The sequence below is a fragment of the Cololabis saira genome, chromosome 21, assembly GCF_033807715.1.
Source record: "Cololabis saira isolate AMF1-May2022 chromosome 21, fColSai1.1, whole genome shotgun sequence".
Taxonomy (NCBI): Eukaryota; Metazoa; Chordata; class Actinopteri; order Beloniformes; family Belonidae; genus Cololabis; species Cololabis saira.
Genome location: NC_084607.1, coordinates 6598839 through 6669865, shown reverse-complemented (window position 1 = coordinate 6669865; position 71027 = coordinate 6598839). Strand labels below are relative to the sequence as shown.

The window sequence follows — 71027 nt, the reverse complement described above, 5'->3', positions numbered from 1 at the left end:
GACCTCCACCAGTAACGACCACCTCCAGTAACGTCCACCTCCAGTAACGACCAACTCCAGTAACGACCTCCACCAGTAACGACCACCTCCAGTAACGACCACCTCCAGTAACGACCACCTCCAGTAACGTCCACCTCCAGTAACGACCAACTCCAGGAACAACCACCTCCAGTAACGTCCTCCACCAGGAACGTCCACCTCCAGTAACGTCCACCTCCAGTAATTTCCTCCACCAGTAACGACCACCTCCAGTAACGACCACCACCAGTAACGTCCACCTCCAGTAACGACCACCTCCAGTAACGTACACCTCCAGTAACGACCACCTCCAGTAAAGTCCTCCACCAGTAACGTCCACCTCCAGTAACGACCACCTCCAGTAACGACCACCACCAGTAACGTCCACCTCCAGTAATGACCACCTCCAGTAACGTACAGCTCCAGTAACGACCATCTCCAGTAACGACCACCTCCAGTAACGTCCTCCACCAGGAACGTCCACCTCCAGTAACGTCATCCACCAGTAACGTCCTCCACCAGTAACGACCACCACCAGTAACGACCACCACCAGTAACGTCCACCTCCAGTAACGACCACCTCCAGTAACGACCACCTCCAGTAACGACCACCACCAGTAACGTCCACCACCAGTAACGTCCACCTCCAGTAACGACCACCTCCAGTAACGTACACCTCCAGTAACGACCACCTCCAGTAAAGTCCTCCACCAGTAACGTCCACCTCCAGTAATGACCACCTCCAGTAACGACCTCCACCAGTAACGACCACCTCCAGTAACGACCACCTCCTGTAACGTCCTCCACCAGGAACGTCCACCTCCAGTAACGTCATCCACCAGTAACGTCCTCCACCAGTAACGACCACCACCAGTAACGACCACCACCAGTAACGTCCACCTCCAGTCACGACCACCTCCAGTAACGACCTACACCAGTAACGTCCACCTCCAGTAACGACCACCACCAGTAACGTCCACCTCCAGTAATGACCACCTCCAGTAACGACCACCTCCAGTAACGACCACCACCAGTAACGACCACCTCCAGTAAAGTCCTTCACCAGTAACGACCACCACCAGTAACGACCACCTCCAGTAACGACCACCACCAGTAACGACCACCTCCAGTAACGACCACCTCCAGTAACGACCACCTCCAGTAACGTCCTCCACCAGTAACGATCATCTCCAGTAACGACCACCTCCAGTAACGACCACCTCCAGTAACGACCACCTCCAGTAACGACCACCTCCAGTAACGTCCACCACCAGTAACGACCACCTCCAGTAACGTCCTCCACCAGTAACGTCCTCCACCATTAACGTCCACCTCCAGTAACGTCCTCCACCAGTAACGACCACCTCCAGTAACGCCCTACACCAGTAACGTCCACCTCCAGTAACGTCCACCTCCAGTAACGACCACCTCCTGTAACGTCCACATCCAGTAACGACCACCTCCAGTAACGTCCTACACCAGTAACGTCCACCTCCAGTAACGTCCACCTCCAGTAACGACCACCTCCAGTAACGTCCTCCACCAGGAACATCCACCTCCAGTAACGTCCTCCACCAGTAACGACCACCTCCAGTAACGTCCTACACCAGTAACGTCCACCTCCAGTAACGTCCACCTCCAGTAACGACCACCTCCTGTAACGTCCACATCCAGTAACGACCACCTCCAGTAACGTCCACCTCCTGTAATGTCCACATCCAGTAACGTCCTCCACCAGTAACGTCTACCACCAGGAACGTCCAACAGCTCTGAAGTCCACATGGTTCTAGCTAAGGAGCTAAAGTGAAGACAGCGGGATGTTGTTCCTGGCCGTCATTCCAAAGATCCTAATTATGGTTAATTAACCTTAATTATTCTAATTATCAACTGCAACCCCTGAAGAACCCAACGGCGGTCCAGAAACAACCACCAGGCTTTTCTATCCTACCTGAGCTTTAATTGAATTGAATTGAATTGAAATTTTTATTTTGAACATGAAACAGTAGTGAATACAAAACAAAACAATAATAATCAATAATAAATAAATGTAAATAAGAAAACAAAAAACAAAAATATAAATAAAAACATGCATCCATTATTATTAACATGCTCCAAAAGGAGTAGGAAGAAGTAAAAACGTATTAAATCCTAACCCCTAAACTCTGTTTCATTATAATCAAATTAATTTAAATTCTATACAAAAAACAAAATATATCTATATATATCTATATATACATATATAACACATACACACACATATATATACATATATATGTATATATATATATATATATATATATATATATATATATATATATATATATTACTCAATTATTTGTTATGCAGAATCTTTTCATACTGAAGATGCCTGGAATTATTTCTATTCTGAAGTCACAAATGTTATCAATAAACACGCCCCTTGGAGGGAAATTAAAGTTAAAGGTAAACATCTTCCCTGGATCAACTCTGATCTGGTAAATCTTTTCAAATTACGGGATAAACTGTGGAAGCGATACAGAGAAACTAAAGATGCTGCTGATTGGGAAAAGTATAGACTTTTAAGAAACTCAAGTAAGACAGGAACACGTAACGCTAAATCAGATTATTATAAAAATCAACTCTCTGAAAACATGCACAACCCCAAACAGTTCTGGAAAAACATTAATAATGTCCTTAACAAACCCAATAAAAATATTACCACCAAGATTTGCCACAATAATGAAATAATCCAGGATCCCCTAACTATCTCCAACATTTTCAATCAGCATTTCTCCTCTGTAGGTAACTCCCTTGTGTTTGGTCCATCTGCAGCTTCCATCTCCTCGTCTGGCTCTCCATGTAGTAGCTCATGTTTTTCTTTCCAAAACTTACACCCTATTGAAGTTCAAAACGCAATCTATGAATTGAAGAATGACTGTGGATCTGGTCCAGACGGCATTGAGATAAAATTTATTAAATTAGCAGCCCATATTTTAATGTATCCCCTCTGTGATTTATATAATCTTTCTTTATTAACTTGCTCCCTCCCTTCTGCTTGGAAAAGTGCCATAGTCACTCCACTACACAAGGGAGGTGATCCAAACGAAGTCAATAATTACCGCCCAATCTCCATTATCAACTCCATTGCAAAAATCTTTGAAACATTAATATTCACTCAATTATCACAATATATTACTGAAAACAATATTTTGTCTCCATGCCAGTCCGGTTTCAGATCAAATTTCTCAACAACCACAGCTCTTCTAAAATTCACAAATGATATATTTACAGCTTCTGAAAATGGTAAACTCACTGGTGCAATATTTCTGGATCTCACTAAAGCTTTTGACATTGTTGATCACTACCTTCTACTGGACAAACTTTACTCAATTGGCATCTCTAGAAACTCTCTTCTTTGGTTCAACTCTTATCTCCATAACAGACGTCAGTGTGTCAGCCTTAATGGAATCCAATCTAAATATGCAATTGTTGAGAAAGGAGTGCCACAAGGTTCATCCCTTGGACCACTCCTTTTCTCCATTTTCATTAATGACCTCCCAAAAACTTGTTCCCATTGTAAAATACACTTATACGCAGACGACACAGTAATATATACATACGGTAATAACACATCAATAATTGAGAGATCCTTACAAAATGAATTTTCTATTGTTCAGTATTGGTTAGAATCAAATAAACTTTTGTTAAACAAAAAGAAATCATGTTCAATGTTGTTTGGTACCAGATTAGGCCTTGGAAATAACCCAGATCTTAATATTATTTTTAATGATGGCTCATCCCTTGAGCAGGTCACCACATTCAAACACCTCGGCCTCTGGATCGACCCATTATTTTCTTTTAAACATCATATTGAGTCCATCACAACCAAGTTACATCGCAACCTAGGCATCCTTTACCGTTCAATAAACTGTTTTACTTTACCAACACGGAAAAGAATTGTCACACAACTATTATTTCCCATTTTAGATTATGCTGATGTTGTTTACCAGAACACTTATGATTCACATCTTCAACCTCTCAATGTCATTTACAACAGTCTCTGTAGATTTGTGTTAAGGTGCCCATATCGAACTCACCACTGCTCCATGTATCATTCATTAAACTGGTTACCCCTCAGCTCAAGAAGACAATACCACTGGCTCCAACTCATATTCAAATGTATACACTTTAGTTATCCATCATACTTAAAACAATATCTGATTCCATATACATCCTCATATTCTCTTAGAAACACTCAGCAACCCTTCTTTTTCGTTCCTTTAACTTTTAAAGAAATTGGTAGACGTGCTTTTAAGTTCAAAGCCCCATCAGACTGGAACAACTTACCCATTAACATAAGAAAACTTAATCCATTACACCTCTTTAAAAACTCTCTATATTCCAACCTCAATAAACCATGTAGTTGTTTCTAGTGGTATTGCCTTCTCATTTTATTTTTATTTTTTTATTTAATATATAATGTATATATATCTTCATATATTGTATCATTATGATGATGACAATGACTACCATTAATATTAATATTGTTGTTCCTGTTGCTATTACTGCATTATATGCAGTGTTTACCTGTGTTCTTCAGGTGTGGTAGGTCTTGGGGACTGGTGTGTGGGCAGGTTTGTGTGTGAGAGCCTTATGTATTATGTATTATGTATGTTGTATGTAACTGTTTTGTATTGTGTTGTATGTTTTTTGTTGGCTTGACTTACTGACTTAAACCCTTTGGCTCTTTGGGGAGCATAGGTCATTTATGAACTTCTTCCAGCTGGTTCGGTGTTGCGCGATCTTCTCTGCTTCCTTCCAAGATGTTCCTTTCTCCTTGAGTTCTGCCTCGACAGACCTTTTCCAGCTGTTTTTGGGTCTTCCCGGTTTCCTTTTCCCCTGAGGGTTCCAGGTTAAGGCCTGCCTGGTTGTGTTGGATGCTGGTTTTCTCAAGATATGCCCGATCCAGCCCCATTTCCTACGTCTTATCTGGGTTACTATTTGTTCTTGTTGTGTGGTTTGCCAGAGCTCTGTGTTTGTGATGGTGTTAGGCCAGTAAATTCCTAAGATATGTCGTAGGCATTTGTTTATGAATGTTTGCAGTTTGTTTGTTGTTGCTTTTGTGGTTCTCCATGTTTCCGCACCATACAGTAACACTGACTTGACGTTCGAATTGAAGATGCGGAGTTTGACTTGAGTGGAGATGAGTTTGGAGTTCCATACTTGCCGTAGTATTAGAAAAGCTGTTCTGGCTTTCCCTATTCTAGCTTGTATGTCTTTGTCGCTGCCTCCATCCCTCCCTACGATGCTTCCCAGATACGTGTATGTGTCCACCTCTTCCATTGCCTCTCCATCCAGGTTTATGATATTGTTTGTTTTGTGGTCTATATTTATCACCTTTGTTTTGCTTTTGTTGATGTGAAGTCCTGTAGTGGCTGCTGTTTTGGCAAGTTTTGTGAGTTTGGTTTGCATTTGTGCTTGGGTGGTAGACAGGAGGACTATGTCATCTGCAAAATCTAGGTCTTCTAAATGAGACCACATTGTCCACTGAATGCCCAGATTTTGCTCAGCTGTTGTTGTCTTCATCAACCAATCGACTGCCAAGAGGAAGAGGAAAGGAGACAGTAAACAGCCCTGCCTGACTCCTGTCTCTACCGTGAAACTGTCTGTGAGGTAGCCATTGTGTATAACTCTGCAGGATGATTGTAGATATAGCTGTTGTGTGATTGTGATGAACTTCTTTGGAATACCATAGTGTGCCATGAGTTTCCATAGAGTGTCTCTGTCCAGGCTGTCAAATGCTTTGTGGAAGTCAATAAATGTGAGGTAGAGAGAAGTGTTCCATTCCATGGTCTGTTCGATAATGATGCGGAGTGTGGCGATGTGATCGGTGCATGATCTGTCTTGTCTGAAACCGGCTTGTTGCTCTCTGAGTAGATTATCTATCTCTTTTGAGAGTCTTTCTAAAATGATCCTGCACAATATCTTTCCTGGAACAGATATAAGCATGATGCCTCTGTAGTTGTTGCAGTCTTTCAGATTGCCTTTTTTGGGGAGTTTCACAAGGTGGCCCTCTGTCCAGTCACTTGGTACTCGTTCCTCTTCCCAGATCTGTCCGAAAAGTTGGTGAAGTAGAGCTGTCGCTGTTTCTGGGTCTGCTTTAATGGCTTCTGGGGGGATTCCGTCGGGTCCTGGTGCTTTGTTGTGCTTTAATTTTTGGATAGCCTTCTTTATTTCTTGTTTGTTGGGTTTGTTTGTGTTGAGCTGTAGGGGGTATGCCGAGGGAGGGATGTTGGCTAGTTCAGTTGGTCTGGGTCTGTTCAGTATGTCCCTGAAGTGTTCAGCCCATCTCTTCAACTGGTCTTCTTGTTTTGTGAGTGTTTTGCCTTCTTTATCCAGTATTGGTCTGTCTTGGGTTTTGCGTTTATTAGCCAGTTTCCGGGTGATGTCATAGAGGGCTTTCATGTTGTGTTGAGCTGCTGCTTCTTCTGCTTGAGTTGCTAGGTTGTTGATGAATTGTTTTTTGTCCTTCTTGATGCTCTGTTTTACCAGTTTGTCTAGTGTAGTGTATTCCTGTTGTGCTTTTGCTTTTGCAGCTCTTGTACGGCTGATGTTTAGTTTGTCTTTAGCCTGTTTGCGAGTCTGTATCTTCTGTAGAGTTTCTCCTGAGATCCACTCTTTGTGCTGTCTTGTCTTCCTTCCACATGTTTCTTCACATGTCTCTATCCATGCCTCCTTCATGTTCTGCCATTGCTGGTCCACTGTGTGGTGTTGTTCTTCCAGCAGGCTCAGCGGATAGAATCGGTTTGAGAGGCTTAGTTGGAATGTCTCTCTGGTGTTCTGGTCCTGGAGGAGGCTGACATTGTACCTTGTGCTGACTTTTCTTGCTGTATTTGTGAATTTCTTAAGTTTTAGCCGGAGTGTTCCAGTTAGGAGGTGATGATCTGTAGCTGCATCCGCTCCTCTTTTCACCCTGACGTCTTGGAGGGATCTCCTGAATTTTTTGCTGATGCATATATGATCAATTTGGTTTTCCGTTTTATGGTCTGGGGAAACCCAGGTGGCTTTGTGCACTCTTTTATGCGGGAACACGCTGCCTCCTATGACGAGGTTGTGGAAAGCACAGAAGTCTGTGAATTGTTCTCCGTTATTGTTCATTTCCCCTAGGCCGTGTTTGCCCATTATTTGCTCTTTTCCTGTGTTGTCCTGGCCTATCTTGGCATTGAAGTCTCCTGTCAAGATGATGATGTCTTTTTTCCTCTGCTTGTTGATGACTTGCTGTAGTATGTCGTAGAAGTTGTCTTTTGCTTGTTGTTCTGCCTCATTTGTCGGTGCATAGCCTTGGATGATGGTAACTTTCTTGGTTTTGGTGAAGAACCTTGCTGTGATTATGCGTTCATTCACTGCCTCCCACTCCATGAGGGACCTGGCTGCGTCTCTTGAGAGCATGATACCGACTCCCTCTGTGTGTGGGGCGTTGTCCTGGTCATGACCTGAGTATATTATTGTTTCGCCACTTGAGAGTTGTGTTTTGCCTGATTGAGTCCATCTTGTTTCGCTGAGCCCTATTAGGGATAGGTTATACTGCTTCATTTCTGCTGCAATCTGGGCTGCTTTACCTATTTGGTACATTGTTCTAATGTTCCAGGCGCCAATCTTTGTGTTGTGTTTGGTTGTTAGAAGGGGAGTCAGCTGAACAACTTCCTTTCGGCTTTGGTTGTCCAGCGTCATTCTTGTCTGGGGAGAGACACCCTTCGCTTCCAAACCTTGCTGAAAGTTTCTCATAAATGTTTCTGTAATCTTCTTTAATCCACTAAGCGAAGGATTGGTCCACCTAGCTTGTTTTTTGTTGGACCCCCTCGAAAACGAGATGATTCATCTCAAGGGGCTATCCATTAATAAATTTACTTACTTTTCATCGTAGTTGGATATTTCTGAATCTTGAAATGTAATGTTTCCCTTAAATCATACCCTCCCTCTTTTTCATGAAACAGTTTCTGTAAGTGATTTGGTAATGAATTGTTCCTGGCATAAGGTTTTGTTTTTCTCGACGTTACAAATAATGGAGCTTCTGTATCTTCGGTTCAAAGAAGTTGTGGAATTAACTCCAACTGGAAATGTGGCGTGGCTGGCTGAGTGATTGACGACTCTGTAATGGCTGACGCGGGGCCCCAGACGGGTTTCTGGGCCCCGGGGCCTTTGGATCCCGGCCAGCGTCAAATGTCAGAGCTGTTAGAGGCCTTTGAGAGGCGTGTAGACGGAACGGAGCCAAGCAAGGCAGTAATCCTGAAAGAGTTGTTGGTTCAACCTCCACGACGGGCTGATGACAGATGAGAAAGTCTCTTTTCATTTTACAAAAGAAAAAGCCATAAGTATAATTAGTTGAAAACTATGGAAGAGTATTAGGGCCATGCAGGAGAAAAAATATTTGAGAGGGGAAGATTTATTGTGCACTTCGAGAAAAAAGTCGAAATGTCGAGAAAAAAGTCCAAATGCCGAGATTAATGTTGAAATACAATTTCAAGACTCCTTTTTTTTCGTCCCTCTTTACTAAGAATTTTTATATTTTCTTTGAAAATTGTAAAAAAGACATGGTTAGATGGATGAACCTCCCACTGTCCATAGCTGGCCGAATTAATCTCATTAAAATGATTATACTACCTAAATTTCTTTACCTTTTTCAGAATATCCCGATCCTGATTAAGAAGACATTCTTTAACTCATTAGAAAGGAGCATATGATCGTTTATTTGGAACGGTAAACCACACAGAATTAAAAGAAGTGCCCTCCAACGACCTAAAAAGATAGCTGGCCTAACCCAACCTAACTTTATTTATTACTATTGGGCATGTAATATTAAAGCAATGTTACACTGGATGGGAGGACACAGTGGGCGTGAGGCCTGGGTGCAAATGGAATACGCTTATAGTCAGTGTTGGGAAAGTTCACTTTAAAGATGAACTAGTTCAAAGTTCAGTTCACAAATTTTAAAATGAACTAGTTCAGTTCATAGTTCATAATTCAAAATTTTGAACTAAGTTCATGGTTCCAAAAATGAACTAGTTCATAGTTCTTTTTTTCCCCAATACGTTGCTGTGAGCTAGTATTTGTCAATTATTTTCACAGCCCATTAATTATTTTATCAGTTTTAACATTGAAATTATGTGTCAGATTCATCTTCTTATCCAATTTTGAATCCTTATACAACCAGGATTTACATTAGCATTGAGGCGACAGCCTTCATAATACTGGCAACACTTTTTTGCCACCTATTCAGTCCACACTAGTAGCAGCTGCAGCTTTCACCCCTACAGTATATTATCAAAAACACGAGGAAAAACTTGCTTATGAATGGTCTTTATTATGAAAATAAAAACAGGACTGTAGTCCTTAAGGTGAAATTGTTTTACTTTTCCAAACCTGTAAACAATTCACATCTAATTCCCTTTCAGTCATACTAAAAAGAAACCTAAAGAAAACGATACTGGAAGAATATACCAGGCATACAAATACAAGGGAGACCATTATAAACTGCAGTATAATGTTAACACATGGATGTATTATATAACGTGTTAACAACAAAGTCCATGCTCCCGCTGCTCCGTGTTTTGATGACGTATTTGTCAGCGCGACAGGTATGACAGTGGTTGCCAGATTGGGTGGTTTTTCCGCTACATATTAAGGCTGTTTACGGCGAGTTTTAGCTGGGTTTCCACCTGGAAGGCTCTAAGGAAATCTGGCAACCTCTTGAATGAAGTTATACTGTGAAAGAACGCCGTTCATACACACCAGAATGAACGCGTTCACGTTCACGTTCATCAAGCGGAATTACAGTACGTTCAGTTCACGTTCACCCAAAATATGAACGAGTTCATGAACGATCGTTCATTGAACGCGTTCAGGCACAACACTGCTTATAGTTCACTTGATCTAGGCTCCATACGATGTGCCCCATCATTGTGCCACCATTACCCAGTTTTGCGCTAACCCAGTGGTCTGTCACTCAATCAGAATTTGGTCACAATTCACAAGACATTTTAAATTGCAAACAACTTCAGTGCATTTCCCCCATTAAAAACAATTATAACTTCCAACCCTCTCTCTCTGATTCTACCTTCAGTACTTGGTCCACAAAGGGCATTAAGTCTATTTCTAATCTGTTTGTGGATGGCAAGTTTGGATCTTTTGCGCAACTCTCGCAACTATTTGATCTTCCAAAATCCCACTTCTTTAGATTCCTACAAATTAAACATTTTGTTCAGAAAAATATCACTTCCTTTCCAAATCTTCCAGCAAACAACACAATTGATAATATTATGTCATTTTCCCCTTTCCGCAAGGCTCTAATTTCTGCTCTCTATAACACTATATGTGATATCACCCCTCACTCTCTGCAGGATGTTAAGAGACTTTGGGAGAATGACCTTGGTGAGGAAACGACAGATGATCAATGTGAGGCAGTACTTGGCCTAGTATACACCTCTTCCCTTTGCACCAGGCAGAGCCGTCTGGGAGATTTGCGAGGCCCTGTGCGAAATGGCCGGGGGGGGGGGCCCTCGCCGGCAAAATTTGGGGGTTTTTTGATGTCAATATACGCAATTTTAACTCTCCAATTAGCAAAATACTGGATACAAACACATACTGTACACACGTTTCATTATGAAGCATTGCATTGACAAGACATGACAAGTCAAGATATTTTTTATAGTAATGCCTGTTTATTACAACATTGTTCACACACAAATAATCTTACATGAATCAGATCAGCCTGTTACTGAGAGCGACTTATATATTAGTGACATAGGGGCCTTACTCAACTGACATTATATAGTGTGTGATTCATTCCAGTTCTACACAAAACAAAATCGCCCCATAAATTATCACATTAACAACATGCTTATGCAAAGAAGTCGTAATCTTCTCAAATTATAGACGCTAAATAAATGAAAACAAAAAATATGTGCCTCGACTGCCTCGGGGCGGGGCACACTCACTGCGTGGGGAAAACATCCTCACTCGTTGTGTCTATCATTGCCACCGACGGCTGACAGTGGGAAGCCCCGCCGCCGGTGCTGATACCTTCCCTTGCCTCATCATCATCTCGGCTTGCCTCGACGCGGGGCCCCACGGCTGCTTGAGACCCGGTCGGATCGGTGATCGGTAGTTTTTTTCTTTTTTCATTCCCTGATGGAAATTTCCTGAATCTGTCTCGTTCTCTCGACATTGTGTGACAGTTTGTTACACACTCCACACGTCTCGATCACAGCACCTTGTGTCTGCGCTTGGTCTGACGCAGTTGTATTGAACAACAGACACGCGCAGCTGCGCAGCGACATCAATCAGCAAGCACATAATTGCACATATATTTATTGATATGCACAGACTAGTACACATTTAGGTCTGTAATGGAACGTGACTGTTGATATTTATGAGAGAAAGAAGGAAAAAAAACAAAAAGCAGCCCATAGCGCGAGGCCCTTGGGGCGCACACCCCTTGCGGCGGCCCTGGCGCCAGGCACAGGGTGATGCAACTAAAAATTGTTTTGAGGGAACATCTGAACGTGAGTGAGGTGGGACCTTTTCTTACAAGGAGGGAGACTTGTAGCTTGCATTACGGAGCACAAGTCTTTCCCTGACTGCTGATTGGGTAACGTATTGCGTCCCGCATCGTGTCACTTCCTGGTGTTGCGGTCTGCTGCCGTCTCACGGCGTTTGCAGGCTCTGATCTCTCCCGACTTTTTTGTCTAAACTTAGATTGTTTTCTGGTAAAATAGCACTATATCTGGTACATTACTGTCTTTATTTCAACACTCGCTCATTTTCTCTTCCGTAACTTTCACTGTCACCAATCACCGATACATTTTCTGTCCGTTAGCCTCCGTTAGCATCTTAGCATGGGCTCTCCGTCTCCCACCGTTTCACCTCTTAGCTGCTCAGTGTGTGAAATGTTTAGCTATTCCTCTGCCTCCTTTAGTGAAGACGGTAAGTGCTTAAAGTGTAGCTTATTTACAGGGCTGGAGGCGAGGCTCAGTCAGTTAGAGGTCCGGTTCGGCCAACTAAACCATAGTCTGAGAGCCTCCTCAGCTAACCAGGCTAAGCTAGCGGCGGACCGGCCCGTAGCAGCTGAGCGTAGCCGCTCCCCTGCAGCTCCCGAGCAGCCGGCCAGTCAGGACCGGTGGGTGACGGTTCGGAGGAAGCGTAGTCTTAAAGGGCTCACGGAACACCACCACCCGCTTCATGTGTCTAACCGTTTTTCCCCACTCAGCGACACACCCGTTGAGAAACCGACCCTGGTGATTGGAGACTCTATTGTGAGACATGTGAGGCCGACTCCAGAGACCTTAGTTAGGTGCATCCCGGGGGCCAGAGCGGGCGACATAGAAGCAAATTTGAAGCTGCTGGCAAAGGGTAATCGTAAATATGGTAAAGTTATCATCAATGTCGGAGCTAATGACTCCCGTCTTCGCCAGTCGGAAGTAATTAAAATGAATATTGTCTCAGTGTGTAACTACGCCAAAAGTATGTCGGACTCCGCAGGTTTTTCTGGTCCCCTCCCCAATCTGACCAGCGATGACATGTTTAGCCGCATGCTCTCGCTCCGCCGCTGGTTGTCTCAGTGGTGTTCAGAAAACGACGTGGACTTTATTGACAACTGGGAGACGTTATGGGGAAAGCCCGGTCTGATTAGAAGAGACGGCATTGATCTCACCCGGGATGGTGCAGCTCTTATGTCTAGAAATCTGGCCAATGTTATTAGACACTCCCCCTGACAATGCAGAGTCCAGGCCAGGATGCAGAGCTGCAGTTTAACACACTTCTCTGCTGTCTCTCGAGGACCAACGCCTGCCAATAAAACTGTAGGATTGCATTATGTAATTAGCGACTCTAAAACTGTAGGATTACATGATATTGGCGACTCTGGCCAGGTGCCTAGCAAAATAGAAGTGGTTGCAGTTCCCCGCCCTCCAAAAGTTCACCAGGTGCAGCGTTTTGGAGGCGTTAACCAAAATAACCTTGTAAAAATTAAAACCAATGTACATTTGGTACCAATTACAGACCGAAAAATTAGATGCGGACTACTAAATATACGATCATTAAGCTCTAAGTCTCTGTTAGTAAATGATATAATTACAGAGAGCAGGAGTGATATTTTCTGCTTAACAGAAACATGGTTACAGGAGGAAGAGTATGTTAGTTTGAATGAATCAACTCCGCCCGGCTACTTTAATCATCACATTCCTAGAAGCACGGGCCGAGGCGGAGGAGTCGCAGCAATTTATAACTCCGGTCTCCAAACAAAAATTGAACCTAAGTGCAATTATAATACATTTGAAAGCCTCATGCTTGGTCTGAAATTTCCGAGCTGGAAATCAGAGAAGCCAGTTGTGTTAGTGGTAGTGTACCGGCCCCCTGCTGGTGCGTATCTAGAGTTTTTGTCTGAATTTTCAGATTTCCTTTCTGGATTATTGATCAGCACAGATAAATTCATCATAGTGGGTGATTTTAACATTCATATGGATGTTGAAAGCGATAATCTTAAATTAGCCTTCGATTCTCTTCTAGAATCAATGGGTATCTCAAAAAAAGTGGATAAACCGACGCACTGTTTTAATCATACTCTCGATCTCGTTCTCACCTACGGTGTTGAAACTGATGGTCTGTTGGTGTCACCTGTAAACTCCCTTTTATCCGACCATTACTTAATAACGTTTGAATTTAATTTTGTTGATGTTGAAGTGCAAAATAGGAGGTATTATTTTAGCAGATGTTTGTCTGATGAAGTTATTGTTAAATTTAGGGAGGCCATTGCTTATCTTACGACAGTGCGAAATAGTGATGTAGTCGAGGCCAGTGACCTGGGTTCTACCTCTGCAGATGTTGATTTCCTTGCTAGTAACACTGCTGATTTGTTGCATTCAGCTTTAGATGAAGTTGCTCCTTTGAAAAGGAGGGTTTCTAGCCACAGGAGCTTAACTCCCTGGTACAATTCAGATATTCGCATGTTGAAACAAAACGTGCGTAAAATGGAAAGGAAGTGGTACTCTTGTAGGTCTGTAGACTCTTATCGTGAATGGAAAGATATTCTAATAGTATATAAAAAAGCCATTCGCAAAGCCAGAACAGCTTATTATTCAACGTTGATAGAGGATAACAAAAGTAACCCACGTTTTCTGTTCAGCACTGTAGCCAGGCTGACAAAGAGTCACAACTCTGTGGAGCCGTGTATTCCTGCAGCTCTCAGTAGTGAAGACTTTATGAGCTTCTTTAACAGTAAAATCACGAGAATTAGAGAAGAAATCAACCAGCCGGTTGTAGGTGTTTCTTCAGCTTTAGCGACTTCCCTACGCTCTGACTTATCTCTAGACTGTTTTGATCCTATAGACCTCCCTGAGCTGACCTCACTCGTTAATAGAGCTAAGTCAACCACATGTATGTTAGACCCCATCCCGACTCGACTATTCAAACATATTTTTTCTCTTATTGGTACGACAATACTGGACCAAATTAACCTATCCCTAAGTTTAGGATATGTACCACAGGTTTTCAAAGTCACAGTAATTAAACCTTTACTTAAAAAACCTTCTCTTGACCCTGACACCTTAGCTAATTATAGACCAATTTCTAACCTTCCATTTGTATCTAAAATTCTGGAAAAGGCAGTTTCAAGCCAGTTATGTGACTATTTGTATAGAAATGATCTGTTTGAAGTCTTTCAGTCAGGGTTCAGAATGCATCATAGCACAGAGACAGCACTGGTTCGAGTCACGAATGACCTCCTTATGGCCTCAGATAAGGGATTAGTGTCCATACTGGTTCTACTGGACCTCAGTGCTGCTTTTGACACTATAGATCATGGCATTTTACTGCACAGGTTAGAGCATGTTGTTGGGATTAAAGGGACAGCTCTACGTTGGTTTAAATCATATCTATCTGACAGGTTCCAGTTTGTTCATGTACATGAGGTTTCTTCAGAACAGTCAAGGGTCTGTTATGGTGTTCCGCAGGGTTCAGTGCTAGGGCCAATCTTGTTCAGTTTATACATGCAGCCATTGGGAAGTATAATCCAGAATCACGGCATACACTTTCATTGTTATGCTGATGATACGCAGCTCTATTTGTCTATGAAGCCGGATGAGACAGAACCGTTAGTTAAACTTCAGGCATGTCTTAGGGACATCAAGGACTGGATGTCCAGAAATTTCTTGCTTCTAAATTCAGATAAAACAGAGGTTATCATTCTTGGTCCAGAGCATCTTAGGAAGGGATTAGATGGTGTTGCGATGGCTTCCAGTGCAACTGTGAGAAACCTTGGTGTTATTTTCGATCAGGATTTGTCGTTTAAACCATATGTTAATCAGGTTTGTAAAATAGCCTTTTTCCATCTCCGTAATATTGCAAAGATTAGGAAAATCCTCTCGCAGAGTGATGCAGAAAAACTAGTTCATGCGTTTGTATCTTCTAGAATAGATTACTGTAATGTGTTGTTAGCAGGATGTCCAAGTAATTTGCTGAATAGGCTCCAGCTGATCCAAAATGCAGCAGCACGAGTACTGACAGGAATTAGCAGGAGAGACCACGTCTCTCCAGTGTTAGCGTCGCTCCATTGGTTACCCGTAAAATTCAGAATCCAATTTAAAATTTTATTACTTGCGTATAAAGCCCAAAACGGCTTAGCTCCGCATTATTTGCAAGACCTGATAGTGCCTTATGTTCCTGTCAGAGCTCTCCGTTCTCAGAGTGCAGGTTTACTCGTAGTTCCTAGAGTATCCAAATGTAGATTTGGAGGGCGGGCGTTCTGCTATCAGGCACCATTACTATGGAACCAACTTCCAATCTGGGTTAAGGAGGCTGACACCACCTCCACCTTTAAAACTAAACTTAAAACATTTCTGTTTAGTAAAGCCTATAGTTAGTGTTTAGTAAACCTCTAGCTGGTGTTGGTAAATCTTTAGGTAGAAGTGTAAACTTTAGTGTGTCAGAGTCGCTCCTGTAGTTTCTTGTGCTGGCCCCCCCTTCTCCTCCCTTTTCTCTCTTTTGTCCATGTTGCAGCATCCTTTGCCGGACACCGGAACCTGCAGTGTGGGAGTGAGGGGGCTAGGGTAACGGCCCCTTTTGGGCGGGGGAGAAGGTTGGTCCCTCAAGACTCCTCTCCCTGGCCCTGCCCCTTCTCAACCTTTCCCCGACCCTGCACCCCAACCTGGGACTTGATGATTGGGCCGGAGCTTCGGGAGCTGCGTGCTGGCCTGCGGTCCCCACCCCTGGTCATCCCGTTGCTGCTTCCACCTGCCTGCTGTGCTGTTGCCGTCCCTGACCCACCAGTCTGGCCCTCGGCAGGAGGGTCCCCCCTTACGAGCCTGGTCCTGCTCAAGGTTTCTTCCCTCCTAAAGGGGAGTTTTTCCTTGCCACTGTTTGGCTTAAGGTTTTTCTCCCACTAGGGGAGTTTTTACCTGCCATTGTTTATGTAATAACTGCTCGGGGGTCATGTTCTGGCTATGGGTCTCTGGAAAGCGTCTAGAGACAACTCTGTTGTATTAGACGCTATATAAATAAAATTGAATTGAATTGAATTGAACAAGGCAAGACTAGCCAAAATCTTCCCTACTCTTGACCCTTCATGCCCTCGCTAAAGGTCAACCAGCAGATTATATACACTTTATATATTATATATGTTCTGGTCCTGCCCCAAACTTAACACATTCTGGACCAACATCTTTAACGCCTATTCCACAATATTTCAAAAAGTCATCAACCCCAATCCTGTATGTGCCCTATTTGGACTCGCTCCTGAAACGCACTCCCTTAAAGGCAAAGCTCATGTAATTATAGCTATTTCCTCATTGATTGCCAGACATCTCATCCTTCTTTCCTGGAAAGAACAGGCTCCACGTAACTTCACCAGGTGGATTAGAGATGTTATGCATTTTTTGAAACTGGAGAAAATCAGATACACCTTTAAAGGCTCCTCACAAAACTTTAGGAAAATTTGGGCTCCCTTTTTGGAGTATTATGAGAATTTACAAACACCACTGGCAGAACCAGCTGATCCAATCGAACCCAGAACTGTTCTGGCTGAAGGGAATTCGGGTTTACTTTACATTTAACAGACCAACAGTTGGTCCAAGAACCTCTAAAACTCTGACTCGCATCAGCAACACCGGTTCTAGACCTCTGGACCTCTTGGTCTCTGGACCTCTTGGTCTCTGGACCTCTGGACCTCTGGACCTCTGGACCTCTGGACCTCTAGACCTCTAGACCTCTAGACCTCTAGACCTCTAGACCTCTGGAACTCTGGGCCTCTAAACCTCTGGACATCTGCACCTCTAGACCTCTGGACCTCTGGACATCTAGACATCTAGACCTCTGGACCTCTGGAACTCTAGACCTCTGGACCTCTGGACCTCTAGACCTCTGGACCTCTTGAACTCTAGACATCTAGACCTCTGGACCTCTGGACATCTAGACATCTAGACCTCTGGACTTCTGGAACTCTAGACCTCTGGACCTCTGGACCTCTAGACCTCTGGACCTCTGGAACTCTAGACATCTAGACCTCTGGACCTCTTGGGCTCTGGCATCTTGGTCTCTGGACCTCTAGACCTCTAGACCTCTAGACCTCTAGACCTCTGGACCTCTAGACCTCTGGACATCTAGACCTCTGGACCTCTGGACCTCTGGACCTCTAGACCTCTAGACCTCTGGACCCCTGGACCCTGTGGATCAGTCCTGGTGGATCAGTCCTGGTCCTCCTCGTAGATCTGTGGCTCCATCCAGAGGAGACACGGAGAATCTGTTTTCAGGGAGGCGTCCCGCTCCGGTCCTGACAGGAAGCTGCTTTCAGACTTGTCTCCAAGCTCCACCCATCAAAGTCCTGCTGGAGGCTCAGGGTACGAAGGGGGGCTGCAGTTCTGATGGTTCTGATTGATTCAGGTGGTTCTGGTGGTTCTGATTCCCTGCGTCTAGGTCTGAATCCTTGAGCTTTTATTTTGGTACTTCCGGTTACCAATCGGTCGTATTTTTTATTCATTAGCTAAACATTGATTTTCACCTGAAACATTTAGATTTAACATTAATATTTACATTTATATTTAACATTCATATTTAGGATTATATTTTTCATTTGGATCATTTAGGTGAAACATTTAATATTTAACTATCTCATATATTTCTATATGAACAAATACTAATAGCCAAATAATAATTTAAAACACATCTCAAAGTGCACAAATCTTCACGTAAACGTGAGTTTTGGTCCGTGGGGCCCTCAGGTGATCAGAGCGGTGTTGTACCGCCCCCTGGTGGACGCGGGGAGCCGGTGCAGGCGTCTGCGGATGGGCGTGATGTGCATGTTCACTATATAGTTTTTATAGTTTTATCTGCATCCATCTATCCATCCATCCATCCATCCATCCATCCATCCATCCATCCATCCATCCATCCATCCATCCATCCATCCGTTCTGGAGACTCTGGTCATGTTTTAACCCTTTTACCTGCACAAGATAATTAATTCATTAATACGAGCCGTACTGCCAAGTCTTTATTTAAGACTTTTATATTATTTCAGTCGTATTCTCCGCAGACCTCTGAATGTTGTATAAAATTACAAAGATCTTGTGAAACCTCACGTTATGAACAGTTTTCACAGATGAAGAACTTGAAATATACTGTAAGTTCCGTCACAGATGTAACTGCTCAATAATGAGTTCCAGAGATCTGACATCATCATCTGACAGGAAACTTTGCTCAGTAGTTGTTTCATCATCCAGATGATTGATCTGTAAATGCTCCACTTGCTGATTGAACCCGCGAGACTCTGAACATGGATAAATGGCAACACCCAGTGGTCACATCCGGGTACTGCAGCGTATCCGCTCAGTGAAATGAGACGTTTTCTCTCGTCTCAAAAAAGGAATCTAATCTATTTCTGGTTTTAAATCATTTTACATTTACTAAACAACGTATAAATCTTTAAGATATAAAGATCTTCATCAGCTTTAAATCTCCACTCTCTGCTGGCCACATCCACCGTCATCTAGTTCATCGTTCCCGGACCAAGCTTTGATGATATTGAAGAAGAAACGTGGAAGAAAACATTCATTTCTGACTTTATTCTACTAAAAAACACACATTTATTCTGCGTGTCAAGATTTTAGGATCATTTATATTATCATTTAAATGTGAACCACAAGGTTCACATTTAGACCTACTAAATATTAGAATGGCCGATTACCTCATTTTTTAAAATTTCATTTGGACTAAGGTTGATCACCGGAGTGTCCGGTGAAAACGCACAAGCAACATGGACACTTGACTCCCCGAAAATCAGAGCAACCTGATCTCACAAAAATCCGTGAAATGCCCACGACCTCTCACCACTATGTTCCAGGGAAAATGGTATAATTCCGTGTGGGCACCACGGATATTGTACCATGCAAAGTCAATGGGATCCGTTGTCGTGATATATACACGGATTATGACATTATTATTATTTACATATTATTCTTTGTTATAGTGGCTAAATTATGAGTTTTTGTCATGCAAGGTACTGTTTGTTACTGTCAGTTTGTAAAAGCATGTTTTTAACGCTGTTGTAGCAGTGTTTTATTGAGGTTTTAATGGGAGCACCACGGATATAGTACTATGCGAAGTCAATGGCATCCGTCACCCGATTTGACTGCTGTCATACCATTGAATGAAGGACAAAACGATAACAATCATCCCATAGATATGGGCCAGTAGGGCCCTACTGTACCTACTAGTAGGCGCAGGAGGCTGTTATCGCCCCTTTCTATGGCTAACCCCATGTTATTAATGCTTGCTATGGAGCTCACACCTCATTATCGCCCCTTTCTATGGCTAACCCCATGTTATTAATGCTCAGTAGGCACAGAAGTTTTGTTATGAAGCTCACACCTCACCTCCCTTTTGTATGTATTTAGCTAGAATTTTAAAACCTGAACAATAGAATTCAACGTAAAATGCCGGATCTTGTCCATTAAAAACAATACACACAAAAAAGGCCCGAAAAAGGCACCACGCACGGTGACCTTTGGCACTTCCGAAGGTCACCGGGTCTGGACCTCGGCACAGTGGATGAGAGTCACCTCCTGATACAGAGTCTAGAATTTCAGCCTCCTAGCTCAAAGCGTTATTGAACTATACAAAAAAAGACACGAAATAGGCTTCGCAGGCCCGAAAAGCAACACACGCGGTGACCTTTGACACTTCCGAAGGTCACACAGATCTGAAACTCGGCACAGTGGATGAGAGTCACTCTCATTTTCGGGAATGCATCAAAACAATGGACAATCCTCTGAAAAAAAGCACAAAAATACTTGAAGTTTAGGAATGTTTTTATTTGAAAATGAATGAGTTTATAATATTTATACCTTTAAAAAAAAATATTAAGCTATTTAAAACCAGTAAGTGGTACTAGAACGCTAGCTGGTAGTGTCTCATGGACCTAAAAAAAAAAAAACACAAAAAAACCCTTCAATAGAATAAATAAATACCCTCTGACTTTATATTAGTCACAGTCACATTTAGAGTGATTGTACTTTCCAGGCATCTAGAAATATCAACATATGACCATCAACTTGAACCCGTTCCCCGTAAATAAAATAAACCGTTAGTGCACGTACTGTTTATTCACTTTGCATCCACGACTGACCCACGTACACACAGATGCTTAGAGAAAACATTAGTTTAACCTCCTATTGTAAATATGACACAGATAACTGACTTGTGAGCAGATTTTTTCTTTAAATACAGTGACTAGCGCTTTAGTTAGTTAGTTAGTTATCTTTATTTCAATTATAAGCATAAAAAACAATAAGCAAGATAAACATTTACAGGTTTTTCTTTGGCCAACATGGTGATTATTTTGACCGAAAAGGTCTGGGCTTGAAGCATAAAGCTTATCTTGCCCACCTTTTAACATAATAGAATATGCAAAAAGAACAAATTAAGTATCATGAGGTTACACAAGATAATAATAATAATAATAGTAATAATAATAATAATAATAATAATAATAATAATAATAATAATAATAATAATAATAATAATAGCTGTAATAATAATAATAATAATAATAACAATAATAATAATAATAATGATAGCTCTGAATGTAATCCATTATTATTATTATTATTATTATGTACAAAACATGAAAACAAACTTTTATACTCTAAAATAAAACATAAACATCTGCATCAGCTTCAGGTCCATGAGCCGGTTTTCCGGTCCAGCCCCGTCCCGGTACCAGCGTCCCCCCCGGGGGCCTCGTTAGTCGACCTCCTGGACGGTGGGGCCCCGGGTGTCGGCCCGGGCCTGGTCTCTGCAGGTCCCGGCGGGCCCCGCCCCCCTGATGAGGGGGTTGACCACGGCCTCCAGCTCCTGCTGCTGGTGCCGGTACTGGTCTTCCTGGGCCAGCGGGTTGTCCTCCAGCCAGGCCAGCGTCTCCTCACACTTCTCCAGAACCTTCTCCTGGTCCTCCTGGCTGATCCGGCCCTTCAGGCCGCCGTCCCGCACGCTGCTCCGCAGGCCGAAGGCCAGGGACTCCAGAGAGTTCCTGGCGGCGATCCGGTCCCTCTGCCGGTCGTCCTCGGCCCGGAACCTCTGGGCCTCCTGCAAGGTCAAGGTCCATTTATTATTTATTTTATTATTTTTTATTTAAAAACAACCGAGGTTGACCAAAGTGCTGTACAGTATACATCAACCCTTGTACTGTCTTCCTTCCTTCTTTTTTCCCTTCCTTCCTTCTTTCCTCCTGCTCTCTCCTTGCTTCTCCCTTCCTCTTTACTTCCTTATTTCCTTCCTTCCTTCCTTCCTTCCTTCCTTCCTTCCTTCCTTCCTTCCTTCCTTCCTTCCTTCCTTCCTTCCTTCCTTCCTTCCTTCCTTCCTTCCTTCCTTCCTTCTTCCCTTCCTCTTTTCTCCCTTCCTTCCTTCTTTCCTTGTTTTGTTCCTTCCTTTCTTCCTTTCTTTCTTTCTTTCTTTCTTTCTTTCTTTCTTTCTTTCTTCTGTCTGTAGAAAAAGAAAAAGATCCCTTGTAAACTCCAAACTGCTCTGAAGATCTGAAGCAAAATCATCTCAACTTCCTTCCTTCCTTCCTTCCTTCCTTCCTTCCTTCCTTCCTTCCTTCCTTCCTTCCTTCCTTCCTTCCTTCCTTCCTTCCTTCCTTCCTTCCTTCCTTCCTTCCTTCCTTCCTTCCTTCCTTCCTTCCTTCCTTCTTTCCTTCCTTCCTTCCTTCCTTCTTTCCTTCCTCCTTTCCTCCTTCCTTGACCCGAAGACAGCACAAGGGTTAAAATGAAACAATACCAAAAGAAAATACAATACAAAATGCAGAAACAATGAAATCACTAATGAACTAGGGCAGGGATTTTCAACCGGTGGTCCGCGGCCCTCTGGTGGTCCGTGGCGGTATTGCAGGTGGTCCGTCAAATTGTAAATGGAAAACAATAATAATTTTAAAAATATATACAGGACTGTATCAGAAAATTAGAATATTGTGATTTTCTGTAATGCAATTACAAAAACAAAAATGTCATACATTCTGGATTCATTACAGATCAACTGAAATATTGCAAGACCTTTATTATTTTAATATTGCTGATCATGGTTTACAGCTTAAGAAAACTTAAATATCCTATCTCAAAAAATTAGAATAGTCCGGGAATCTTAATCTTAAACTGTAAGCCATAATCAGCAATATTAAAATAATAAAAGGCTTGCAATATTTCAGTTGATTTGTAATGAGTCCAGAATGTATGACATTTTTGTTTTTTTTAATTGCATTACAGGAAATAAAGAACTTTATCACAATATTCTAATTTTCTGAGACAGTCCTGTATTTATTCTTTAGACTCAATTTATTTTCCATTTACTATTCATTTTTGTGAATAATTTACCCATCCAAATGATGTCAAATGAGTGAGAGTGAACTTTGTAATATTATAAGCCCTCTTGGCTTCCTATTGTTCATTTTTCATTGACTGTTTTCTGTTTTGTTTTTGTTTTTTTATAGCAAAACGTGCAAATAAAAATAGACACCGATGCAAATAAATAGCCTATATAAGCCCATACAAGCAAGGTGCAAAATGAAACAAACATCCCCAAAAGCAGTTGGTCCCCAAGTTGCTTCTTGGTTATAATGGTGGGACTGGGACAAAACCAGTTGAAAACCTCTGTACTAGGGTGATCATTAACCCTTGTGCTGTCTTCGGGTCAAGAAAGGAGGAAGAGAGGAAGGAAGGAAGGAAGGAAGGAAGGAAGGAAGGAAGGAAGGAAGGAAGGAAGGAAGGAAGGAAGGAAGGAAGGAAGGAAGGAAGGAAGGAAGGAAGGAAGGAAGGAAAGAGGAAGGGAAGAAGGAAGGAGAGAGCAGGAGGAAAGAAGGAAGGAAGGAAGGAAGGAAGGAACGAAGGAAGGAAGGAAGGAACGAAGGAAGGAAGGAAAAAAAGAAGGAAGGGAGGAAACAAGGAAGGGAGAAAAGAAGGATGGAAGGAAGGAAAGAAGGAAGGAAGGAAGGAAAGAGGAAGGGAAGAAGGAAGGAGAGAGCAGGAGGAAAGAAGGAAGGAAGGAAGGAAGGAAGGAAGGAAGGAAGGAAGGAAGGAAGGAAGGAAGGAAGGAAGGAAGGAAGGAAGGAAAGAAGGGAGGGAGAAAAGAAGGATGGAAGGAAGGAAGGAAGGTAGGGAGAAAAAAGGAAGGGAAGAAGGAAGAAGAGAGCAGGAGGAAAGAAGGAAAGAAGGGAAAAAATAAGGAAGGATGGAAGGAAGGAAGGGAGAAAAGAAGGAAGGGAGGAAACAAGGAAGGGAGAAAAGAAAGATGGAAGTAAGGAAGGAAGGAAGGAAGGAAGGAAGGAAGGAAGGAAGGAAGGAAGGGAGAAGGAAGGAGATATCAGGAGGAAAGAAGGAAGGATAATTAGGTAATTTTGACCCAAAGACAGCACAAGGGTTAAAACAGTAATAAAAAATAGACACCAAACAACGGACACACAAAGTGCACGTCACTTCTCCCAGGAACCGCACCTGCACCAGGTTCTGCACGTCCTCCCGGCTCAGCCGGCCCCGGTCGTTGCTGACGGTGATCCGGTTCTCCCTGCCGGAGCCGCTGTCGGCCGCAGACACGTTCAGGATGCCGTTGGCGTCGATGTCGAAGGTGACCTGGATCTGCGGGACGCCCCGCGGCGCGGGGGGGATTCCCGTCAGCTGGAACCGGCCCAGCAGGTTGTTGTCCTTGGTCAGGGCCCGCTCGCCCTCGTAGACCTGCACCAGGACCCCGGGCTGGTTGTCGGAGTAGGTGCTGAACACCTGGGTCTGCTTGGTGGGGATGGTGGTGTTGCGCGGTATCAGGGCCGTCATCACCCCCCCCGCCGTCTCGATTCCCAGGGACAGCGGCGCCACGTCCAGCAGCAGCAGGTCCTGCACGTTGGCCGAGGCGTCGCCCGTGAGGACGGCGGCCTGCACGGCGGCGCCGTAGGCCACCGCCTCGTCCGGGTTGATGCTCTTGTTCAGCTCGCGGCCGTTGAAGAATTCCTGCAGCAGTTTCTGGATCTTGGGGATGCGGGTGGAGCCTCCCACCAGGACCACGTCCTGGATCTGGGCCTTGTCCATCCTGGCGTCCCTCAGGGCCTTCTCCACGGGCTCCAGCGTTGCCCTGAACAGGTCGGAGCACAGCTCCTCGAAGCGAGCTCTGGTGACGGAGGTGTAGAAGTCCAGGCCCTGGAACAGGGAGTCCACCTCCACGCCGGCCTGGGAGCTGGAGGACAGGGTCCTCTTGGCGCGTTCGGCCGCCGTGCGCAGCCTCCTCAGCGCCCTCTTGTTCTGGCTCACGTCCTGCCGGTGCTTCCTCCGGAACTCCGCCACCAGGTGGTCCACCAGGCGGTTGTCGAAGTCCTCCCCGCCCAGGTGGGTGTCTCCGGCCGTGGCCTTCACCTCGAACACGCCGCCCTCGATGGTGAGGACGGACACGTCGAAGGTGCCGCCGCCCAGGTCGAAGATCAGGACGTTCCGTTCCCCCGAGCCCGTGTTGTCCAGCCCGTACGCGATGGCGGCCGCCGTCGGCTCGTTGAGGATCCGCAGGACGTTGAGTCCCGCGATGACGCCCGCATCTTTGGTGGCCTGACGCTGGGAGTCGTTGAAGTACGCCGGCACGGTGATGACGGCGTCGGACACCTTGAAGGAATGAATGAAGGAATGAATGAATGAATGCTTTATTTGAACATGGTTAAAATATATATATATATATTAGTACTGGGCGTTATGGACTAAAAAATGTATCATGATAATTTCTGGCATTTATCCCGATAACGATAAAAAAAATACCAATACAAAAACGTCATCAACGGGAATTTTTCTTTCTTTCTTTCTTTCTTTCTTTCTTTCTTTCTTTCTTTCTTTCTTTCTTTCTTTCTTTCTTTCTTTCTTTCTTTCTTTCTTTCTTTCTTTCTTTCTTTCATAAATCAGCTTTACACAAAAACGTAATCTATCGTAATTTATCGTTTTTACCGCGATATGACAAATTCTTACCGTGGGGAATTTTTTTGACGGTTTATCGTGAACGGTAAAATATCGCCCATCCCTAATATATATATATATATATATATATATATATATATATATATATATACATATACAAGTAAAAACCAATGAAAACAGTGCAATCTTTATAAATAAAAAACAAATCAACAAGCCTCACATCAACCAAAACATGTTCAAAAGGATTAGGAGGAAGTCGTAGATTTATGTAATCCTAACCCTTATTTAGATTATCATCGTCAGCACTTGACTTTTACAAAATCTTATCCCAATGTGGAATAACTTTAACGAAAATAGAAAATATTGTATTTGAACTTTAATGTAAATATTATACTATTGCTGTACTTCCAGTATTAATTCTTATGTAAATAAACATATTCTACATTATAATTATCATTATAATATCACTCATCCTTCTGTGCATATATGTATTGTATACACAATAACATACATATATATGCATACCTAAGTACACACATGTATACACATGTACATAATATGCACACATATACACATTTTTCTCTTTTTCTTGTTTTTCTTCTTTTTTCCCTTTTTCCTTTCCTTTTTAATCTCGACATTTCGACTTTTTTCTCGACATTTCAGCTTTTTTCTCGAGATTGTACTTCAACATTAATCTCGATATTTCTACTTTTTTCTTGACATTTCGACTTTTTTCTCAAAATTTTGACTTTTTTCTCTACATTTCGACTTTTTTCTTGACATTTCGACTTTTTCTCGAGATTGTACTTCAACATTAATCTCGAAATTTCGACTTTTTTCTTGAAGTTTTCGACTTTTTTCTCGAAATCTTGACTATTTCCTCGACATTTCAACTTTTTTCTCAACATTTCGACTTTTTTCTCGACATTTCGACTTTTTTTCGAGATTTTGCCTTTCACAATTTGCCTTCATTCTAAGGCTGATACAAGACATTTCATTTTTTGCGGCTCCAGACATATTTGTTTTTAGTGTTTTTGGTCCAATATGGCTCTTTCAACATTTTGGATTGCCGACCCCTGTACTATACCGACCATATAGTACACACATACACATACTACTACATACCATACCGACCATATAGATTGTTAATGCAATTCCTCATCCTTATACCTCATAAAGAGGGATTCTTTATATCTTTTCTTGAATGTAGTCACACCTGAGCATTGTTTTATCTCCAGATTGATACTGTTCCCTAGTTTTACTCCGCATACTGAAACACAGAATGATTTTAAAGTTGTACCTTCTGTCCCAGATGGGCCTCGGCCGTCTCCTTCATCTTCACCAGCACCATGGAGGAGATCTCCTCGGGGGAGAAGCTCTTGTCCTCCCCCCGGTACTCCACCTGGACTCGGGGCCTCCCCCCGTCCGACACCACCTGGAAGGGCCAGTGCTTCATGTCGGCCTGCAGGGCCGGGTCCTCCAGCCTCCTGCCCAGCAGCCTCTTGGCGTCGAACACGGTGTTGCTGGGGTTCAGGGCCGCCTGGTTCTTGGCCGCGTCCCCGATCAGCCTCTCGGTGTCGGTGAAGGCCACGTAGCTGGGCGTGGTGCGGTTGCCCTGCTCGTTGGCCAGGATCTCCACCTTCCCGTGTTGGAACACGCCCACGCAGGAGTAGGTGGTGCCCAGGTCGATGCCGACCGCCACGCCGCCACCTGAACTCATCTCAGCTGTTTCTGGAGACCAGAGACGGAGGGATGGAGGAAGATCAGGACGTCACCTGGTGGTTGGAGCTGCTTTCTGGAGACGGAATAGTTTATTTGTGTCACTACCAGAGGTGGGTAGAGTAGCCAAAAATTGTACTCAAGTAAAAGTACTGTTACTTCAGAATAATATGACTCAAGTAGAAGTAAAAAGTAGTCATCCAAATAATTACTTGAGTAAAAGTAAAAAAGTACTTGGTGAAAAAACTACTCAAGTACTGAGTAAATGTTGAGTAACGTCTGATAAATTGTTTTAACACAACCATTCAAACAGACAAAAGTACAAAATAATCATCTTCGGACAAATTAAATCAATAAAATAAATTAAAATTAATAAAAAATAAAAAATAGCTTAAATTAAAATAATCTTAAAGTAAATTCAAGTACTTTAATAAATAATAAAATAAATAAAATAATAACAGAATAAAAAAATAAATTAAGCACAAGTAGCACAAAATTTCAAGCCTTTGTACTTTACTTTTTTAACCAGGCAGAACTAGAACAAACATGAACTCATAGAAACTCTGTGTGTGTTTGAGTCTGTGTAAATGTGACAAAACATGCAAAAACAAACATTTTTCCCAAAGAATCACCCAGTGAGATTACGGGGATAAAGGGGATAAAAGAAAAGTAACAGCTCAACGTAGCCTAATGTAGTGGAGTAAGAGGAACAGTTTGTTCTTCACAAATCTACTCAAGTAAAAGTAAAAAGTATAGTGATTCAAAACTACTCCTAAAAGTACAAGATTTCCCAAAACTTACTCAAGTAAATGTAACGGAGTAAATGTAACTCGTTACTACCCACCTCTGGTCACTACAAGTAAACATTTGAACCTTAATTAACCCTAACCTTCTTCATCCTTAATTACTTTTGTTTTTAATACATTCAATCAAAAACCTATAGTTCTATCCTAGTTCTATACAAAAAATTATGTTACAGTTCAGAAAATCATAGCTACAGCACAAGACATGCTCTCAGAGTGGATTTAACTGCCAAAAATAAACGCAAATGATGGTAAAAGAACAGTGATGTACAGAGCTATTTCTGCATGGAACCCACTTCCCAAACACTTTAATAAACGATTAACATAAAAGAATTCAAATTGTTAGTAAAGAAACATTTCCTGAATATATATATCTATATCTATATATCTATATCTATATCTATATCTATATCTATATATATATATATATCTATATATATATATATATCTTATTTAATTATCATTAAATAAATAAATAATGTAGATAGTATATGGGTATGTGTACATATATATGTATGTATATATATATATATATATATATATATATATATATATATATATATATATATATATATATATATATATATATAATATAAATAAATATTTATTAAAAATGGTTATTGGTGCAAACTATGATAACTATACATGGTTTGAATTTGTTGATGTTATAAAATGTATGAATATGTACTGTTTTTATTTATATCTAAATGTTAAATGGAATTACTTTTTATTTTTTCTTTATTTTCTATTTTTCCTTTCTTTTTTTATATGCTACCGTACCTCTTTAGGTTTGCTTTTAATTTTTTGTTGTAATGTACTGTGTATTATGAGTCGAACATTTATTTTATATCCATGAAGAAAGTGTATTTAAACATTTGCTCCCCAAAAAACAACATTTAAACTTATTCCTCTACCTACACTCAAGAAACCAATCTTTTCAAATTAAAAGTCTTCAACTTTTAAAAACAGAACAGAAACACTTTGATGAAGGACTTAAATGTTTACCTGAATTCAGACAAGTCTCCACAGGTGATTATTCCCTCAGAATGAAGTTCCTACTTGCGGCTGAAGCTGCAGGTCCGAGCTGTGAAGAGATGGATCAGCTTCTTCTCCTCGGATGTTTCTCTGCTCTCGGACCCGCAGCTTTATATCCACAAAGCGCCTTCTGGCGGATTCTGGACGCTTCACGGCATCCCTTCAAAATAAAAGACGCCCCGTCTAATATCAGCGGGCGTGAAGCTTGTTCGAGCGGTCGCTTGTCTTATTTTGAAACTCAAATACGTGACGAGGACTTCAGAGGTTTGGAGATTTTACTGGAAGTTGAAGGAAACTGCTGGAAGTTCAGACTGAAACGTTCGTTTCTAGTTTATCGAGATGGATTTGAGGAATATTTACTGTCCTAACAAACATGTTGTGTTTATAATTTGTGTTCAACGTTTTTCAACAATATCAGAAGAGACTTTCAAAAATGTCGCATATTTAACGTTGATGTTTAATATGTATAAACATTAACATGTATTTAACATGTAATAAACTCGTGTTTAACACGAGAATATTTTATCACACTCATGTTATGTATTTATTCTAAAAAATGCCACGTTTGTATGTTTTCATGCTGACAAAATGGTAAATTTGAAATATTAAACACACTTTTAATAACACGATATTAACACGAATTAATGAGAATAATGAAATAATAATGAAATAATTATATTTAATTATATTTAACGTTGATGTTTAACATGTAATAAACTCGTGTTTAACACGAGAATATTTGTACTTTTACACACTGGATTTTATCACATTTATTTTATGTATTTATAAATAAAAATGCCAAGTTTTTATGTCTTCATGCTGACATGTAACATATATTAGATCAGTTGGTGTGATGCCTGCTTCCCGAAATTAAATGATCAGAAAATAAAAATGCCCAAATTGTGCCAGTTTGATATTTGCTGCCATAATGTTTTGTGTTATTTCATTTTTAGTTTTATTTATACACCATCTATTACAATTAAAGTTGTCTCTAGGCGCTTTCCAGAGACCCAGAACCTATTAGCACCTATGGTGTTGTGTTATGATCTATAAGTAAATATAGTGTGTAAATATAACACTTTATAAAGTCACAGTTTCTGCGATTTCTAATTAAATGTGTGAGTTTATAAACTCAAGAAGTTGTTATCGGTTTTGTTCCATTCAAATGGCCCTTATTTATGATCGAGTAAACTCAGGTAATCTAAACAACATTTATTCCAGCTAAATGGGTTTTTAGTTCCCTCAAATGTGAAGTTTATATCCACAAATATGTTCTGTTACTGTTATATTTAAGTTATATGGGTCAGTACGTCACCACGGACCTGGTCAATAATTAAATATCAACAGAATGATTTAAGGAAATATTTAATTATTGATGATATAGAATCAAGAAGCTTATTGTCTGAAATTCTCCTCGTTTCGTTGAAACTCCAGAAGAGTCCAGAACAATCTGATGAAGCTACGTCACTGGCTCACGTTTAAATTTCAAAATAAGATAAACTTGGCGGACACGGCCTGTAATCAACCGGAAATGTTTTATTTTGATAAGGAAGCTCCTCGTGGTTTTGCCGCTGATTTGACCGAGTCGCGTGTGAAACTTGCAGAAACGTCTTTATTATTAGTTTATATCCAGAGTTGGAATGAAACGGGACATATTGGCTTGTAAACACTGGTTCTGAAGCCCGTTTTCTGGCCGCGGGAGCGCGCACAGCAGCCCGTTGAGCAATAGCGCTAAAACGTCAGATTTTCAGATTATGAAGCTCAAGAATGAGATCAAGTAATATTTAGGCAAAAGCAACTTTTCATTAATTGTATTTGGCCTTCAATCAATTTTTGGCAGGTGAAAATGCCTATTTTGTGTTGTAATGGTCCTTTAAAAGAGTTAAAAGCAATCCTGTGAGCTCTAGTGTTTATATTACGAAGCTCAAGAATGAGATCAAATCCTATTTAGGTAGAAACAACCTTTCATTAACTGTATTTGACCTTCAATCAATTTTTGGCAGGTAAAAAGACCCATTTTCAGGGGAGAATAAATCAGATTCTGGCATGCAATCACTTTTTGGCACGACACCGGGACCCATGGGTTTCTTCATTTTTCTTTTTCTTTTTTTTTTTTTATTGAAAGACAAAATGCAAACAGCACAATCCAACCGCCAGGGGGCGACACACACTCACAATGAACTACAGAAATACATTAAAAAGAGACACAAACTTAAGGCCTTGATGGCCTTTGCATTGGTGGAGTCTATGGTTCCGCAGGTCCTTCATCCCGACAGCCATCAGACCAGTGGCGTCAATTCAGTCAAAGCTAAGGTATGGCAAGGTTACGAGTCACAGAACTTAACTAGAGTATCAATCAACACGTCCAGCAAATACTCATCACAGAGTCTGCTATGTAGCTTATCTGTGTGGTCAAGAAAATTGGAACTTTTTCAAATGCAGTCTCGCTCACTGCAAAAACTCAAAATCTTACCAGGAATATTTGTCTTATTTCTAGTTAAAATGTCTCATTTTTAGTCATATTTAGTCTCATAACACTTAAAACAAGAGTCATCGCCAGAAAAATAACTTATTTGACCATTTTCACCTGTTTCAAGTACATTTTTATTTGAAATAAGTAGAGAAATCTGCCAGTGGGACAAGATTTAAACTTTACATGGGCGACTGTGAATTATTTTAAAAGATACTTCCTTCATTTTATTAGTAATTAAGTATTTTGCAGGTAACGACCGAATCTTTTTCCAGTCAAGATTGTTAACAAAGTTATTCCAATAAGAAACCACATATGGAATTGATACAACATCCCTCTGAAACAATGCACGTAAATGACGATTATTATTGCGTCTTGAGGAGAAACAAATCTCACTGATTTCAAGTTTGGTCGGATCAAAAGACAAATTTAAATCCAAGTTCTGTCCCGCCGTACTTTTAAATAACATATGCATTTTAAATACATTTGTTCTGAAATCACAACCACTAGGGGTGTAACAATACACTAATTTCCAGATACGGTACTATACACGATATTGAGGCATGCAGCCTGCTGGCATTTTAGCCTCAGCAGAGGATTGTCCATTGTTTAGGTGCGTTTTCCCCAGACACTCCGGGGATCGACCTCAGCACAAATCAAATTCAAAAAGACGACAATCAGTGATTCTAATATTCAGTATGTGTAAATGTGAACCTTGTGGTGATACAAAGGGTTAATCGCTGGCGTTTTTTTTTTTTTTTTGTTAAAATACTTTTTCCTCCGCAGGGTGGCTGGACGCTCCCTTAGAGATAGGGTGAGGAGCTCGGTCACCCGGGAGGAGCTCGGAGTCGAGCCGCTGCTCCTTCACATCGAGAGGAGTCAGCTGAGGTGGCTTGGACATCTGTATCAGATCCTCCTGGATCCTCCCTAGGGAGGTGTTCCAGGCATGTCCCTCCTCCCTAGGGAGGTGTTCCAGGCATGTCCCTCCTCCCTAGGGAGGTGTTCCAGGCATGTCCCACCGGGAGGAGACCCCGGGGAAGACCCAGGACACGCTGGAGAGACTATGTCTCTCGGCTGGCCTGGGAACGCCTCGGACTCGCCTCGGAAGAGCTGGAGGAGGTGTCTGGGGTGAGGGAAGTCTGGGCATCCCTGCTGAGGCTGCTGCCCCCACGACCCGGGAACGGATAAGCGGAAGAAGATGAAGAAATTACTTTTTCCATTCTCAATCTCACTCTTCACTTGAGAGCTCTGATATCCGGGGAGTCAAGTGTCCATGTTGCTTATGTGCGTTTTCATCGGACACTCCGGACACTACTAGTCCAAATGAAATTTAAAAGAATGAGGTTGATCAGCCATTCTAATATTTAGTATAAATGCGAACCTTGTGCTTCACATATAAATGATAATATAAATGATCCTCAAATCTTGACACGCAGGATAAATATGTGTTTTTTAGTATAATAAAGACAGAAATTAATGTTTTCTTCCACGTTTCTTCTTCAATATCATCAAAGCTCTGTCCGGGAACGATGAACTACGATGACGGTGGATATGGCCAGCGAGTCAGAGAGTGGAGATTTAAAGCTGATGAAGATGTTTATATCTTAAATATTTATAAGCTGTTTAGTAAATTTTAAATGATTTAAAACCAGAAATAGATGAAATTCCTTTTTTGAGACGAGAGAAAACGTCTCATCTCACTGAGCGAATACGCTGCAGTACCCGGATGTGACCGCTGGGTGTCGCCACTGATCCATGTTCAGAGTCTCGCGGGTTCAATCAGCAAGTGGAGCAATTACAGATCAACTACTACATACAATACAACATTCAGAGGTCTGCGGAGAATACGACTGAAATAATATAAAAGTCTTAAATAAAGACTTGGCAGTACGGCTTGTATTAGTTAATTAATTATCTTGAGCAGGTAAAAGGGTTAAAACATGACCAGAGTCTCTAGAGCTGCTTTTAGACAAATTAATCTGCAGTTCTCAAAAGTGTGTAATATCATTACTTTTAAATCACCGTTCACGTCACGATTTCTGAACATCAACTTTTTTTCGTCCAAATTCACTTTTTAATTTGTTCAGTTCTGAGGTGATTCCCGCTGTAACAGAACATCGTTGTATCATCAGCAAACAGATTGTAGGACTTTTGAAGCTTTGCAGCCACTCACCTGCCACTTTATTCAGCACACCTGTTCGTTAACGCACATTTCTGATCAGCCAATCACACGGCAGCAACTCTAGACATGGTGCAGACGACCCGCTGCAGCTCAAACCAGCATCAGAACCGGGTGAAACCAGCTTGGTTTTCTGGTGGTGAGAAGTTATTCTAGTGTCTATTTTTTTCTCTATTTCTCTCATGAACAGCCATCGCGACACACACACACACACACACACACACACACACACACACACACACACACACACACACACACACACACACACACACACACACACACACACACACGTATATGATCTGAAGTTTGTGTTAATGTTTAGTTAGTTGTTGTTTATGTGTAGTTTAGCATCAGAATTTATCCAAGTGTTGTTTCATTATCTTTTAAAGAGCATGTTATTTTGCCTTATTCAAATCGTCATCTTGAAGTTTGTATCATAACTTCTCATCAGCTGCCGTTTAACCTGCCGATCTTCCACCCACTTTTCTCCAGATTGTCGCAACGTTTCTCCATTTTCTGTTATCTCTTCTCTTATTTTCTTCTCTTTTCTTTCTTACTGCAATTTTTTTTTTCTTCGTCGTGACGGGTTTGCTTTGGCCTGGGGAGTTAAGTTCAGCATTCGCTTTAAAGATATCTGGCGCCATCTAGTGTTGTGAATGGGTATAATGTCTAGACCCCGAATGTAAGACGACCCATCATTGCAAAAAACACCTATACGATATATATATATATATATATATATATATATATATATATATATATATATATATATATATATATATATAACTAAACTTTATGAAGTTCAAGCACAAATAAAGACGGACACAAGCATCATCAGTTGATCAGGAGACTTTTATTGCGTCACTCAAGCTCCTGAGTCTCGGACGTGACCTCAGTGTTTAGTAGTTAGCATCATCTGGGTTAGTTAGCTGGTTTGGTTAGCATTATCTGGGTTAGTTAGCACTATCTGGTTTAGGTAGCATCATCTGGGTTATTTAGTTGGTTTAGTTAGCATCATCTGGGTTAGTTAGCTGGTTTAGTTAGCATTATGTGTTACTTAGCACTATCTAGGTTAGTTAGCATCATCTGGGTTAGTTAGCATCATTTGGGTTAGTTAGCTGGTTTTCATAGCATCATCTGGGTTAGTTAGCTGGTTTAGTTAGCATCATATGGTTTAGTATGCAGTGATACAAGATGAACTTTATGAATTTCAAGCCCAAATAAAGACGGAAGCATCATCAGTTGGTCAGGAGACTTTTATTGGTGCTGTCAGCTGCAGCCGGATGTCCGGTGCCTCAGGAGAGCTCCTGAGTCTCGGACGTGACGACTCCGTCCTCGTCGACCTCTTTGGTGACGATCAGAACCTTGCGAGTCGTGGTGCTGGAAGTCGAGCTGCTGGAGACGGAAACGCAGCAGGTCAGTGAAACTGTCACCGTCAGCTTCAGACTCGTATCGTACACACCTTTACCTTCACGGTTTTGTGTCTGTCAGACTTTTATTTCTAATCTCATCCCTAATCTCATCTAATCTCATAGTTCCGCCTACGTCCTCCCTGACTTCCGGGGGAGGGTTCTCGGTACCGCGGCCCCCCTGGATATCAGGTCCAGTCAAGAGGGAGCAGGATTATTCTTTTGAAGATTGTCAGTGGTTGACATTTCCCCCAGTTTGTGTTTCTGTTCTCCCGCCTGTCTTCCATCTGCCCTGATTGTTCACACCTGTGTCTCGTTACCCCCTTGTGTATATCTGGTCTTGTCTTTCCCTTGCTCCTTGTGGTTCCGTCCTGTTTCTTCCCTCCATGTGTCCTGCCAAGTTTTTGTTTAAGGTTTTTGATCCCTGTTTTTGATCCTGCTAAGCAGCGCTTTGTTTTTTTGGTTTTTGTAAAATAAACCCTTTTTTGTTGAACTCCTGCCTCTCGCTCTCCTGCATCTGGGTCCTCACCACACCAGCCCTGACAAAGATAATCAGAAGGAATTTAATGCTCAAATGAGACGTTGAGTTTATTTAAAGTCCAGTTTTCTGTCGATGCTTCAGTTTCTTTTTCTGTTTGAACACAACTTCATGTAAATAACACTTTGTTTCACGACTAAGTACCCCCCCCCCCGGCCCGGCTCACCCGTCCAGCTCCCCGTCCAGCAGCCTCCGGTACTCTGCGATCTCCATCTCTAGCCGGGTCTTGAGGTCCAGCAGGACCCGGTACTCGAGTCCCTGGCGGTCCAGGTCGGCCTTCAGCTGGACCAGCTGCTCCTCCAGAGACGTCACCTGCAGGCAGGACTCAGGTGAGGCCCAGGCCCCGCCCACATCCACCCCACCCCCCTGAGCCAACGTGGCTGAGACTCACCTGCCCCTGGTACCCCCCCAGCATGGACCCGTACCGGTTCTGGGTGTCGGCCAGTGTTCCTTCCAGAGACGCTTTCTGAAGGGGTTGAACAAGACGTTAGTGGAGGTAAAAAACCGGTCCAGGAACCGGTCCGGGAACTGGTCCAGAAACCTGTTCAGGAACTGGTCCAGGAACTAGGAATGGGCGATATTTGACCGTTCACGATAAACCGCCAAAAAAATTCCCCACGGTAAGAATTTGTCATCTCACAGTAAAAACGATAAATTGAGGAAAGAAAGAAAGAAATGAGCAAGAAAGAAAGAAAGAAAGAAAGAAAGAAAGAAAGAAAGAAATGAGCAAGAAAGAAAGAAAGAAAGAAAGAAATGAGCAAGAAAGAAAGAAAGAAAGAAAGAAAGAAATTAGCAAGAAAGAAAGAAAGAAAGAAAGAAATGAGCAAGAAAGAAAGAAATGAGCAAGAAAAAAAGAAAGAAAGAAAAAAAGGAGCAAGAAAGAAAGAAAGAAAGAAAGAAAGAAAGAAATGAGCAAGAACGAAAGAAAGAAAGAAAGAAATGAGCAAGAACGAAAGAAAGAAAGAAAGAAAGAAAGAAATGAGCAAGAACGAAAGAAAGAAAGAAAGAAATGAGCAAGAACGAAAGAAAGAAAGAAAGAAAGAAAGAAAGAAATGAGCAAGAAAGAAAGAAAGAAAGAAAGAAAGAAAGAAATGAGCAAGAAAGAAAGAAAGAAATGAGCGAGAAAGAAAGAAAGAAAGAAATGAGCAAGAAAGAAAGAAAGAAAGAAAGAAATGAGCAAGAAAGAAAGAAAGAAAGAAAGAAAGAAAGAAAGAAAGAAATGAGCAAGAAAGAAAGAAAGAAAGAAAGAAAGAAAAAAAGGAGCAAGAAAGAAAGAAAGAAAGAAAGAAAGAAAGAAAGAAAGAAAGAAAGAAAGAAAGAAAGAAAGAAAGAAAGAAAGAAAGGATAAATTCCCGTTGATGACACTTTTTGAATTGGTATTTTATTTATCTTTATCGGGATAAATGCCAGAAATTATCGTGATACATTTTTTAGTCCATACCGCCCATCCCTACCAGGAACTGGTCCAAGGACTGGCCTAGGAACCGCTCGAGGAGCCGGTCCTGAGACTGGTCTAGGAACCAGTTCAGGAACCGGTCCAGGAACCGGTCCAGAAACTGGTCCAGGGACCAGTCCAAGAGGAACCCACCATGCTGAGCTGGGCCTGCAGCTCGATCTCCAGACTCTGCAGCGAACGTTTGACCTCGGTGACCTCAGAGCGAGACGCCTGGAGGCCGTCGGTTTCCACGGCGACTTGTTTGTTGACGTCGTCGGACTGCAAACGCAAGAAGAATACGAGGAGTGAAAGTTGGGGCCAGAACTCACCTGGACCTCCAGGAACTATCTCAGGTCTGTAAGGGGAACCTCAGCTCACCTTGGCCTGGAACCAGGTCTCCAGATCCTTGCGGTTCTTGGTGGCCACGTTCTCGTAGTGGTCTCGGATCTCGGCCATTTTGGCGGACAGGTCCTGCTGGGGGGCGGCGTCCACCTCCACGTTCACCTGCGCGCCGACCTCTGACCTCAGAGCCAGCAGGTCCTGGAGAAGGAGACGTCAGGTCGGTGAAACATGGAAGATCACTGGTCACGTCCTCAAGTCTTGGTCTGGTTCCCACCTCCTCGTGGTTCGTCCTGAGCTGGATCAGCTCCTCCCTCATCGCCTCGATCTGCATCTCCAGGTCGGACCTGCTCAGCGTCAGCTGGTCCAGGAGCTTCTTCAGCCCGGAGATGTCGGCCTCCACCGACTGGCGCATGGCCAGCTCGTTCTCGTACCTGCGGACCAGGACCGGACCAGGACCGGACCAAGTTTTTTTACTGAATTTTGCTCCTTTCACCATCGTCATGTTTAGTTTAGTTACCATCATCTAGTTAGCTGGGTTAGTTAGCTGGTTTAGTTAGCATCATCTGGGTTAGTTAGCATCATCTGGGTTAGTTAGCATCATCTAGGTTAGTTAGCTGGGTTAGTTAGCATCATCTGGGTTAGTTAGCATCATCTAGGTTAGTTAGCTGGTTTAGTTAGCATCATCTGGGTTAGTTAGCATCATCTAGGTTAGTTAGCTGGTTTAGTTAGCATCATCTGGGTTAGTTAGCATCATCTGGGTTAGTTAGCATCATCTAGGTTAGTTAGCTGGTTTAGTTAGCATCATCTGGGTTAGTTAGCATCATCTGGGCTAGTTAGCTGGTTTAGTTAGCATCATCTGGGTTAGTTAGCATCATCTAGGTTAGTTAGCTGGTTTAGTTAGCATCATCTGGGTTAGTTAGCATCATCTAGGTTAGTTAGCTGGTTTAGTTAGCATCATCTGGGTTAGTTAGCATCATCTGGGCTAGTTAGCTGGTTTAGTTAGCATCATCTGGTTTAATTACCACTATCTGGGTTAGTTAGCTGGTTTATTTTGATGGTTTTACGTTTTATATTGAAAATCTTCAAGTTCGCAACTTTCCAGTTATTCAGATTCTCTCACAAATTCATAAGAGTTCGTAAAAAAAAACTATATATTCTGTAAAAATATGGATTTTTAGAGTTTTTACTCCTGTTTCTGAAGGTCATGCACACCCCCCTCAAAAAAATGCCCATAATGGGCGGCAGTTGCTCAGGTGGTAGAGCGAGTCGTCCAATGATCGGAAGGTCGGCGGTTCGAATCCCGCTCTGTCCCAGTTGCCCCTTGCCCCGTGTGAATGTGTTTGAATGTTGGTGGTGGTCGGAGGGGCCGTTAGGCGCGATATGGCAGCCATGCTTCCGTCAGTCTGCAGGGCAGCTGTGGCTACAAATGTAGTTTACCACCAGCAGAGAGAATGTGTATGAATGAATAATGATCTCTGTAAAGCTCTGGGTGCCTTGAAGGGTGCTATATAAAACCAAGTCATTATTATTATCATAAACCTCAGCGAATTAGCTAGCTCACTTGACAGCAGAAAAATGACCCCCCCCCCCCAACACACACTGGAGCTTTACTGAATAGGTGAACCCTGAAAAGAACCTGACTTGAGGCCCTAAAAAAGCCAGAAACGGCCCTGGTGAAGCCTGAAACACGGAGCTGATACGGTGATGAGGACGATTATTGATCAATTGGACGACTCACTTGACCCTGAAATCGTCGGAGGCCAGCTTGGCGTTGTCGATGGCGAGGTACAGGGACCCGTTGGTGCGGGTGGCGTCCAGGAGCTGAAGGGGGAGGTGGGGTAGGTTAAGTTGGTGTTGAAAGACAAACATCTGTTATTTCAGGAAGCCGGCAGCAGAAGACCACGGCCCCCTGGGGCACAGGAAACATTCTGGAACCAGTCCAGAAACCGGTCCAGGAACTGGTTCAGGAGCCGGTACAGGAACATCCTGGGGTTGTTTCAGATTTCAGCATTTGTTTAGAGACAAAGGGAGCTGCTCCAGTTCCTGTCCTGTGACCCCCCCCCCCCCGTCCCCCGGGCCTCACCTGGTCCTGCAGGTCCCCCATCAGGGCCATGTAGGTGGAGTAGTCCCTGCCCTCCGGCTGGGCCCTGCCCTCCAGGAACTCCCGGATCTTCTGCTCCAGCTCGGCGTTGGCCCCCTCCAGGTCCCGGACCTTCTCCAGGTACGAGGCCAAGCGCTGGTTCAGGCCCTGCAGGGCCCCCTTCTTGTTGTCGGCCAAGCGCGGGTTCGGGTCCTGCAGGGCCCCCCTCTGGTTGTCGGAGACGTCGAGGGCGTCGGCCAGGTCGAACCCGGAGGAGAACCCGGCCCCGACCCCGGCCCCGGCAAAGCTCCTGGGGGCCCTGATGCTGGAGATGCGGACTCCAGAGCCGCCGGCGCCGGCGTACATGCTGGGGGCCCTCGTGGGGGCCAGGCGGCCCCCGCCGGAGTAACTGGTGGAGAACATGGAGGATCTGCTGGAGGAGAGAGTGCAGGGGGGGCCGGGCAGAGCTGCTTTATGCTGGTGAGGAAGGGGGAGGGACCCAGGTAAACCCCCCCCCCCCCCCCCCGATCCCGGACTGTCAGGTCCAGACCTGCCTGCCGTCCTCAGGTGTGCACCCACCCCCCCAGCCCGTCTCCTTTTTATTGTGCAACCAAACAATGAGCTGCTGTGTGTTGTTGTTGTACCGTGTTTGCTGTGATGAAACCGACTGGAACCGCTTCAGAGGGACGGATCCGGAGGGGGGGGGGGGACGTGTCCACGAGCCAAAAACTCTGTCAACCACGCCTCAGTCTCAGTTATCTCCTTAAAAGGTGGAGAGAAAAGCTTCGCCTGTAGTCCTGTTTCTTTGTTTCCAAATAATGGGTTCATGAGTTTCCTCACCGTTACACCAACACCAGCAGAGGAGCTACAGATCAGAACCATCATCTGGGTTAGTTAGCATCATCTGGGTTAGTTAGCATCATCTGGGTTAGTTAGCAGGTTTAGTTAGCATCATTTTTCCATCTCTGTAATGTTGCAAAGATTAGGAAAATCCTCTCGCAGAGTGATGCAGAAAAACTAGTTAATGCGTTTATATCTTCTATCTAGACTAGATTACTGTAAGAGATATATACGCGTAAATAGATACGCGTACGCATCATGGCCGCTACGCGTATCCTGCGTTCATTTGACGCGTCGACGTGCACGTCCTCAAAAAGACACTGAACACGTACGCGACCTGCAGTTCTGGCTCTGGTCGCGAGTGGCGCTGGTCCCGGTCTGATACCAGCTGGCCACAAGTGATGACGCGGAGGTTGCTGGCGCCGTTTCCTTTGCCGAGATCGCAACCAAAGCAATGTTATAATCTCCTACATCATCCAATGTTGTCATGTTAACTTGTTTGTTGTTCTAATCTGCTACTGCTACTACCGCTGCTACTACTAAATATTTAATCACTTTTCCAATTGTTGCTCGGCTTACTTCCCCCTATCAGTCACCGCCGGTACCGCCGGCTCTCCTTGCGTACTACGTGAGCGACGTTGCGGTTGGTGGTGCACTCAAACGGACGTGAACGGACGCGAACGCAAGCACCAATAGCAAGTATATCTTGGCTCTAATGTGTTATTAAAATTGTATTACTTGTGTATAAAGCCCAAAATGGCTTAGCTCTGCAATATTTGCAAGACCTGATAGTGCCTTATGTTCCTGGCAGAGCTCTCGGAGTGCAGGTTTACTCGTAGAAGTGCCTGATAGCGTTCTGCTATCAGGCACCATTACTATGGAACCAACTTCCAATCTGGGTTAAGGAGGCTGACACCACCTCCACCTTTAAAACTAAACTTAAAACCTTTCTGTTTAGTAAAGCCTATAGTTAGTGTTTAGTAAACCTCTAGCTGGTGTTGGTAAATCTCTAGGTCAGGGGTCCTCAACCCTGGTCCTCAAGGGCCTGTGTCCCTGCAGGTTTTAGATGTTTCCCTGCTTCATTGCACCGTGATACAAGTGACTGTGTCATCAACAGAATTGTGCAGCCCTGGATGAAAAGCTGATGACGATGATTAATTAGAATCAGGTGTGTTAAAGCAGGGAAACATCTAAAACATGCAGGACACCGGCCCTCGAGGACCAGGGTTGAGGACCCCTGCTCTAGGTAGTGTAAACTCTAGTGTGTTCGAGTCAGTACTCATAGCTGCAGCTATAGAACAAGACTATAATAGTTAGTCTCAAACATAGCTTGGTGGTAGATATGCTGCTATAGGCTTATGCTGCAGGGGGCACCGACATGATCCGCTGGGCGGTGCCTCTCACCCTTCTTCTCTTCTCCTCTTCCCTTCCTCTCTTCTCCTTTTCCATTTTTATTTATTATAAGTATCTCATAGCCATCATTTTTGTCCATCGTTCCTGTAGTTTCTTGTGCCCTCTTTTTTCTCTTTTGTGCATGTTTGCAGGCCGGAGCCTCAGGAGCTGTGTGTTTACCTGCCATTGTTTGTGTAATAATTGCTCGGGGGTCTTGTTCGTGTTCTGGGTCTCTGGAAAGCGCCTAGAGACAACTTTTGTTGTATTAGACGCTATATAAATAAAATTGAATTGAATTGAATTGAATTGAATTGAATCTGGGTTAGTTAGCATCATCTGGTTTACTTAGCATCATCTGGGTTACTTAGCATCATCTGGATCCTTAGTAAAAGCTGTCAAAATAAAGATAAAATACCGAACTAACAGCAGATGTGGGACGAGCCAGATTCCACAGTTGAGTCTCCATGCGGGGGATGCAGGTGTGGGCGGTCCCAGCCTCAGGTGAACACAAACACATGTTTCCCCACACCATCGCTCGTTTAACAGAAACATGACCCCACCTACCACCCACCTCAACCGCCGTGCTTCACAGTGGGTGTGAGGTGTTTCTGCCTCCAGGGGGGGACCGGGAACCCTTCCTACATCTGCTCAGATGTCCCCTCCCTTCCTAGATGGATGTGAGCAGCACCGTTTGCCTCTGACCCGTCTTGGTCCAAACCAGAAACCTGCAACTCTTTGGTCTTTTCCTAACTTCCAAGTAGAAGTCTGGATTTTTCCATTGAAACTTTGTTATCTCTGAGCTTTGAACCCTATGGAAGAGTATTAGGGCCAGGCAGGAGAAAAATAAAAATAAGGAGGAAGATTTTTTTTTCATTATGCACTTCAAGAAAAAAGTCAAAATGTCGAGATTAATGTTGAAATACAATTTCGCGAATAAAGTCAAAATTTTGTGAATAAAGTTGACATGTTGAGGAAAAAAGGCGAAATTTTTATTCACGAAATATCGACTTTTTTCTCGAAGTGCACAATAAAAAAAAATCTTCCCCTCAAATATTTTTCTCCTGCATGGCCCTAATACTCTTCCATAGTTCCCTCACCCGTCAACGGGGCTGTATTTGTATATGTTTGGGAGCTTTTTTCCGCTTTATTTGAACAGAAACTTTGGCCCAACAGAACTTGTGCCTCCTCAGCTCTTCTGTCTTCTGCCGTAAATGTCCTGTAAGTCCTCTGAAACCCAACGAGCGCAGCCATGAAGACTCCTGAGGCCACGAGGCAGCGGATCTTCCACGCCACATCACTCATCATCAGAAAGGCAGCGGAGGTAACCATGACGACGCGTCACCAGAGGCTGCTCTATTTCCCTACGGCAGCAGCTGAACTATGACTGCAGTCAACAACGGCAACACGCCCAGCGTCAGCGCTGTGTGCTGTCTAAGGTAGAAGTCCACCTCCACTACTGACCGTGGTTCAGCACTGAGGTCACGAGACGATTCTCATCCCGCCTGAATGCTCGTCAGCAACCTTTCCATGGAAAGATTCCTCTCTCCCGGCGTCAATATGACACATCCGGTTGATATTATGATACCAGCCTTTATAACCACATATAGTGTAATGATCTGAACCCTAACCTTGTAACCTTAACCCCAACCCTTAACCTTAACTTTAACCTTAACATTAACTTTAACCCTAACCCTTAACCTGAACCCTTAACCCTTAACCTTAACTTTAAAACCTAACCCTTAACCTGAACCCTTATCTCTAACCCTTAACCCTTAACCTTAACGCTTAACCCTTGACCCTAAACCCTTAACCCTAAACCTTACCCCAACCCTTAACCCTGAACCTAATGCTTAACCCTAAACCCTTAACCCTAAATCTTAACCATAGCCCCTTAACCTGAACCCTTAACTTTAACCTTAACCTTAACACTTATCCTTACCCCAACCCTTAACCCTGAACCCTTAACCCTAAACCCCTAACCCTAAAACTCTTAACTCTTAACTCTTAACTCTAACCCCTAAACCCTTAACCCTAACTGTAAACCATTAACCCTAACCCTTAACCCTAACCCTTAACCCTAACCCTTAACCTTAACCCCTAACCCTTAACCCTAACTGTAAACCATTAACCCTAACCCTTAACCCTAACCCTTAACCCTAACCCTTAACCTTAACCCCAACCATTAACCCTAACCCTTAACCCTAACCCTTAACCTTAACCCCTAACCCTTTACCCTAACTGTAAACCATTAACCCTAACCCTTAACCCTAACCCTTAACCTTAACCCCTAACCCTTAACCCTAACTTTAAACCATTAACCCTAACCCTTAACCCTAACCCTTAACCTTAACCCCAACCATTAACCCTAACCCTTAACCTTAACCCCAACCATTAACCCTAACCCTTAACCCTAAATCTTAACCTTAGTCCTTAACCCCAACCCTTAACCCTTAACCCTAAACCCTGACACTTAACCCTAAACCCTAAACCCTAAACCCTTAACACTAACCCTAACCCTAAACCCTAACTGTAAACCCTTAACCCTAACCGTAAACCCCTAACCCTAACCCCTTAACCCCAACCCCAACCCTTAACCCTAACCCTTAACCCTAACTGTAAACCCTTAACCGTAAACCATAACCCTAAACTCTTAACCCTAACCGTAAACCCCTAACCCTAACCCTAACCCCTTAACACTAACTGTAAAATCTTAACCCTAACCGTAAGCATAAAGGAAGGAATTAACATTGAACTTCACATAAAGACGTCTGAAACTTGAGTCCAGATCAGAGCGATGAGATGATGAAACACAGTAAGAACCTTTATCTTTTATCAGAACAAAACTGTTAGACTTCAACAAACATTTACTGTTACCATGGCAACTGAAACACACTACGTCCTTTTCCATTTTTTTTCCCGCATAACACCGATGTCGGGATTTTAGAGCAACGCAGGTCCAGAGGGAGGACCAGCAGGATGTAGTCCCTTTGTTTCACTTTAAGAACAAGAATGGAACAGATTTGTAAATCTAAATGGATGGATGAATGGATGGATGGATGTTTTACTTTTTACTTCAGTAAAGTATAGAGGATGGATTATCAAAGGTTAGATTATTACAGCTTGATTATTTATATATTTCTTCTTGAATTCTATCATCGTTACCCTGTTTAATCCTGTTTGAGAAACCTATGTGTTGTTATCGACCAGGATCTGTCGTTCAAACCATATATTAATCAGGTTTTAAAAAAGCATTTTTACATCTCCGTAATATCGCAAAGATTAGGAAAATCCTCTCGCAGAGTGATGCAGAAAAACTAGTTCATGCGTTTGTATCTTCTAGACCAGATTACTGTAATGTGTTACTAGCAGGATGTCCAATTAATTTGCTGAATAGGCTCCAGCTGATCCAAAATGCAGCAGCGCGAGTGCTGACAGGAATCAGCAGGAGAGACCACGTCTCCCCAGTGTTAGCGTCGCTCCATTGGCTACCCGTAAAATTCAGAATCCAATTAAAAATTGTATTACTTGCGTATTAAGCCCAAAACAGCTTAGCTCCGCAGTATTTACAAGACCTGATAGTGCCTTATGTTCCTGGCAGAGCTCTCCGTTCTCGGAGTGCAGGTTTACTCGTAGTTCCTAGAGTATCTAAATGTAAATTTACTAAATGTAAAATATAAATTACTATGGAAACAACTTCCAATCTGGGTTAAGGAGGCTGACACCACCTCCACCTTTAAAACTAAACTTACAACCTTTCTTAAACCTCTAGTTAGTGTTTAGTAAACCTCTACTTAGTGTTTAGTAAACCGCTACTTAGGGTTTAGTAAACCTTTAGTTAGTGTTAAGTAAACCTCTAGTAAAGCCTATAGGTCCAGGTTTCTTCCCTCCTAAAGGGGAGTTTTCCTTGCCTTGTTATGTTTAAGTAATAATTGCTTGGGGGTCATGTTCATGTTCTGGGTCTCTGGAAAGATCTTAGAGACAACTTTTGTTGTAACAGATGCTATATAAATAAAATTGAATTGAATTTAACGCTTGGTACTGGTGTCGGCGAGGCTCCCCCTGGTGGCCACCAGAGGAGCCGCAGCCTGAGACTGAACAACGACAGGACTCCAGGTAACTCTGAAGCATCACAGCTTTTATTGGGTTTATTCCTGCAATAGTGCCCCCTGCTGGAGCTCACATGACGACCTCCTCCGTGGAGGAGCTCACCACCTTCCCGTCCACCACCTCCTCGATGATGACGATCTGCTTCTTGGTGGTGACGGAGGTGGGGGAGGTGACGGAGGTGGAGACGGAGGAGGTGGAGACGGAGGAACGGGCGGCGACGGAGGTGGAGGAGACGCTGCAGGGATGAACAGAACACAGAGAATAAAACAGAGTTCAGATCTGGACAGAGACGTTTATGATGGTGAAATTATGGGAAACGGATACAGAGATAGATAGACGGACGGACGGACGGACGGACGGACGGACGGACGGACGGACGGACGGACAGACAGACAAACGGACGGACAGACCCACCTGACACTGCCCTCCCCGTCCAGCAGTCTCCGGTACTCGGCGATCTCCATCTCCGACCGAGTCTTGAGGTCCAGCAGTATCTGGTACTCCTGGCCCTGCCGCTCCAGGTCGGCCCTCAGCTGCACCAGCTGCTGCTCCAGGGCCACCACCTGGCTCTGGTAGCCCTGCATGGCGTAGCGGCCCTGGGTCTCGGCCAGGGTGGACTCCAGGCCGGACCTCTGGGGGGGGCGAGAGGGAGGCGGGTCAGGGAGGACTGAGACACTTGGAGATGCTCACATTCTTTCAGTTCATTTTCATTTTTTTCTTAGTTATTAGCCTACATGTGTTAACGGTTGATGAAACTTTGGCTGAGCTGTAACGTTACAATTTCCAGCTTTAGGCTTCGTTATTGTCACTAATTTATCCATCAGGTCGAACTAGCGTTAAATATGAAATAGCCAAGTCAATTTCAAAACAAATTTTCTCTTCTTAAACAGGTAGCTAGCTCGTTTTTCCGCTCTAAAGTTGACATTAGTCACATGACTCACGTCATGGGAATCATTTATCACCTGTTAATAGAGTTTTCTCAATCATATATCTGTCCGTCCGTCCGTCCGTCCGTCCGTCCATCTATATATATATACAGTATATATATAGCCTATATATAATTTTTTTTTTAACTCCCACAAATTATTTTGGTTAAAATTGTCTTTATTTTTTTTTTAAGTTGGAGGACCCCTGCAGTACCTCCGGTTGAAGACCCCTGTTCTATACTAATTGGAGCCAGTGTCTTTGTTCCTATTGCTTTCCAGTTTGTTTTATTATTGATTTATTTGGATGAAATCATGTTTTTACCCACCATGCTGAGCTGCGCCTGCAGCTCGATCTCCAGACCCCGCAGCGTCCTCTTCAGCTCCGTGATCTCCGACCGAGACGAGTGCAGCGTCTCCGTGCTGGACACCACCTCCTTGGTGAGACCCTCCGACTGCCGAGGGACAGGGAACAAATTAAACTTCATATTTATAATGAAGAAGTCATTAAAGTTTCAACTACATGTCTTTTGGGTTTATTCATTGATGATAAACTATCTTGGAGAGAACAGGTTGGCATCGTCTGCAAAAAGGTCACTAAATCTCTTGGGATCCTGAGAAAAATAAGATATTTGTACACATTTCAGGTTTCCTTACATCATATTATACTATGATTCATCCATATTTAACATACTGTAATATTGTGTGGGCAAGTACCTTTCTATCTTATTTGCAGAAAATATTATTGTTGCAGAAACGTTTTCTTAGATTAGCAACTATTTCCAAAGCTGATGTTTCAAGTGCACTCTCTTCTTTTAATTGTAATTTTTTACTCGATGACATCAACATTCTTCAAATCTGTACATTTGTCTTTAAAGTGAATCATAACACTGAGATTATTTTGTTAATAACTCTCAAGTTCATAGTTATTCAACCCGACAGGTTAAGAAACTTCATCTTCCATTGTATAAAACATCCCGTGGTCAGTTTTCTATTAAATACTGTGCAGTTATCATGTGGAACAATTATGTACGTTTAATTGATTTGTCTTTGTCACTGTCCATGTACAAAAATAAACTTAAGAATGCTCTCTAAATCATTTGATTTAGAATAATAGGACCCCCTATTTTTTTCACTTTTTCCTTTACAGGAAATGTTCAGTTTGTGCATTTAATATGTAATTGTGATTTTTACATGTGTTAATATCTTAACTTTAGTATATTGTTTGGATGTGGTTTTCATATAAGACTATATAGGCTTCTAACCACTCCTCACACATATTTCTTCTTTTTGTTGTTTTGTTTTTTTTAAATATTTTCCTTATGTGAATTTTTTCTTCTGTTTTTTGTTTTTTCTTCATCCTTGTATTTGTGTGAAACATACGGAAGAGTATTAGGGCCCGGGCAGGAGAAAAATAAAGATAATATTTTAGAGGAGACATTTTTTTTTTTCATTATGCACTTCCAGAAAAAAGTCGAAATGTCAAGATTAATGTTGCAGTACAATTTTGAGAAAAATGTCCAAATGTCGAGAGTAATGTTGAAATACAATTTCGAGAAAAAAGTGGAAATGTCGAGAAAAAAGTCAAAATTTCCTGAATAAAGTTAAAATGTTGAGAAAAAACGCAACCACGTCTCCCCAGTGTAAGCGTCGCTCCATTGGGTACCCGTAAAATTCAGAATCCAATTAAAAATGTTATTACTCGCGTACAAAGCCCAAAACGGCTTAGCTCCGCAATATTTGCAAGACCTGGGGCCTCATTTAAAATGGAGTGCGTAGGATTCATACTAAAAGTGTACGTACACCCAAAACCCAAAAATGGCGGGCGCAAAAAAAAAAAAGGATCTATAAAACCATGTGCACGCACACCTGCACGCAATGTTCGCTTTATAAATCACAGTCCAGCTGGAAGGTTGCGCAGGTGAATCCGCCTGATATCCCGCCCTCTACACGCCCACTTTTTACCTTAAAAGGGTAATGCAAAGTAGTATTTGCATATGAATGAGCCTGCTGAGCATGCGCAGCGGCTTCCTGCAGCCTGTTTGGCGTCAGAATGAATGAGACGTGTCGAGCCACCGTGCCACTGAATTTCACTGAGATCTGAGATCGAAATGTTGTGGATGAGGTGGAGGACAGGAAAACGACATTATTTGGTGGTCACAGTAAAAGTAGAAAAAGTATATAAATAGTATAAAATAAAGCGAGTGAGTGGCAGCACGCCGTTGCTGCGCGGAACGCCGTGAGTGCCCCGGCGCAACAGGGGGGACATGTCCCCCCGTCTTTTCAAAATCATGTTTTTGTCCCCCCCACTTTTTACAGTTTAAAAACTAACGGTAGGCTCAGCCTGTAATTGCAAATCATCAAGACACCCTGTGCGAAAGCGATGCGAGAACAGCCCGCAGCCCTGCTCCCCCTCTTCCCCCCCCTCCCCTCAGAGCTGCTCAGGGCTAATTTATGGTTCCGCCTCACACCAACGCAGAGCCTACGGCGTAGGTGCGCGTCGCCGCGTACCCTACGCTGTAGGCTCTGCATCGTTTTAACGCGGAACCATAATTTAGGCTTACACCCGCATGTAAAGGTTTTACGCGCGCATAAAACTCATTACATATATGAAAAAAAATCTGTGTCCCTTTAGGGGCTCCGTAGAGCCCCTAAACGCTCTAGGGAGCCCCTCATTTGTTCTGTCCTAAAGCGGTGGGTGAAGAGGAGGTTCCCGGCGTGTCCTGCACCGCGGCTGCAGCAGCAGCACCAGAGTCCTGACTGACGCTGAGGTTCAAACACAGAGGGACAGGATCAGCGCTATTTTATTATAAGTCTGATATATGTTGTGATATGTGATGACATTATTAAGAGTATGACATGAATCTGGCTTCATTTCACCACCTGACCGCCTGCGTCGCCAGTTCCCCATGTCTTAAGTAAGTTCCTACGGCAGGGTCGGGGTTGCCGTAGGGATACGCAGATTTTTCGGTTAGTTTTTTCTTTTTAGATCCCAGCCTTTGCGTAGAAGGTGGCTTGCACATCTTTCAGGCCCTTTTTGTGAACAAGCAAGCTTTATAGATGAGGCCCCTGATAGTGCCTTATGTTCCTGGCAGAGCTCTCCGTTCTCAGAGTGCAGGTTTACTCGTAGTTCTTAGAGGATCTAAATGTAGATTTGGAGGGCTACCAACTTCCAATCTGGGTTAAGGAGGCTGACACCACCTCCACCTTTAAAACCAAACTTAAAACCTTTTTGTTTAGTAAAGCCTATAGTTAGTGTTTAGTAAACCTCTAGTTAGTGTTAGTAACCCTCTAGTTAGTGTTTAGTAACCCTCTAGTTAGTGTTTAGTAAACCTCTAGTTAGGGTTAGTAAACCTCTAGTTAGTGTTTAGTAAAGCCTTTAGTTAGTGTTTAGTAACCCTCTAGTTAGTGTTTAGTAAACCTCTAGTTAGTGTTAGTAACCCTCTAGTTACAGGCCCGGTTCTACGATGGTGCATAACTATGCATTGCACCCTCAGTTTGTGTTTGCATGCTCAGTTGAAAAGACGAAAAGAAAACTGACAAATGCGCGCGCGTTTAGCCTGTTTTATGGTTCCGCGTTAAATCGACGGCGCAGCCTACGGCGTAGGGTACGCGGCGACGCGCACCGTACGTTCACGTCCCTACGTATTCTACACCGTAAGCTCTGCGTTGGTGCAACGCGGAACCATAAATCAGCCAGTGTCCGTCACTCATCTGCTTCCAGCAGTTTCCTGCACCAGCAAGACGCTGCTCTCTGCTGCTCCGTTAACACAAAGTAACGATGGATATTCGGAAGTGATTCAAGCCAGCAAGTTTACAGGACTGTCTCAGAAAATTTTAATATTGTGATAAAGTCCTTTATTTTCTGTAATGCAATTAAAAAAACAAAAATTTCATACATTCTGGATTCATTACAAATCAACTGAAATATTGCAAGCCTTTTATTATTTTAATATTGCTGATTATGGCTTACAGTTTAAGATTAAGATTCCCAGAATATTCAAATTTTTTGAGATAAGATATTTGAGTTTTCTTAAGCTGTAAGCCATGATCAGCAATATTAAAATAATCAAAGGCTTGCAATATTTCAGTTGATTTTTAATGAATCCAGAATGTATGACATTTTTGCATTACAGAAAATAAAGGACTTTATCACAATATTCTAATTTTCTGAGACAGTCCTGTATATTTATGGTTATATTTATTTTTGTTGCTATGTTTAATTTTCTGTTGCTAGATTATCTGATGGGTGAGGTAGCCCAGACTAAATGTAGCATTTTCTTTGTTCTGCAGCAATATTGCTGCAATAAAGCATTTGAAATACACTTTAAATATTCTTGTTTTGCTAGTATCATTCCGCTTGAAATTATAGGAAAATGCATAATTTAGTGTTGAATAACGTGCCAGGCATGTGCACCCCCTCTGATCTGAGATGCATCGTAGTCATCATTTTCTGGAACCGGCCCTGTCTAGTTAGTGTTTAGTAAACCTCTAGTTGGTGTTCAGTAAACCTCTAGTTAGTGTTCAGTAAAGCCTCTAGTTAGTGTTTGTATCCATTATAAGTATCTTATAGCCATCATTGTTGTCCATCGTTCTTGTAGTTTGTTGTGCTGGTCTGCGCCCCGCCCCCTTTTTCTCTTTTGTGTATGTTTGCAGGCCAGAGCTTCAGGAGCTGTATGTTGACCTGCAGTCCCCTCTCTGATCATCCCACTGCTGCTTCCACCTGTGTGTGTAGATGTCTGCTATATGCTTGCTGACATCCTGGGTCTCTGGAAAAATCCTAGAGACAACTTTTCTTGTAACAGACGCTATATAAATAAAATTGAATTGAATTGAATTTAACGTCTGGTACTGGTTTTGGCGAGGCTCCCCCTGGTGGCCACCAGAGGAGCTGCAGCCTGAGACTGAACAACGACAGGACTCCAGGTAACTCTGAAGCATCACAGCTTTTATTGGGTTTATTCCTGCAACAGCGCCCCCTGCTGGAGCTCACATGACAACCTCCTCCGTGGAGGAGCTCACCACCTTCCCGTCCACCACCTCCTCGATGATGACGATCTGCTTCTTGGTGGTGACGGAGGCGGGGGCGGTCACGGAGGTGGAGACGGAGGAGGAGACGGCTGAGGTGGAGACGGCGGAGGTGGAGACGGAGGAGGTGGAGAGGGAGGAACGGGAGGCGACGGAGGAGGAGGAGATGCTGCAGGGATGAACAGAACATAGAGAATAAAACAGAGTTCAGATCTGGACCGAGACATTTATGATGGTGAAGTTATAGGGAACGTTTTCTCATGAAACAAAGTACCTGATAAATACAGAGATATATAGATAGATAGCTTCCCATTGAATAACAGGGGTGTGTGAATTATAGTGTCATTTCTGCACTGTAGGTGGTGTATGGAGCCAAGGAATAGATTTTATAAGGTGAGGCTGATCACGGGCAGGTGTGCTGGTTGCCGGTGATCACACAGTTTTTTGACCGTTTCACTTCGGCTTTGCATGATTGCAGTTTTTGTTGGTCTTGTTTTACTGATCTCATGCAAGTTATACAATATAAGTGCATGTAGTTCGTTGTTGACAAAGGAGCTTGTGTGTACCAATAAATAGCCCCTTTTTGAGCATCACAAAGGATGTTTGTGGACACTCATTCAAACAACTGACATGCTGCTCAAGGAGACGCGTCATCTGTTTCAGCGCCTCAGTGACTTGTAGGTTTTGTTTGGGTCAAATCAATTCAAGTTAGGCCTGTGTTGAAAAAATCGATTTTCTGATTCTAAATCGATTCTCATATTAATTCCTAAAAATCGATTTGTATGTCTAAAGATCGATTTTTTTTATTTTTTTCTTATTAATTTTTTATTTATTTATTTATTTTTTCATCATTACATTTTTGCCTGGTGACCTTTAATCCCAGTAGTTTTGAAAACTCCTGAACTAAATTAACTTTTCTTTAGAGAAAATGCTGGACATTTCAGCTTAAATTTCTAAATGTTATATTAGTTCAATGAAGTTCATATTATCTATATTTACTATAGCTTGTTTGGTTTCTCAGTTATCGGACACGGTTTGTCATGAAATACCTGAAAAATGCCGGGTGCTTCATGGCAAGCTGTGTGTCTGGTGACAGAATAAATCAGACAAGCTAAAATAATTTGTTTACTGCTTGAGCTGTTGCAATTTCTTTCTTTTTTTGCACTTTAAATGGATATTGAAATGCCTATTTGATATTGTTATTTATTTCTTAGTTATTTCACAATAATTATTGTGAAATTATTATTTCAATAGTTATTTTACAGTCATATAATCCAGGCAACACTAACCCAAATCAATATCGAATCGGATCGAATCAAATGGTGATAATCGATTCTGAATCTTAAGAATCGGAATTGAATCGATTCTTGACATTTGAATCGATACCCAGCTCTAATTCAATTCACAACATAGATAGATGGACGGACGGACAGACAGACAAACGGACAGACTGACAAACGGACGGACAGACCCACCTGACGCTGCCCTCCCCGTCCAGCAGTCTCCGGTACTCGGCGATCTCCATCTCCAGCCGGGTCTTGAGGTCCAGCAGTATCTGGTACTCCTGGCCCTGCCGCTCCAGGTCGGCCCTCAGCTGCACCAGCTGCTGCTCCAGGGCCACCACCTGGCTCTGGTAGCCCTGCAGCTGCATGGCGTAGCGGCCCTGGGTCTCGCCCAGGGTGGACTCCAGGCCGGACCTCTGGGGGGGCGAGAGGGAGGCGGGTCAGGGAGGACCGAGACGCTGGGAGATGCTCACATTCTTTCAGTTCATCTTCATTTTTTTCTTTATTTCATTCATTATAATTATTCATTATTCTTATGGCTTTAAAAAAAAAATGAAAATTACGATGGAGTATTAGGGCCAAACTAAGAAAAAAAAAGAAGGAAATTACGAAAATAAAGTCATAATAATATGAGAATAAAGTCGAAATATTACGAGAATAAAATCGTAATATTAAATATATTATAAATATATACATATAACTTCACAAGATGCTCAATATTCAAAATTTTAACACTCTTCCTGTTAGAGTTTTAATTAATTAACATTAACATTAAATTAACACTTTATTCTCGTAATGTTACGACTTTATTCTCGTAATATGATGACTTTATTCTCGTAATATTACGACTTTATTCTCATAATATTACGACTTTATTCTCATAATATTACGACTTTATTCTCGTAATATGATGACTTTATTCTCGTAATATTACGACTTTATTCTCATAATATTACGACTTTATTCTCATAATATTACGACTTTATTCTTGTAATATGATGACTTTATTCTCATAATATTACGACTTTATTCTCATAATATTACGACTTTATTCTCGTAATATGATGACTTTATTCTCGTAATATTACGACTTTATTCTCATAATATTACGACTTTATTCTCATAATATTACGACTTTATTCTCGTAATATGATGACTTTATTCTCATAATATTACGACTTTATTCTCATAATATTACGACTTTATTCTTGTAATATTACGACTTTATTCTCGTAATATTACGACTTTATTCTCATAATATGACGACTTTATTCTCGTAATATTACGACTTTATTCTCATAATATGATGACTTTATTCTCATAATATTACTTTATTCTCATAATATGACGACTTTATTCTCATAATATTACGACTTTATTCTCATAATATTAACGTCTTTATCCTCGTAATATTACGACTTTATTCTATTACGACTTTATTCTCGCAACATTATGACTTTATTCTCGTAATTTCCATTTTTTTTTTTGTCTTAGTTTGGCCCTAATACTCCGTCGTAGAAAATAGACTAAATAGACTGAAATAGATTTTTTGTAAGCATTACCCCAAACTTCAATGCAATAGGTCAGATATGGCACAATCATAGTGTTATATAAAATTTGCAATGCCTTGTTATCCAGTGAATCTTTTACTTTGTGTAACAGAGCTATTGTTTTTGATATTTTTACCTTTGTATGCTCTATATGTGATTTCCAACACAAATTCTCGTTGTTATTATGAAATTGTTTAAGAGTTTGAAGGGTTTTTCTATAAGATTCTACACTGGTGGTTTTTCTGTATTTGCAGGGTCAACTCCTGTTTTATGACTAGGCTGTTAAAATAGTTCAGATATTTAGTTTTTGCTCACCATGCTGAGCTGCGCCTGCAGCTCGATCTCCAGACCCTGCAGCGTCCTCTTCAGCTCCGTGATCTCCGACCGCGACGAGTGCAGCGTCTCCGTGCTGGACACCACCTCCTTGGAGAGACCCTCCGACTGCCGAGGGACAGGGAACAAATTAACCTTCATATTTATAATGAAGAAGTCATTAAAGTTTCAACTACATGTTTTTTGGGTTTATTAATTGATGATAAACTATCTTGGAGAGAACAGGTTGAGAGGTTGAAGTTTTTTTTTATTGTGCACTTCGAGAAAAGAGTCGAAATGTTGAGAAAAAAGTCAAAATTTCGTGAATAAAGTTGAAATGTTGTGAAAAAAGGCAACTTTTTTCTTGAAATTGTATTTCAACATTAATCTCGACATTTAGACTTTTTTCTCGACATTTAGATTTTTTTTCTCGAAGTGCACAATAAAAAAATATCTTCCTCTCTCAAATATTTTTTCTCCTGTATGGTCCTAATACTCTTCCGTAGAAACAAAATAAAAAATAAAAAATAAATAAAATGGCAGCAACGCGCTGACTCATGAAGCCTAATTTCATTCACGTTTGTCCTTCAAAAGACGTGGAGACACAAACATCTCCAGAACACGGTCCCTGCGGACCTGAATCCGTCCTCACCTTGGTCTGGTACCAGGACTCCAGGTCTTTGCGGTTCTTGGTGGCGACGGACTCGTAGTGGTCCCGCATCTCCTCCATGATCTTTGAGAGGTCCTGTCCGGGAGCGGCGTCCACCTCCACGTTCACCTCGCCGGTCATCTGGGCGCGCACGGCTAGCAGCTCCTGCACAGCAACGCGGTTAGCGGTTAGAGTCGGAGTGGAAGCTCGGCCGGGTCGTGACCCCTGACCCCTGACCTCCTCACCTCCTCGTGGTTCCTCTTCAGGTAGATCAGCTCCTCCTTCAGGCCCTCGATCTGCATCTCCAGGTCGCTCCTCGCCATCGTCAGCTCGTCCAGAACCTTCCGGAGCCCGGCGATGTCGCCCTCCACCGACTGACGCATGACCAGCTCGTTCTCGTACCTGCGGGAAACACGAGGACCTCAAACCTCTGGACGTAAAACTAGACGGACTAGATAGACGGACAAACGTACAGCTTTCATCGTGATTCACTTACTTGACCTTGAAGTCGTCTGCAGCTAGCTTAGCGTTGTCGATGGAGAGGTAGATGCTACCGTGAAGGCAGGTGGCAGCCTGGATCTGCAGGACGACAAGGTTTCAGTAGTTAGAAAGAGCTGAGAGCAGGTTTGATGAACCTGGAGGTCCTAGCTGAGGTCCTAGCTAAGCTCTAAGCTGAGGTCCTAGCTAAGGTCCTAGTATTTGTGTGTACTTTGTGTGCTGTGTCCTATCTGTGTGAATGTGCTCTGTGTTTTTGTGCCTTTTATGTTTTATGTTTCTTGGTTTTATCCCCCCCTGTAAAGCAAATTTCCCCTCTGGGGGACAATAAAATAAAATTGAATTGAATTGAATAGCTAAGCTCCAAGCTGAGGTCTTAGCTGAGGTCCTAGCTGACCCTAGCTGAGGTCCTAGCTGAGGCCCTAGCTAAAGTCCTAGCTGAGGTCGTAGCTGAGGTCCTAGCTAAGGTCCTAGCTAAGCTCCAAGCTGAGGTCCTAGCTAAGGTCCTAACTGAGGTCCTAACTAAGGTCCTAGCTGAGGTCCTAGCTGAGGTCACACACTCATCACACATTTCACCTCTGCCACAACTGGACTATCTGCTATTTTGCACTTAGTTCTATTTTAATACTAATGTGCTTTTATTGTCTGAGTGGAAGTGTGGTTGTTTTTTATGTTTTGATAATCTATCTATCTATCTATCTATCTATCTATCTATCTATCTATCTATCTATCTATCTATCTATCTATCTATCTATCTATCTATCTATCTATCTATCTATCTATCTATCTATCTATCTATCTATCTATCTATCTATCTATCTATCTATCTATCTATCTATCTATCTATCTATCAATCTATCTATCTATCAATCTATCTGGACATGTGAGACCTCTGGGACCTCTGGGGCCAGGTCCTGAGTGGAGGCTCCTACCTTTCCCTGCAGGTCTACGATGATGGCGAAGAAGCTGCTGTAGTCCCTGGCGGCCGGAGAGGACTTCTTCTCCAGGAACTCCCGGATCTTCCTCTCCAGCTCGGCGTTGGCCGCCTCCAGCTTGGCGACCTTCTCCAGGTAGGAGGCCAGGCGGTCGTTCAGGTTCTGCATGGTGGCCTTCTCGCTGACGGAGATGCTTTCGCCTCCAGCTCCACCTCCACCTCCACCTCCGACGCTGTAGCTGTAGCTGTAGCCGGCAGATCCACCTCCTCCAGCACCGCCACCGCCGCCGCCGAACGCCGACATGGAGGAGCCGGCGGAGGACATCCTCATCCGGGCACCCCCGATGGCCCCGTACATGGAGCGGCTGCTGCTGCCCATGTAGGACCCGCCGCCGATGGACCTGGAGACCTGGAACGTCATGGTGACGAGGATTGAGGAGGAGGAGGAGGCTGCTCTGCGGGCTGAAGCTGCAGAGGAGAAAGTGGTGGCTCTGGGAGGAGAGGATGCTTTATAGGGCGAGTGGGAGGAGGAGGAGGAGGAGGAGGAGGAGGAGACTGATCACATAACGACTTTAGGTGTGTCACGTGTTCCGCACATCCCGCAGGGTTCGACCTGCCAACCCTCATTGTGCCCGGGAGAAGAGGCGAGGCCAGAGAGAGGGCCAGTCCAGACACGGAGGAGGAATGAAGGCGCACCCAGCGGTCGGGGGTGACCCCTCCATGGGGGAAGCAGATGCCAGGATCCTAAACCACCTGGTTAACCTCTTAACTACATCTGTAGCAACAATGATGGACCAATTTCAATTTGCTTATAAGAGGAACAGACGTACAGACGATGCATTACTGACCATGCTTAATGCAGTCACACAACATCTTATGCACCCTAAAGGATATGTTAGGGTCCTATTCATGGATTTTAATTCAATGAAGATCCATATCCTGCTGAAAAGGGCTGCTAATCTCAAGGTACATCCCAGCCTAACTTGGTGGTTTAGGGACTTTCTTTCCTGTCGCCCACAAAGGGTTTGTGCCAGGGAGAACACATCAGAGCTGCTCACTGTGAGCACAGGTTGCCCACAAGGAAGTGTAGTGGGTCTGGAATAGCCACTAGTTATAGTTATCACATTAACAGACACCCCCTCTTTTTCATTTTAACATATGAACTTTTATTAGAACCCTTATGAACAAAAGCATTACCATTTTGCGCCAGTAGGTGGTGCTCTAACACCAGTGGGTCCAGGCAAGTAGTTTCTACTCTGCTCTGCACATGTGCAGAGAATAAACCTGCTGAGCAGCTGTAGCATGAGCTAACAATAGTTGTGTTTGTGTTTGGATCAACAGGTATGTAAAATGTATTAATTTGTACATTTTTGTTCGGTTAAACTATGTAACAACATATAATGAAGATACAAAGTGAAACTAAGCATGGTAGAATGTTGAAATATGTACTTTATCGTCGAAGTTTATGTCGTTGCCGTCCATGTAGGTCGGTTGAGCCAGAGTGAATGTGTACATGTGTGTGTGAACAGTTCCGACCATAAACGTTACTGAGACTTTTCTGGAAGTAATTGGTACGGTATTTACAGTGTTCTGTATTCTGAAATGTGAATATTAAGTGCATGTGCAGAGAATAAACCTGCTGAGCAGCAGTAGCATGAGCTAACAACAGTCGTGTTTGTGTTTGGATCCACAGTTGCAGTTGTTAGCCACACCGTAGCTCAGCCGCTCAGTGCCAGAGACCCCTAGCGCCGGTAACAGAAGCTTACTGTCCCCTGTGTTATTCTCGCTTTTTACTAATGATTTTATAATCAACGAGCAATGTTTTAAACTAATTAAGTATGCAGATGATATGGCCTTGGTTGCCCTGTTACTTAAGTCAGATCCACATGGCGTAGATGCCTGTCTTGCTCACACTGTGGCACTTGAAGGGTGGTGTCACACTAGCCAGCTCAAAATGAATGTAGGCAAGACAAAGGAAATAATCATGTTTAAACCTGATATTACTAGACTGCCAGTCTCTGGAGGGCCAACTAATAGAAACTGTGGAGAACTTCAAATATCTAGGCACAGTTGTAGACTCCCAGATGAGCTTCTCTGGAAACACAGAGTATATTTAGGCCCTGTCCCAATCCCCCCCTAGTCCTACTTTTCAGCCCTACCCCTAAATTTTGCACGTTCCCGTGAGGGTAGTGGTGTCCCAATTCCTCTTTTCACCTAGGGGTAGTGAAGAAAACTAGGGTAGTGGCTAGGGGATTTCCGATGCTCACTAGTTGATCTAGGGACAGAAAAATTTCCCAGAATGCTTTTCGTCGTCATTTGCGGACTGAATCAAAAAAAAAAACATGGTGGACATTTCTTATTTTTTAGTGAATAGGCCTAAAATCAATATTTTGAGTTAGTTTTTTGCATAAAAATGCATTTTGATTAAATTTCTAGCGAGAAATATATATTTTACTTTCATAATATTCACTCAGTGAATGTACATAATCACTCGTTTGCCCAACGCAGAGCCTACGGCGTACAGTAGGTTACGCGGCGACGCGCGCCGTACGCCGTACCCTACGCCGTACCCTACGCCGTACCCTACGCGGTACCCTACGCCGTAGGCTCTGCGTCGATTTAACGTGGACCCATAAATCAGCTCCTGAGCCGGCAGGCAGAAATCCCGAAATTTTTCGGAGCAAATTTCTTAACAGGCGTAGCTACAACTATTAGATTTCATCTATTAAACCAACATTTATCTTCCTAAATGATTTACTTCAGCCAGCGGTAATTCTCCACAGAGCTGCAGGTTTCTCTCCCGGGACGACGGCGCAGGTTGACCCGGCGATCACGTCTGTACTCCGGCTGCTGCTGCTGCTCCCCAGGGCCGGCGGCTCTTCTCATCTCCGAAAACGTCGAGTCAAATTTCTTAACAGGCGTTATTTGGATAAACTGAGCCCAGGTTGGGAATCTTAACGGTTACTTTTACGCTTGAAAAAAATATTAAAACTTAATAAAGTGGCATATTAACTGCGCTACAGCTGAAATTAAAACAGCTTTTGGCTCTCAGCTTCCTGATATGGTGTGACGTATGTGCAAACGTAACTACGCAGTCGCTTACGTACCCGAACGTAAACCACGCAGTGACGTAGCAAGCTAAATTTAGGGGTGGTGCTGAAAAGTAGTAGTAGTAGGTGTATTGGGACAGGACCCTGGGAAGATTACAAGTGCCCTACAATCTGTGGCTTCTTTTTTTAGGGATAGTGATAGAAAGTAGGGCTAGTGGTAGAAAGTAGGGGGTGTATTGGGATTGGCCCTTAGTCAGCAGGTCTTAGAACTTGTGTATAAGACCATGAATGAGAGTGTCTTGACATTTCACCTTTCTGCCTGGCTCGGTCACCTAAACTGTGAATTCTTGAACAAACTGTCTAGGAGTGTGTCAATGGCTAGCAAAATCATTGGCAAGCCCCAAAAGGCTTTGTGCCTGCTGTACAAGAAGAGGGTAAGGAGGAAAGCTCTGAGCATCGCCGCTGACGGCTCCCGTATAAGAAGTCTTTTGTCCCCAGAGCAGTCAACATTCTTAAGCTGACAGAATGATCGACTGCATGACGGGGGTGGTGATGATTATTATGATGGTGATGGTGATTATGAAACAGGTTTTTTAATGTTGGTATATTTCTTCTTAGTTCTTACTGCTGTATTGTACCCCACAATGTCTTGTCTGTTTGTATCCTGGTGAGCCAAAGATTAATTTCCACCCTGGTGGACAATAAAGATTTATTGTTATTATTATTATTAAACCGCTGATCCGCGTCCTTCACTAGTCTGGTCTTGATGAAGGGGGGGCCGGGGAGGAGGGTTGTTCTGTTCCTGGGAACCAGGAACATTCAAGGACAACTAAATCTGCTGGTCCAGATTGTTTAGAACCCTATTTCTTAAAACTAGCTGCTGATTTTATTGCTAAACCCCTCCAATGTCTTTTTAATCTCACTATCACAACAAATCATTTTCCTGAAATTTGGAAAGTTGCTCATGTTTTACCCCTTTTAAAAGGGGGAGAATAATTATCGACCCATATCCAAGTTGTCCATTTTGTCAAAGGTCCTCGAAGGTCTAGTTCAGGGGTCGGCAACCCAAAATAGCCATATTGGACTAAAAACACAAAAAACAAATATGTCTGGAGCCGCAAAAAATTAAAAGTCTTGTATCAGCCTTAGAATGAAGACAAATGGTGAAAGGTGAAATGTTGAGAAAGAAGTCGAAATGTTGAGAAAAAAGTTGAAATGTCGAGATGTTGAAGTACAATCTCGAGAAAAAAGTTGTGAAGAAAAAAGAGAAAAAAGGAAACATAGAAGAATAAGAATTACAAGCGGGGGTCCCTGCTCTGTTTTTCTCTCATCCAAGGGGTCCCTGGGCTAAAAAAGGTTGAAGACCCCTGATCTAGGCACATGTGTTCCAAATGCCAAATTTCATTTTTATGCTGACAACACAGTGATATACTGTGCCAATATAATGTGCTGAGGCCCTTGGCAAACTACAGACTGCTTTTAATCTTAACGTCAGCTCATTGAGCTAAAACTTGTTTTAAATGCTGCCAAAACTGAACTGATCATTTTCTCTAATTGCAGAAAAGTATCTGAGCCCCCCCCCCTCCTCCCAGCATTTTATCCACACAAGGTTGCAAGACTGAACTTGTGCACTGTTACACGTATCTCAGTGTTTTAATTGATGATCGGTTCTCTTTTAAACCCCACATGGAAAACCTGAAAAAAACATTAGCGTTGAAACTGGGATTCTTCTTTCGTCACACAACTTGTTTTTCTTTTTTGTTGCTGCCAGGAAAAAGTTTGTTTCTGCCACTTTTCTCCCTATGCTTGATTACGACGACCTTTTATATATGAATGCCTCAGCGAATTGTTTGCAATCTCTGGATTCAGTGAACCGTGGTGCCTTCAGGTTTATCACGGGTTGCAGATTCCTCACTCACCACTGCACCTTATATGATTTGCATAGTTATTCAACCCGACAGGTTAATAAACTTCATCTTCCATTGTATAAAACATCCTGCCGTCAGTTTTCTATTAAATACCATGCAGTTATCATGATTTATCTTTGTCACTGTCCATGTACAAAAAGAAAATTAAGAATGCTCTGCTCTCTAAATCATTTCATTTAGAATAATAGGACCCCCTATTTTTTCCACTTTTTCCTTCACAGGAAATGTTCAGTTTGTGCATTTAATATGTAATTGTGATTTTTATATTTGTTAATATTTTAACTTTAGTATATTGTTTGGGTGTGGTGTGCGGGCCAGGCAGGAGAAAAATAAAAATAATATTGTATAGGAAGAAGATTTTCTTTTCATTATGCACTTCCAGAAAAAAGTCGAGATGTCGAGAAAAAAGTTAAAATGTCGAGAAAAAAGTCGAAATGTCGAGAATAATGTTAAAGTACAATTTCGAGAAAAAAGTTGAAATTTCGAGAAAAAAGTTGAAATGTTGAGAAAAAAGTCGAAATGTCGAGAATAATGTTAAAGTACAATTTCGAGAAAAAAGTCAAAATTTCGTGAATAAAATTGAAATGTTGAGAGAAAAAAGGCAACTTTATTCTTTGACAACGCGCCGTCTCATCCACTGGTAGTTTTATCTATAAAGTAATCCTTGGTCTACTCCCACATTATTTATGCAACTGCATTCCCAGAACCCACAGTAATTACTGCTTACGTTCTCATGATCTATATCTGCTAAATGTGCCAGAGGTGCATTCCGAAGTCGGTAAACACTGTTTTAAGTTCTCTGCACCTGCTGCCTGGATCTCCCTACAGAAGAAATCTGAAGGATCTCATCACTGTTGGACATTTTAAAAGCCGTATGAAGGATCTGGCAGCAGCTACTTTTCACACTTAGATCTGAAACCAGGACTAGTAGACCTGAAACCAAGACTAGTAGATCTGAAACCAGGACTAGTGGAGCTGAAACCAGGACTAGTGGAGCTGAAACCAGGACTAGTAAACCTGAAACCAAGACTAGTAGATCTAAAACCAGGACTAGTAGACCTGAAACCAGGACTAGTAAACCTGAAACCAGGACTAGTAAACCTGAAACCAGGACTAGTGTTTAGTAAACCTCTAGTTAGTGTTCAGTAAACCTCTAGTAAATGTTTAGTAAAGCCTCTAGTTAGTGTTTAGTAGGGCTGTAACGATACACTAATCTCACCATACGGCACGATACACGATATTGAGGTCACGATAACGATACGATACGATATTATAGCAGTATTTTTAACAACCTTGAATGAGGAACATATGACTGGAAAAAATTGGCTTTTATTTGAAAGACACAAAATACAAAACAATGCTGTGTGTTTGCCCTATTGTTACAGTTTGTAATGCTTTATAACTGTTTAAGTTTTAAAGAGAAAGCCTGGCCAACCATTTTCCACAAACTGAACTAAAGTAAACGTCAGGTTTGCATTATGCTACTGTTCATACAAGTAAATATATTTTGCCACAAACTGAATAGTTTCTCTCATGTATGACTTGACTTTTTTCTTTCTAATTTAACAACTAAAATTAAATAAATAAAAAAAAGTAAATAAATAGATACAATTTTACATCATAAAAAAGATTGATTCATGCTCACCTTATAAGTGTAAGAGGAGATTTATTTTTGTTAAAAAGGTTATTTTGGTAATTCAGGGTTCATTATTTTATAAATATATTCTTTATATTCTTATGTAAATCAGGGACTATAATGACACTAGTCAGTTTATCTGTAGTGATTAGTCTGTTTTAGATTGGGCGGAGTGATACGCCACAGTACGGCACTAGGTGCTGTGTTGATGTTCTAAAATCCTACGCCGTTGAGGGACATTATAGTACACTGGAACTCAGCAGAAGTTGCCCCCGTGTATATCCTACTCACGACCCCAAAAAGGTTTGATATAATAAGGTAAGGCTTAACTCTACACCAGACTTACATAAGTAAAGGTTCAGACCTCAAAACGGGACCACAAAACGGGACTAGTTACTTCTTTTTTTTTTTTTTTTTTTTTTTCTCTACCTTGTCTGCACACATATTATTGATTGATACCATGACGGTAGAAACCAAAAGTGTATATGTGTGCATTATTACTATATTTAATATATATACATATATATACGCACACATATGCGTACACATACATAAATTAGACCCTCCAGAAAAACGCGGGCAAAAATCCTTTATTCCGCGGGCAGAAATCCTTTATTCCGCGGGCAGAAATCCTTTATTCCGCGGGCTAAAATCATTGATTTTGCGGGCTAAAATAATTGATTATGCGATTAAATGTGCGGGTTTTTTATGTGCTTTTATACGGTGAAATTGCGGAATATGCTGGAAGTTGCGGATTCGGCGCTGAGCTCTTCCCTCTTAAATTCAGCGGGCTGTCTCGTCTGATCTGAGGTCGTAGAGAAAAAAAAAGGAGAGCGCAGGTGGAGAGGAGAGGAGAGGGGCGGTGGCCGTCTCTCTCTCTCCAGCCCGCGGCTCAGTGCTCGGGTGATTGCCGGGCGCACCGGCGCGACGAGGGGGACGAGACAGAGCTCCGTCACCCATGGATGTATAACGCCGTCACCCCACGCGTCCGCCGCCAAGATCCCCCAGTGGATGGGAGCTCCGCCTCCGCCGGCCCTCGCAGGCGCAGTGGTACGCGGTCAGCGCGGAGACCTGAGTCCACCGGCAGCCGCGCCCACCGCGCAAGCGGCACTCTCTACCTCTCACCCCCGCGGGTGAGAGCTGCTGTTTGAGGGGTGGCCGTGAGGGGTGCGGAGGTCCCCGGGCGGGTCCCGCACGTCGCGACCGGGCGTCCCGACCTGTCACTCACAACACTCCCCCCTTTTCCAAACTTTATGCAGCGATGATGCGGTGAAATCAAGCGAGCCCCGCATAATTCGCATATTCAGCGCGGACATATGCAATATTAACCCCAGTAAAAGTGATTTTTCTGCACCAGACATTGAAATCCGCGGAAGGTCTGTAAATCCACGGACAGCCGTGAAATCCGCGAAAAATTCCGCGATCACGGAATCGCGGATTCCTGGAGGGTCTAATAAATATACCCAGTGTTTTTTTTTTTTTTTTTTTTTTTGGGGGATGGGGGGGGGTGACGACCTCCACTGCCCATCCAGGAAGCAGGAACACACGGAGACACACGTCAAGCACTGGAAATCTGCAACAAAAAACCACAAACAAAGCACGAAACCGGCACGGAGCCAACCAAAACAATAACAGCAATCGACTTAAATCTTGAGATCTGATCGCAGTCTGAGCTAAGCTACCGCTACCGCTACCTAAACCCAAAAACTAGAGAGCCAGCATGCAGGTGAACAAGCCAGTGTGTATGTCTATGTGTGTGTGTATGTATATGATCATGCGTGTGTGTGTGTGTGTAAATGCATGTGACTAAGTGACTATATGTGTGTGTGTGTGTATGTGTGTGTGTGTGTGTGTGTGTGTGTGTGTGTGTGTGTGTGTGTGTGTGTGTGTGTGTGTGTGTAATAAACCAAACAAAGCTCCACCTGAAGTGTATCTATAGTGGGGGAGGGGGGGGGAGCAACCCCGCCACCCGCGAGACCAGAGGCCGACACGGAAGAGCCCGGAACCCAGGCCACCGGCAACCCCACAGAGGGGAGAAGCAGGAGGGAGGCAACCCACCGCCTTATTAATCTCCCTGGGGAGAAATTGGTCTCGGAGTAAAGGCCACAAAGCTGCATTACAGACAGACACAGACGACACATTAACAACTCAACAACACCATCAACATCGGCGGAGGCATATGCAGCACTTGCAACAGCACTGTACAAATCAACAAACTAGTGCAAATTGTTAAAAGACGATGCTAGCATCATCAGTCTTTTTAACTTTACTGTACAAGATCGCATCATCAGTTGTTAACCAATCCACGTGGGCCGGCTTCTCTCAGCCTCCTATCTCCCCCCCCAACCACTCGGGGGAGCTTATTAATAAGTATGATTGATTGTGGAATGAAGGAGTGCTTGTACCTATTGTATTTACACAGGGGGAGCCTGTATCTCCTACCAGAGTTCATCAGCTCATACTCAGGTTCAGCACATGGGTTGGGTCAGAGGATCTTGTTGGCCTGCTGAATGGTGGATTGTTCAAAGATTTCTTGGAGGGTCATGGGGGGGGGGGGGGGCATTCCCATGATCTTCCCTGCTGTTTTGACCAGGCTAACAATCTGTGATTTTGATTTGACCGTTAGGTTCCCAAACCAGCTGGTGATGCCATAGCGTACGATGGACTCTATCGTCGCTCTATAAAAAATCAGCATGATGTTTTTGCAGACCCCAAACACTCTTAGCCTACGTAAAAAATGGAGGCGCTGGTGGATCCTAACACAGACATTTGTCACATGCGTGCTCCAACTCCAAGATCCTTATCAATATGGACGCCCTGGTAGGACGTGACCTGCTTGATGTTATGGCCATGTATGATCGTTGTGCTGTGATCCCCAATTGACTTTGGGTCCACCACAATCTCCTCGGTTTTCTTAATATTGATCTGCAGGTGGTGTTCATCACACCAACCCTCAAACCTGTCCACTCCAGCTGAACGGCTGCTGATGTCGGAGCTGCTTGTGAGTAAACTGAGGATGACAGTATCATCAGAGAATTTAACCACATACTGGTTGGGTTGGGAGCTGACACAGTCATTTGTGTACAGAGTAAACAGAAAGGAGGAACTGACAGATCCCTGGGGGGCCCCGGTACTGCTTACTGTTGTATCTGAAAGTGCAGAGTTAAATCTCACCTGTTGCGGCCTGTCTGATAGAAATGAGAAATACCACTTAATTAAAAAGGGATTTGCGTTCAACTTAACTAATTTTCTAAGAAGGATGTCTTCCAAATTCATGTACAACAAGAATTGCTTCTCTAACACTGTTGCTGATGTCTTTCCCCCTTGGTATGCTTTTATGATGCCAAAACAATCTTTTTAACACATTTTAGTCTGGATTTCGGCCACACCACAGCACTGAGACTGTACTCATCCAAGTCTTAAGTGATATTTATCTGACTAATGATGCAGGCAAATCCTCTGTTCTGGTATTACTGGATCTCAGTGCTGCATTCGACAAAGTTGATCATAACATAATACTCAGCAAACTGGAAAAGTGGAGGGACTTACCAGCACTGTGCTTCAATGGTTTAAATCTTACTTGCAAGATAGGGCCTTTTTTGTGTCAATTGGAAACCATGAGTCTGAGAGAACCAAGATCACATGTGGGGCTCCTCAAGGGTCTATACTCTGACCGCTTCTATTCAACATCTATATGCTACCCCCAGATCAGATTATGGAACATCACAACATTTCCTACCATACTTATGCCGATGACACACAGCTTTATATTTCAGTGTCACCACATGACTACAGTCCCATGATCTCATTGAGTAACTGTATTCACCAAATCAATGAGTGGATGTGCTAGAATTTTCTCCGGCTAAATGCAGAAAAGACAAAGGTGATAATTTTTGGCCCTAAAAATGAAAGGGAAAAGATCAGCGCTCACCTTGGCTCCATGTCATTGACAGCTACCATGGGCGCAATTTCCACTGGGGACAGGGGGCACATGTCCCCCCCACTTTTCAAAATCATGTTTTTGTCCCCCCCACTTTTTATAGTTTAAAAACTAACGGTAGGCTCAGCCTGTAATTGCGAATCATCAAAACTGTGCGAAGACGGCCCGGCAGCCCCGCTCCCCCTCCCTCCTCTTCTCAGTGCTGCTCAAGGCTGATTTATGGTTCCGCGTTAAATCGACACAGAGCATACGGCGTAGGGTACGTGGCGACGCGCATCGTACAGTGCGCGTCGCCGCGTACCCATGCCGTAACCCTACGGCGTAGGCTCTGCGTCGATTTAACGCAGGACCATAAATCAGCCTTCACAGACAGACAGCCAGGACGCGGCAGCAGCAAAAATGAAGAGGAGCCGGCAGCTCAGTTTAAAATCCAGTTTTGCAGCGGGACAAAAAAGCAGCAGCACTGCTGTGTTGCAGGTAGGCTGTGCAGAGATGAGTAGCCAAATATTACTCAACATTACTTTATATGCTATTGTCGCTAGCTAGCTAAGATGTTAAATATAAAAATAGTGAGTGAGAGAGTGAGAGAGAGAGAACCAACACTATAATACCATACACACACACACAATAGGAAAAGGAAAAGGCTATGAGTATTGTTACTTTAGAACAATATTACTCCAGTAAAAGTAAAAAGAGACTTTGCATTAAAAATACTCTTAAAAGCCCAATTTATCCAAAACCTTACTCTAGCAAATGTAACTGAGTATTACCCACCTCTGGTTATGTGTGTTGTATATTGAGTATGGAAAGCACATTTTCCCTGTGCTGTTACTTCACTAACTGTAATGTCGGACTTAGGCTCAAACTCAGAGAGAGGCAGGGGAAAGCAGCAGCACTGTAGTGCATGTAGGTTCATATGTTGTAAATGGTTAGGTGATTTTGGTTTGTTTATAAGGAAAGGAAGGAATGAACATGATCTATTTTCATATTTCACAGGAGAAATATGTGGAGACAGGTCCAAGTGAAGAGGTGCAGGCAGGCAGGCAGGAACCCAACCATGTTAGCCCAAAAGTGATTGTAGAACAGCATCTCAGCAACAAAATCAAGAGAAGTGGTGCTGTGAATTTCCTTGGCTCCATTATAAACAAGGAGTCAATGGAATCCTATGTTTTTTCTGTTCCCAAGCTTTTGAAAATGAAAAATCAAGCCTGGCCAAGGGTGCAGATCCAGCATTTTCCCAAAACGGGCAAAAAAAAAAGTTAAAAAGTGTCTAAAAAAGTAAAGGTAAATTTGTTTGATCGTTCACACACATAGTCTTACAAAGCCACACTGCACATCCACGCTACAGCTACATGCACAAATTTGCCGTTCCTACTTGTGTCCCCCCCACCTCTGAAACTAAAGTTTCGCCCTTGACAGCTACGAATCAAGCCAGAAATCTTGGTGTAATTATTGACTCAGACCTGAACTTCAACAGCCATCTAAAGTTTATCACTAAATCTACCTATTACCACGTAAAAAACATTGCTAGATTTAAGGGGATTCTGTCTAAACAAGTCGAAAAAAACGTATTCATGCATTCATTTTCAGTAGGTTGGATTATTGCAATGGCATCTTTACAGGCCTTAGCAAGAAATCTATCAGGCAGCTGCAGCTGATTCAGAACGCTGCTGCAGAGTCCTTACAAACAAACTGGAAAGGAAACTGGACCATATTACACCAGGAAACTGGACCATATTACACCGGTCATGAAATCACTACACTGGCTTCCAGTGAGTCAAAGGATAGAGTTTAAAATCTTACTGCTGGTCTACAAAGACCTGAATGGTCTTGGACCAAAATACATGGTTGATCTGTTAGTTCCTATGAAGCTCCCAGACCCCTGAGGTTCATCTGGATCTGGTTTGTTGTGGTTCCAGAACCAGAACCAAGCAAGGTGAGGCAGAGTTCAGTTATTCTGCTCCTCACCGGTGGAACAAACTTCCTGTAGACCTGAGATCTGCTCCAACTGTAGATCCTTTAAATCAGGCCTAAAAACATTACTGTTTACTGAAGCATACTCCTAAATTAAATACTTACCTGCTGGACTCTACTGCCCTTACTTTTTAACAACTTGTGCTTTTTATTATTTTTACCTATTTTCGTATCATTTTATTTCATTTTATTTGTTATTTACTGTTTAATTGTGTCTTGCTGCTTTTAATGTGGATGTAAAGCTCTTTGAATTACCTTGTGTTGTATTGTGCTATACAGATAAACTTGTCTTGCCTTGGTATTGTGTTAACACACATGAATCAGCAGTTTTCCTCCCTCTTCAGAGTTGTTTTTGTCTCACACGTTCCACCACACACACATTTCTTTGAAACTGCGAGCCAGAGAACATTAAAAAACGCTTTCATTTCACTTCTGTTATTGTTAGCATCAGGTTTGGTGGTTTTGGGTGTAACTGGTTCCCATCAGCGAGTCTCCCCGAAGGGACAGCTGAGAATGTAACGGCAGGAACGCCCGGCCTTCCAGCGCCGCTTTCCACCTGAAACCAGATCGCTGTCGGCGTTTTTGATTAACAGGAACAAAACCTTCAGGGAGTAGGAGGAGAACGTGATGCCCTCACTTCAACTTTCAAAAAAACTTTGCGAATTTGTGTGCAAGAAAGTCTCAAAATCCTTGGGTATCATAAAAATGGTTAAACCACTTTATTAACTGTGTACAACAGTTTCATTTATTTCCATATCTCTTATTGTAATTTAATTTGGACTGCAAAAATCTTTTGTAAGAATTGTCCATATTTAACACCATCCACACCTCTGTTTAAAAAAATAAATACTAACAATCTATGATGTGAATAAGTATCAAACAGGAATCCTGATGTATAAAGTCATATGCTGCATATATGCATGTTGTTGGGCCACAGTCCTATGTGGTTGTGATTATGTGATTATGTGAATTTTAACTTTAAGGCCCAGCTCTGAGTCCTCAGTCTGAGACCAGCCTCGAGTTTCATTACCGCCCGCATGGTTTGGAACAAAGGAAGCCCCATGGTGACTCAAAGTCCAAGCAGAATTTGCATCTAAAGCCTGAATTATGGTTCTGCGTCAAACCAACGCAGAGCACACGCCGTCACCATGACGCCGTCGTGAATCCTTCGGACTTCTCTGTCACTCCATTTCGCCGCAGTGCAGTACCCCCCGTGACCGCTAGGGGATCACGATCTTTTCCTGAATGGTTTATCCGACTTTTCCGGTCACAGTGAATCAAAGAGATAAGGACAACTATTGTGCAAAAAAACAAAACAAAAAAAATCACACGTACACGAAGAAAAGAGCGCTGAAAGTTCACGACTGCTTCACTAACCGGAAACCGGAAATGCGTTGCTACCAAGCGAACCAATCACAGCCCTCTCGGTCTGCGTCTTGTGGGAGGTGCGCGTCAGTTATGGCGTTGATTTGTCGCAGAACCATAATTCATCCTTAAAGCAGCAC

The 71027-nt window shown here is 42.8% G+C and overlaps 4 protein-coding genes across 4 annotated transcripts; all 4 read right to left on the bottom strand.

Moving 5' to 3' along the window:
* Positions 1-21148: 21148 nt before the first annotated feature.
* On the bottom strand, positions 21149-29182 carry LOC133421771 (heat shock 70 kDa protein 1-like). Its single transcript, XM_061711534.1, has 4 exons — positions 28999-29182; positions 26772-27202; positions 24023-25168; positions 21149-21626 (listed from the first exon to the last, which is right to left on the bottom strand). The coding sequence occupies exons 2-4, from the start codon at positions 27189-27191 to the stop codon at positions 21285-21287; spliced, it is 1908 nt and encodes a 635-aa protein (XP_061567518.1). The 5' UTR covers positions 27192-27202; positions 28999-29182; the 3' UTR covers positions 21149-21284.
* Positions 29183-34913: 5731 nt separating this feature from the next.
* LOC133422565 (keratin, type I cytoskeletal 13-like) lies at positions 34914-42245 on the bottom strand. The gene is made up of 10 exons (XM_061712584.1): positions 42129-42245; positions 40918-40976; positions 39485-40016; positions 39140-39222; positions 37676-37832; positions 37438-37599; positions 37213-37338; positions 36016-36090; positions 35791-35936; positions 34914-35072 (listed from the first exon to the last, which is right to left on the bottom strand). Exons 1-10 carry the CDS (start codon positions 42243-42245, stop codon positions 34973-34975), a joined length of 1557 nt encoding a protein of 518 aa, XP_061568568.1. The 3' UTR covers positions 34914-34972.
* Positions 42246-45827: 3582 nt separating this feature from the next.
* LOC133422761 (keratin, type I cytoskeletal 13-like) lies at positions 45828-47705 on the bottom strand. Its single transcript, XM_061712840.1, has 3 exons — positions 47073-47705; positions 46235-46452; positions 45828-46055 (listed from the first exon to the last, which is right to left on the bottom strand). Exons 1-3 carry the CDS (start codon positions 47229-47231, stop codon positions 45890-45892), a joined length of 543 nt encoding a protein of 180 aa, XP_061568824.1. The 5' UTR covers positions 47232-47705; the 3' UTR covers positions 45828-45889.
* A 3965-nt stretch (positions 47706-51670) lies between these two features.
* LOC133422760 (keratin, type I cytoskeletal 13-like) lies at positions 51671-57489 on the bottom strand. The gene is made up of 7 exons (XM_061712839.1): positions 56993-57489; positions 56062-56144; positions 55811-55967; positions 55569-55730; positions 54920-55045; positions 53247-53470; positions 51671-51940 (listed from the first exon to the last, which is right to left on the bottom strand). The coding sequence occupies exons 1-7, from the start codon at positions 57413-57415 to the stop codon at positions 51733-51735; spliced, it is 1383 nt and encodes a 460-aa protein (XP_061568823.1). The 5' UTR covers positions 57416-57489; the 3' UTR covers positions 51671-51732.
* Between the last annotated feature and the right edge of the window lie 13538 nt (positions 57490-71027).

Excerpts from the sequence above, each read along its gene's own strand:
- LOC133422760 (XM_061712839.1), bottom strand. The coding sequence starts at position 57,415 with ATGACGTTCCAGGTCTCCAGGTCCATCGGCGGCGGGTCCTACATGGGC. Across the intron at positions 55,046-55,568 it reads AGTCCTGGTACCAGACCAAG|TCGGAGGGTCTCTCCAAGGA; the intron begins GTGAGGACGGAT and ends GTCCCTCGGCAG. Across the intron at positions 51,941-53,246 it reads GACGGGGAGGGCAGCGTCAG|CATCTCCTCCTCCTCCGTCG; the intron begins GTGGGTCTGTCC and ends TCATCCCTGCAG.
- LOC133421771 (XM_061711534.1), bottom strand. The coding sequence starts at position 27,191 with ATGAGTTCAGGTGGCGGCGTGGCGGTCGGCATCGACCTGGGCACCACC. Across the intron at positions 25,169-26,771 it reads AGGCCCATCTGGGACAGAAG|GTGTCCGACGCCGTCATCAC; the intron begins GTACAACTTTAA and ends CATTCCTTCAAG. Across the intron at positions 21,627-24,022 it reads ACGTGCAGAACCTGGTGCAG|GAGGCCCAGAGGTTCCGGGC; the intron begins GTGCGGTTCCTG and ends TTGACCTTGCAG.
- LOC133422565 (XM_061712584.1), bottom strand. The coding sequence starts at position 42,245 with ATGGTGTGGGGAAACATGTGTTTGTGTTCACCTGAGGCTGGGACCGCC. Across the intron at positions 40,977-42,128 it reads CCACATCTGCTGTTAGTTCG|TGCACCACCAACCGCAACGT; the intron begins GTATTTTATCTT and ends CGTCCGTTTGAG. Across the intron at positions 37,833-39,139 it reads TCCGACGATTTCAGGGTCAA|GTACGAGAACGAGCTGGCCA; the intron begins GTGAGTCGTCCA and ends CCTGGTCCGCAG.
- LOC133422761 (XM_061712840.1), bottom strand. The coding sequence starts at position 47,231 with ATGAAGTTTAATTTGTTCCCTGTCCCTCGGCAGTCGGAGGGTCTCACC. Across the intron at positions 46,453-47,072 it reads TGCAGGCGCAGCTCAGCATG|AGGTCCGGCCTGGAGTCCAC; the intron begins GTGGGTAAAAAC and ends CGCCCCCCCCAG. Across the intron at positions 46,056-46,234 it reads GACGGGGAGGGCAGTGTCAG|CGTCTCCTCCACCTCCGTCG; the intron begins GTGGGTCTGTCC and ends TCATCCCTGCAG.